Genomic DNA, 63,823 nt, shown 5'->3' with positions numbered 1-63,823 from the left:
CTCAGCTCCTGAGCAGGACAGAGTAACACTAGTTTGTGAGGATTTTGGCAGATTTAAATTCAAAAGGGGAGGGGGGTCTAATGCATGTATTGGACATAGATACATGAGCCAGAATCTATGGGTGCAACATGGTGGAGGGAAAGTCCCAAACCTCGAAGCTCCTTTGGTAGTTTTGTCTCCTGAGGGGCAGATGGAGGGAACGTTTTTGAGTAGACTGATTTAAAGCCTGAAATATGCCTTCCTTTAAGTGGCAGTCAATCCCCATATAACATACATCAATGAATGTTACCATTACTGCAACATAACTATATTTCACTTACACTTTGAAAATTGTTTCAAAATATTCAGACAGAAGATGTATTTGGACAGATATATGTTGTAACTTTCAATCCAAATATATTTTGTCCAAATATATATATATTTAGGACACATTTTCAACCTATGGTAGTACATAAGAAATCAAACCTTTTTGTCCTCAAACTGCTTAAACTGAATCACTGAATCATGTTTAGTATTTATTGCTTACATTTCAAGTAGGGCTGCAATTAACGACCATTATAATTGTTATAATTCTCCAAAAATTCAGGATGATGTTTTCTAATGTCTTCTTTTGTTCTACCAACAATCCAAAAGCCAAAGGTTTTCGGTTTACTATAATGTATAAAATCCTAATATTTCAGAAGCTAGAAACAAAGGACAGTTTTGCTTTAAAAAAAAAAAAAAAAAAAAAAAAAAAAAAAAAAAAAAAAACACACAACAAGTTTTTAAAACATTTTAGGGACATGAGACAGTAAACGGTCAGATGAAACCCATGCTTAGCCAGAGTTAATGTCTGATATTTGCTCTGTGTGAGCAACAGGCATTATTTACTGTTTAGAAACCAATAAATCAAGCTGCTATTGCTGTTTACATGCCTACCTTCCAGACATTTTACAGCAAGGACACACACAAAACTGAGACATTAGAATGTGAAAAATATAGAGAATGACTGCAACTGGAGTTCACCAGGAATGTCTGTATTCAACACGATCATTTTGTTGTGTTACTCCTTATGTTTTACATTTGAGGCCGGACTGTCTTTGTTCCAGCAGGTGGCGATAACGTGTTAAGAAAACCTGTGACAGGTATATTGTAGCAATGGTAACAGCAGCAATCACTCACAAACAATTGCTTGGTAACTGTCAGGTAAAAACCTTTGCTGTGAAGGGAAATGCTTTGTATTATGAAATACTTGTGTGACAGAGAGACGCCTGTTTTGACCTTTCAAGTGCAAACAGCTTGTCTGACAGGAGCGAATTTCTCCATGTTGACTAATAAAACTGTGATGAATCAAGATCAAAACACAAGATGGGGAACGCATAGTAAAGTAATGCACCTCTTGGCATTCCAGCAAATGTATATCAGCACAGAAAACTACACTACAGCTGTTTCTATTGAATGAGATGAACCCTTTTGTAGCATAGATCAGATCTTATTACAGCTGTCTGCGAAAGGGTGCAAAACAACGACTCTCACAACGTAACACAACTAAATTAACATCTCTGAAGTCAGTCTGAGACGAAAGAAAATATATGAAGATTTTAAAAGGCTGAATTAATGTGTAAAAATTCATTACATTACATATGTGACCTGTCTAAAGTTTGAATGAGGTTGATACAGGAAAGTAAGAATGTGCAGAAGGAGGCTGAATAAGACTGGGTTTGAAAGTTTCTGTCTTAGTTACTTCCCTCACGGCTAAGCTGCGAAGTTTCAGGAACAGCTGGGGCTATAAACTGCAATGACTAATGGATGACTAGGCTGTAGGTATGCTGGGACCAGGTTGTTTGTATGTTTGTGTGAGTGTGTGTCTTCGTGCACCGCTGTGTATGTCTCTGTTGTTGTATATCTGAGCGGAGCCAAGTGTAATCAGCTGATCTGAACCAGATGTCTGTGCCCGGCTGCAGTTAATAAATCCCATAGTGATGGTAACTGCTCAGTCACACCTGGTTAAAAATAAGAATTATGGTGAGACTAACACTAACCTCTGGATTGTGAGTCAACGAACAGTAACTCCTATCACTCCTGTGGTGCTTTGGTGGTCTCATGCGTGAAAGAAGACAAATTTGCCTTCAATCTGAGAGAAAATAATGTGTCGAGTGAGGAAAAGAGAATTTTTTCAGACCAGTTGAACAGCTTCTCCCCACTCTCGTCTGTCAGTCACTGTGGTTGTGAACCACATCATGTAAAAGTCTGAAAATGTCCAGACACATTCATAAAACGTGAACCGGCACTGTGTAATAACTATGAATGGGATTTGAAAGTTGAATACAACCAAAAATGAAGTGAAAATTTCTGAACTTGTTACCTTGTGAATATAGTTTCCAGCTCAAAGTATGAATGAGTAGAAGGGGATGAAAATGCATGAAAAGTTGTGGAAAAACTGGAGATTTTGAACATTCATCTTAATGGGGAAAAAATGTGAAATTAAATGTAACAAAAATCTGAGTACATCCGACAACGCCCTCATTGAGCTGAAAATGTTGGTGACAGGTGGAGCTAATGCTAACTAGCTAAGCATCTGTGCTTCTTGAAGATAAAAACAATTGAAACCTTTAAAAAAAAAAAAACCTTTCAGGTCGTCTCACAACACTTACCGCGGTTCAGAAGACATTTCCGGATGAATTTGAGACTCCTTGATTAAGCCGCCACACAAATACCACTGAAGGGGATTTTATCTCATTCACCAGGTGCAAATAATTAGGCGGAAGTGACATATTTTTGCAGTCCCTTAACAGGTGTGAGGAAACGGTGAAATGTGGCGGCATGATTATTATTATTTTATTTTATTTTTTTTTAATGGCTTAACTGAAAACTGCTGATTAGCACACACTGGTCTAAACTAACCATTCATGTTTGTACTCCTGCCATATCATTAAGTCGCTTAATTACTTCATAGTATGACTTTTTTTTTTTTAAATTATTATTTATTTATTTATTTTTTATTTACATTTGAGTGAAAGTGTGTGGCTGTAACAGAATCCAGAAGAAACACGATTGAACACGACCATTTTCAGTCATTTCTACTGGCTCTAGCCATTAAGCAGGATGTTAATTACTATTATGAACTCTGCCCTGCATGTGCTAAAGAACAATTCTGCCTTCACCTACATGTGGTATCATTAACATGTTCACAATGTGGCATTTAAGTGAAGGACATGATTTTATCTATTTTTCTAAAAGGTAGACTTATCTTTATGTGCTTAAGCATATCTTATGTCAATTATATCATAATCGTACCAAAATAATCAACAAAAAAAGAGCAGAGAACCCTCTGATTTACAGAAAATGTAAATTGTCAGTACCCTAAATGAAGGATCTATGCATCCATATTACAGTATTTGCACAAATGTAGTTAGTCTCAGTGATTAAGCTTTATTGCACAATTGTACCTCTAGGGGGAGGCCAGCTACAGTGGATAAGAACACTTTTAAATGCAGGTCTAGCAGCAATTGTGGAATGGTTTATTGGTTAAGCCCATTAGCTTACTTACTCAAGTCATATGTGCTGTTTATACCTGCCACCTTCCAATTTTATCCAGCACTGACGCACATTCAGGTTAGTGACTGGTGAAGCCAGAGAGTGGAATCCCTGATATGCTTGAGAGTAGAAGCTATGCAACTAAACTGTCTGTAATTACTGCTACATACGTTCAAAAATGCATGCAAGCATACTGTGTCCTCATGTAAACAGCTGAACAGATATACTGGATATCTAGAGCCAATAATCACTATCAGGCCTTCCTACGTACTGTTTGTCAATCTGCCAGGTATTCCACAAAATGGCTTTTCAGGTTCAGCACCAAAAAAAGAATTGTGTAATGCCAAGATGTCACAGCTGGGAAAAAAAATGAACACCACAGGCACGTCACATTTTAGCACTCTTTGTTCATACGTTACGTTTTTCAGCAACAATTGTTTTTGACATTGATACAGTGCAAATGCACAATAGCACAACAGACACCATTAAGGATACATACTATTTTTTTTTAAAGTCAATACGGCAGATTTTGACAATTTGCATGTTTTATTTTTTTTTTCTTTTGCTAAACATAAATATGTTTGTCCTCCATTAAGCTGTCAATGTCCAACAGACGTTTTTTCTTCACTGGTAGGGACCCTTAAACACAGACAAGCGTTTGGAAATCAATGGCAAGTCATTTTCCAAGTGTGGTCGGCAACTTCTGCAAGGTCATGACAAATGGTGAAGCAGGGCACTGTCAGCATCTGTTTCCCATCATGCCTAGGAGCAGTGTGATCATCTGAGGCAGTCAGTCCAATCAGTTTCATTCATACTTTTTTCAACTATGCGGCCATTCTGGATGAATTTCAGCCATACTGTAAACCGGTGCTGATGTTAAACATGTCTACGTTGTCTTGATATGCATATTATATTAAGAAAGAGATAACCTAAGACCTGAGAAAAATATCGCATTTTGCAATGTAAGACACAGAAGATACAGTGCCGTTCACCCCATCAGTTCACATCAACCACCAACACGCGAGCTTCAAGCACTCACCAGTGTCTCAAACCTTTTCTTTGACAGATCAAAACAAAACAACAAACACTGACGACAGACAGACAAAAACATACTCAGATGGCTCAAGTTAACACTGACTCCATCCATCTTCATATGTACTGATTAATTTCTTTTTTTTATTATTTATTTCTTTTTTTTTTTTTAAATATCACTTAAACATATGCTCGTGGCAAATGTAATTTTTTAATCTGGCAATTTTGTCTTTTTGTTATCTTTTAGGTTTTAGGAACTATTCATGGTGAATTCAAAAAAGGAGTTTTAAAACTTCAGGTGGACAACTCGTGATGGCTTCTGATCATGGCGGCGCTGCTTCCTCAGCATCCCTCAACGGAGACGTCACCTCCAGTGAGGCTTTTTTAGATCTGCACATTAGTAGTAATGCTCAAGCACAAACACCAGCCATCTTCTTCACCCTCCCATGCCCACCCCACACCCACTCCCACTCCCACTCCCCCGGCCTCCATGCCACCTCTCCATCATCCAAACCCTTTCATCCCCCTCACTCTCTCTCTCCCTCTCAAGTCACTGGTCCCTGCTCTCCATTTCCAACTCCCTTTTTCTTCATTATCTCCCTTCTTCCCATACTTATGGCATTTTTTTTACTCGCTCTTCTTGGTGATAGCCATAGCCGACTTGGACTTTCCAATGTAGGCCTCAAAGAAGAATTGGACAAAGAGCACAAAGTAGCTGAGATACATGAGGGAGGACCACACAATGTTCTGCATGTGAGATGGACACTCCTGGCCCTGCTGCATCCACGAGTACACCAGGTAGTTGACCACACAGCCCATCAGCATCTGGGTGATCTGGGTCAGTGTAATGAACATGGCAAACTTGCGCGACAGCTTGAAGCCGGCCGCCCGCAAGGCGTAGTAAGAGTACATGACGGCGTGGACCAAGTAGTTCATAGTCATGAACCATCCGCCGCCGGCCACCATGTCTTTGTAGGAGTACCAGGAGTAGAGCAACACGGTGATGTGGTGGTACCAGTGGAGGAAGATGAGCTTCTGTTTCCTCAGGACGATGAAGAGAGTGTCACCTAGAGGTACGACAGAGGAAGTTTGGAAGGATGAGTTGTACAAGAGATGGGTGAAGTTTGAGGAGAGCAGGAGGAGGAGGGGAATAATGACAAGTGGGGTGAATGAAGGGATAGGAACAGAAGGAAAAGAGAATATCATTACCATTGGCCCATTCAGAAAGACTGGCTATGATTCAGGTTGCTCTCAAATATGCAGAAAATGTTGGCTAAATGAACTATGTAAAACCACAAAGCTGTTGGCACACAGAGGAGGACTGAAATGTTTCAAACAACTTAACAGCCTGCCCTTTAAAAAATACACAGAAATACAAGTAACAGCAAAAGCTGTATTTACAGCACCCATTATATATGTGTATGGTTTTAGTTTAAAATTCCTGTAAATTTGCGACTCTTATCTTGCCTTGTGACTGTCCATTCTCTGGTTTCTAGCCCTCACAATCATGTTCATGCTGGTTTGGACAACAACCAGATAGAGAGAACAGAGGCAGTGAGCGTCTGCCACCTTTCGTTCCCACTGAGAGGAACAACTGCTCGAGGTTTAAGCCTGGAGTTCATGGCACTTTAAGCCACAGAGGGACACAGAACAAAAGCAACCACACAGGCAGAAAAGGATGCTCAGAAATATAAAACATAACAACCTCAAATAAGGTAGTAAAGTCGAATTTTATGGGAAAGAAGGACAAATAAAAGGTTCATCAGTTGAATTTAAGTGAGAAAATGTCAAATGCAGAAGCATATGAAATCAAACACTACTGATGATTTATTAGAATTTGATTAAAAATGTTAATACTTAATATCATTAGCATTTGATTAAGGAAAGAAAGTAAGTCAAGTCACTGCAACATTCGATTGCAGTGCAACTGAAAACACAACAGTTGCTATGAATTCATAAATAAGTGATAGTGATATAACAGGCATTGTTATTTGGTAGTGTTAAATGTTGCCTCTAACTTCACTGAACCACTGAAGCATATTAAGAAAAAACACTTCTGATGAGCAGTTTATTCACTTGGAGAGGCTGTTTTATGGGAAACATTATAATACCAGTGTACATGGCCATATGAGATATAAGCCATAAGAAGGTTTGACTTACCCAGTTCTGGTGCTTTACTAAGTACAAAGGCATATGCCCAGAACTTGCTGACAGGCCCATTGTAAAAGCTCTGGTCACAAACTGACTGTTTAAGCCCTTTTGTCATCAAGATGTACATCATGTAGCTCCCAGTACGCATGGCACCAAATATACTACATGGACAGAGAGACAATACAGACACAGCAAATTATTGTAGTGGGACATATGTGGTACATTTAGTTACTATACATGAGCAGGTTGTCAGAATATAGTATTTTTACGTACAGCAGTCTGAGGGGCTTATATACCCTGTCCATATGCACTATACTGCATATGAAGTCTATGCCTGGTGTGTGTTGGTATCAGCTGCAGCTTTTTTTAGATGTCTTAATTTTATTTTTTTTTTTACACATTCAAGTTACATATTTTTTTCCAGCCTAAATTAAACTGCATTAGCAGTTTGTTTGAAATAAACCATGACTCAGTTTCTCTCTGGATAATGTCATCAATCTCTCAGTTACTCAAACTGGATTTACATATTTCCAAAGCGATGACTCTGATGTCCCAAACACTGTATGTACATGATGTGTAAATAAGTTTCATGGCTCCACAACAGAACATTGCTGTTTCTCCCTGTTGCTGGTTGTCTCTGATGTGAACAGCATGTGTCGCTAACAGGCACCGAAGCCACGTCCAAACACAGTTTAATTACATGTCATCTTCACATCAAATAATTTGGGTTCATCTACGTGATAGAAAATTCACATACAGTTACTGTCAACTCCTTCTCACCTGAATACAGCAAGCGTGAGGGACCATAGCACCAGCGGTTTCCTCAACTCAAACTTCTCCCTCTGTTTCATGACATGGCGGCCCCCGAGGATACAGGCAGCGTAGAGAGCAGAGAAGAGAAAGGACTTCTTCCTGTAAACACAAACAGTAAAGAGATTAACATTACCCTTTCTTTGACTTTTAATTGCCTGCCCGTGCAAACAACCTGCTTAATATTCACACAGTCACAAGCAGAAAACACTGGGCAGCTTAACTGCTACTTAATGTCATCAAGTCCGAGAGCATCCTGCCATGAGCAGCACGCATCTATTGATCAGTCAGAAATCCATCCTAAAACTACAAGCAGCTATTGCTCACTGCATTTCTGGTCCACAAAACTACACAATTTATGCCCATCTCAAACTGATGATATCCAACAGTGTAAGAGGGTTTTTCTCTTTGTAACTTCGCTATAAAGTATTTTCACAGTATTTACTAAATGAGCAGTTACTATTACTCACGCACAGTACTTTAACTACGGTAGTCCTTTTAAACCCAAAAATTATTTTAAAAGACAGCTACACCAAACATAAGTCTGCATCTCTAACTGCTCCTCTTTCAGCAGCTCCACTATAATAAGTACAACATATTGTTTACAACACAGACCCGAGTTGCACTGAGTTCAAGCGACGCCTGAAGTAATGATTTAATGATTTAAGCCCAGCTCCAACTGTCTGTCGCTAAATGCTTAGCTTTCAGTTTACAGTTATTGCTTCTATTCAGCTCCAACTCCCACCATGCTGTTTGCCTTAATTGACTTGTCAGAGGTCACTGCTGTGCCACATGAAGTGGAGGACTTGTGATGAAGCATCACCTGGCCCAACTGAATCTAAATAAAAGCGTTTCCTAGCACTCAGCAAAATTACAAAGCACAGGTGGTGTGATTCGACAGACTAGATGCTGAGTTAGGACCAACAGAAGATGGGGGCACGCTGCCTAAAACGGGAACAAACACTGCTTGGTCTATTGGACAGAGAGCTGAGCAATTGTTTGGAGCAGCATTAGCCAAAAAAGTTAGGGAAAAATATGATGAGGTGATGAGTAAGCAATAAGACCTGCAGCAGGGTTGCTCAGTGGCCAGAAGTAGAGATGTGTGTAGTTTAAAAAAAAAAAAAAAAGAGACATACACGGCAACACCCTTGGAAAAATAAAAAAATAAATCAGCTTTGATCTCAGAGGACACTGCAAAGGGACCAGGAATGAAGCATTCTGGGAGCTCTGGGACTGATAGCACTGGCAATAATGAGTTGTACAAAACTAGTTCAAGGAATGATGCTGCACATCAGTGATGTTGTTTTTGTTCTGCTTCACCTGCAGCTTCTCATTTTAGCAGGTTCTGAGCATCGCTTCCAGGGGGGTCAGGGTGCTGGGCTCAACATCGTGATGACAGTCAGCCATCAGGCATCAGCCCAACCCTAACTGAAGTATATTATTCTATTCAAAGCCTTACTGTAATGTGCACTATTGTATTATACAAGAGACAAGTTGTGTCTCTATTCAGGGTCACACAAGCTCACTCGCACACTGCTCAAATGGTTTGTGTATTACTTCCAACACAAATGCAAACATTTCTCACAGAGCCGTGACATATGCAACCTGTAAACACAAATCCATCCTGTTCTGTTTTGCAGCCTCAGCAGAGCACCGCAATAACAGCCCTTAGTTTTGCTGAGCAGGTGTGTAGCTGGGCAAGACAGAGAAAAAGTCTTTATTTCACGAGACCAAAAAAAAAAAAAAAAAAAAAAAACCTTGTATGATATATTATACATGTAACAAGAAAACATTTACTCAGTGAAAATGATATTGTTGCTGTGGCAGCTGTTATAAATTGAGCCAGTCGTGTTGAACAGTTGTATCTCAACCAGGTCAACATTTGCCTGAGGCCAAAGCTGCAGATGGGCTTGGGGCATTCCTATTTCCCACCTGTTTTTCCAATACATTTCACATATAACCAACTCTATGAGAAACACTACCATTATTACTGAGTGTATCGCCTCACTCTTTGTCTCCACCTTTCCTCACTAAAAGAAAAACGTTGCCAGGGATTTGAATCTTAAACTATTTCTATTATAACAGTAACCAAGCAGGCAAAGATAACAGTGTCAATTGTTGAAAAGAACGGGCTCCATTGTGTGTCAGTACTCCGAGGATGAAGGATGCCACCTCTCCGTTCTTGCAGGAGGCCCAGAAACTGATTTAGGCCACCTCCAGAGAACAAAGGACAAAGCAGCCCAGTCAAAGTCAAAAGGAGCAGCTTTCACAGAATGACAACAGGGTTGGACTGCAGGATGACATCACCATTTCTCAACCACACACCAACGAGGAGACAACAGAGCAACACATTACACAGTGGCCTACATACTGTAGTCAGGCCGGGAGGAACAATCTCAGCATTCCCCTTCAGTGAACCGTCACCCAAGATAAGGTCAAAGGTCAGAGTGATATATGGCCTAGGCTGTGATTCTGCAGTGTGCAGTATACTTTTGACATCTAATGTTTTCTTTAGTGCAGCAGCAGAGACCACGTATGATTTGATCACATTAAGATTGATTTTATAATCAATTAACCATTTAAATTGAGACTATGCAACTTTTGAAAGAAAGAAAGAAAAGAAAGCAAGAAAGCAAGAATAACACATTCTTCCACTTACAAATAAAACTTTATTTCATGAACCAAAAAACACACACTTAGCTCAACACAATATACTCTGCTTTTGCTGAGTATCCATCCTTGCTTGGTCTGGTATGACCAGTAGCTAAAGGGAGCTAATGTTAGCAAATTTCAGACAGATGTTTTGTATAAAAGAAACTTTTGTGTTACGGTTACAATTCATTTTAGCATTTACCACCATTCTAGTGGCCACTGTTTAACCATAAGTTACATAGGATCCTTTAAGTAATTTATTAAGTAAAATCCCAAACATTTGCTGGTCACAGCTCAAAGAGACTAAACTATTTACCCCTTGTGCTACAGTGCACTCATCAATCTACATTAAATACTGACAGGACTGTAGTTTAGATTAAAAGCTTACTGCTAAATTCTTAAGGATTATGTTACCTTATACTTAAAGAATTAGATATACTATACGTTGTAATTACATAAGAACCGATTCCCCTAAAGCCCAAGCACTGATAACCTCAACCACGGTTTTCATTTACGTTCCAACTATTCCTGTGCAGTAAAAGTGGGGAATAAAGCTGTTATACTTGCATCCTCATTATGTGTTTGTGTTTCATTTCTTATCTTAAATCTATACACAAAAGTATTGCAGACATCTGCATGAACAATGGCCAGTTGTAATGCATTATCGTTGCTACAGGTTGTATAAAATCCAAACAGATAATTAACAGTATTTTCATATTACGTTTCAAAATACATCTGCAGATTTTCATGTGGGTTATATTGTTTTGATTATAAATATCTATCCCGTGCATAAGGGTATATAGGAGGAATATTGTCATTCTCTGTGTTTTATCATTGTCATTATGTGCTTTCGACTAAGCCAAAGGTGGAGATGTGCATTGCCTCCTGCAGTGTGTTTAGAAGATGGATTCCACTGCTGTCAGAAAAAAATAATAAAGGGTAAAGAAACCCAAGGGCATGGTCAAAGCTGACAAGTTGGTGTGGAGGTGGTGGGGGAGGTGCTGCTGTTGTCTTTGCAAAAGGCTCTGAATTGCCAGCTGCAGCCAAGCTATGTCTGCAGTCACAGGAATGTATTTGAGACATCAGTGTGAATTCACATCATCCCTTCATGCTTCCCTGTGTCTCTACAGCTCCACCCATGACTATCAGCATTCAGATTCACACAAGTAAAATAAAACAGGGTTTTCTGCTCCTTGAAACAGGCCAAAAGCCATCATACATTATAGTGATACAGTCTTTTAATCATGTCAGGGCAAAAACAAATACTGTCACTGCAGGGCAGAAACAAAATGATCCAGAGGTTGTTGATCAATACCAAGCATTCAGCAAACTGCTTCACCACCGGCACAGATTTCTCCCTTTTACAAAAACACTCTAAAAATGGACAAACAAACACTCTGGACTGACTTGAGGATCAAGACACTGACACTAGTCTGGTGTATGTAGTCACCAAAAAAATTCCCAGACTATCTCATTTAAACCGTTCTGGTGGAGCCTTGCTGAAATTAAAGTAGGTATCATATTATTCCATTCTGTGAATGTTGAGACTTTATATGGATCCTTGAATAAAAATAATATTAATAACACATTTTATTTATAGCCGACTTTCAAGGCACTGAAGGACACCTTACAACACAGCAGAAGAAAGAGTTCTCTCCTGGTGCAAGGACTAAGAAGATCAGAGACTCCCATTTACTCCATTCTCATTTACCAACCGCAAATTCAGAAACTAATTGTGTGGTGGGGGGGGGGCTTCTAAGATAATAAGGCAAATCAATCCTTTGATTAGTGATAAAAGGCCTAGAAACATCAGACAGGACAACCTCATGACATTTTGTACAAATAAAAAAAATCGTGGAAAGACAAAGGGACAAAGCCAAGCACTGCACCTCGCACCCCTGATCCTGACTTATATCTGCACAGGACAATACATTAGAGGTGTGGCAAGAGGCTTGACTGTGCTGTTTGTCAGTGTGGGCCGAGGCAGCACAAATGAAAAAGTACAACGTCAGAGCTCTTTTTGGGAGGATCAGCAGAGATTTCTTGCTTTCTGCATGGCTGGAAACCAGCTACTTTCCTCTTGCTGAGATTTCATCCAACATAACAGTAAGCAGCAAAAAAAAAAAAAAGTGTCCCAGATGCATTATATAAATTAAACACATTCAAAGTGTTTATATGATGTTTTTAATCTCCACAAAGCTTGGTATACTGAAATAAACTAAGATGTTATATTTCTGTTTGTTATAGAGAAAATGGGTTCACAACATAAATCATATGCTGTGTGTTCTTGATATTCCTTATTTTGTTGAAACATGCACTGAGTCATATATTAGTTTACATGAAAACCACCAACTTAAGAGATCATGATCGGTGTGTACAGCCAGGATAATACACAGGAGCTGCTCAGTTAGGTAGGTTAGGCATCTCCGGCATCTCATTCTCTCATGTGTGATTATTATCACAGGGTGAGACGCTGGGCACTGGCCCAGTTTACACTGCTGCCAAATCATGCTGAATATCTGGAATATCACAAAAAAAAGCTACTCATATTTGACAGAGTTAAGAAAATAACGTCAACAAACCAAAACTCTAGAGCTGTCCTGTGCCACTGTGGCCTGACAAAACTACCCACACCAAATAGGTTCCACTAAACATGTCGTTCTTGAGGCTGTAAGGATTTGCTATTCTAACTTCAAGACTGCCAGACTACTAAGAAAAGACACCAAATCCCACACACAGTTTATAGTAAACAAGAAGACTGTGACAGTAAATCACAACAGAGATGTGAACTTTCTGCCTGTGGTTTTTGGAGGACTGTGTACTTGCATGTTGCCTCTTCAGTACAGTACATAGTATAATGAGGATGCTGATCCTGTAGACCCTCCCCTCCCCCACTAGCAGTGCTGTATAAAGCTGCTGGGTAACCTGCTGTGGAACTTGGATCTGTATTAGCTGGTCCAGGAGATTTCACTCGTTACATAATCCTGAGTTTGCAGTCTGAGGATGAGTCTGCACGCCTGTGCCAGTGAGCTGGTGTCTGTCTCACCAAAGCATATGTTTACAGTGTCACATGTGCATACGCAACTGCATGCACAACAAATGTGCCCTGAACTGTGCATACAATCACGCACGCACAGTCCAGGGTGTACAACTCTATTCCCTGTCACTGCTCTGTATCTAAAACCGTGGAAAGGCAATCAGAGTTACTGTGCCAAAGTGTAGGATGAGCAGCAAACCACAAAATAAGACCAAGAGGTGCTGTAAGTAAGACCTAGCTATTACAGAATAAGCTGCCATCCAGGAAGCACCCAGATATAATCCAGTTAGCAACACACCCACCTTTTTCCTGTTACGGCATTGGGTTTCTGGTGGGACTTAAAATTACCAACCTCGTAAATTGACTACCATTTGTTCGGTTCATCCTGCATCTGGTGGCCCAAATGAAAGGATCATTTGTCTATTCAGGCAATAGAAGAACACTTTTGTTTAGCGGTTATTATTTCAGCCTGTTAAGTGCTTAAGAACATCTTGAGTCATGCTTATTTTAAGCAGAAAGACAAATGGCTTGTAGGAAGCTTATATTGACTGACACTCAACAGTATAAGCACAATGCATACACTTCTACCATTCACCTTGACTGTGTCTCTATACTGTACACTTACTGTGTTCAAAAGACCACAAATGCTGGGCTTCTTTTCAGACGGTACAGTGAGAGAAGCCTCAACAGTCTACGACTACACTATTTGTTCAGCTTTGACATTGTGAAGAAATGACTGAAAATACACTGTATCATGTTGGATGGGTGTAAAAAAAATCAACAAAATATTTACCATTTTTAGAAGTTCTGGTATAACACATGGAAAATTTGGCCTGAGTGTGGCACCATGGGGACGGCCATGTGAGCTCAATCAATAAGGTTTGTGCTCTAAACAGTATCAGTTAAAAGGCACACTGCAGTTTCTGCCCACTGGTGGTGCTGTGGACTGATGTTTAAATGAAAGGGTCCCCAATTTGTTTCTATCCTGTGCTCTACTAGCGGCACATAATGGCACACACACGTACAGTCAAGCATGAGGGTGACACGATCGACATTCCTGGAACTGCAGAGGGCTGTAATGCAATTATGTACTGCATGTAAGCCACGCTATTCCGCTGACTTAAAGTTGATGGAGATAATATGCCAAGAAAAGCTAAAATGTGCTAAGAGGGTGGGGATATTTTGGTGTTAGCTGAGGATAATTTCCTTATCTGCCATCTTTAAGATGCACTTTTTAAATCATGCAGGTACACAGACAGTGTGCTGCTAAGTATAAGAACAATACCACTCACACTGCACCTGCTTGTGCCTACACATACACTTAGGCAATGACATTTTTTCAGTTTATATACATTTAATATCCATTATTGATTTGAATGGCAAATATTACTGTTTGGGATTCAACAGAACTGACAGGGCACTGTCAATCATACTCCATTTACACCAACGCATTTTCAAGAGCTATAGTAAGGAAAGCCCAGGTGGCACTAATAACATTAACAGATGGATTTCCATCCACCTGTTTTTATGTATCAATAGTTTAGCATTTATACTCTGCTTTTCCTATTGTGACATATCCAAATGTTTTCTAAGGCCCATTTACAGGCCTAATGTATACCTAATGCAAAAGCTATTACTTGGACAACCAAGTGTGTTATGAGACAACACATTACAACATATTACAATATTTATTTCCCTTGAAATCAAAGAGAAATTACAACTAACTGCTCTTTTCTTTATCTGCATCCAAGCCTGATGAAATCTGAAACTGAAACCAGAAAGCAGCAACACCCCAGGCAGACCTGGAGTGAGGAGCCAGCCCACATCTTCATCTCTGACCTCACCAGTTGTGAGAAGGAGAGCAACCAAGCAAACATCAAGCCTGGGGTGGATTCTGGGTTAACATGGTCAGGACTGATCAACATCACCATGTGCTGCTCTCATTCAAATGGCAGCAGCATGCAGAACCGGAACTTCATAGATTTACTGTTTTGACCATCAACAGGAACCTCTTGGGAATGAATTATTTCTTCAAATAGAAAAATAATTCATGTCAGTGTTCGCTTACTTTTTGTTCAGTTGTGGAGTTCTCCCATTTAATTTAGCCCAGACTGAAAAATCTCTTTGGTAGTTTGTATAATAGACTATGCATTCAATTCAGGACACAAGAAACGCTTTAAAATACAAACAGAAGACAGTCCACTGTGGTTATAAAATACAGCCTCATTTTTACTACCCCACCTTAAAACTAATTCTTTATTGAACATTTTAAAAACGTCTGTTCCTCCCACCTCTCCCATACCTTCTGCACTGTAGCTTTAAATTATTCATACAATACATTATTGCACTGTTTCTGTTCTGTGTAAGTCACTAGGAAGAGGAGCACCGACAAACAAATATTATTTAGAAAAAAAGGAAACAAGCTATGTTATGACCAGTGCAATGATACCCTGATGCCAAATTTAATATGGGTGCATCTACTGGTCTCATCCATCCAACAGCAGGGCTCTGAGACAATAGGTCTGCACTGCTCTTGGGCTGAGAGAGTAACATGAGACTCGGACAGAAGAGACTTATCTCCTTAACTCATCAAATCCCAGGAACCTGACCTTCAGGACTAGTGAATGAGCTATGATATGAAAAAAGCAAATGATTAGCTTTCTGTGTGACAGTAAAAACATCAGAGCAGCTGAATCATACAAATCATGGGACTAATAAGCAAACACTAACGAAACAGACCACAAATAAGATCTCACTGTTCATTCACACTGCAGCATTCTCAGGCTCTGCATCTGCGATTATCAGTCCAAGGCAAAACCACCAGAGATCCATCAAAAGTGCGGAGACCCGCAGGGTGTGCTACCTACCCCAGAGGCTTTTCAAAAACAGAGAACACAGATTCCCAGCAACCTGCATGGCAATGAGGAGTGATGACGTCTGTGGGAGTACAGAGTGAGTCAGCAGGTTGAAGATGTGTGTAACGGTAGGTAACAGCTCTCTTTAGGACAACAATGCCACAGTGCAAAACATGGCAATCCTAACAAAAAACACACTGCAGCAGATTTTACCTATCACACCGAATTGCATTATTTGCATTACTACAGGAAAATAAAAAACACAAATCCCAAATGCACCCACCCAACGCAAGAGCTCCATCTGAATGACACATACTAGAGTACTACACAGCAGCCTGGTATTCGATTATTTTCAATGACATTTCTCCACCACATTTGATAAAACAAGTAATCTGTCAATTAAATGATCCGCTTTTCTTTATGTTGTGCCCTGGTTGCCTTGTGTTTATGTCCTGTTAATACCATATTAATGATGAATCTAGCAACATTGCCAGTGTTGTCATGCTAGAAGCTGTAACTGTAATGGCTGGGAACGCTGCTGTCTCTCCAAACTATCTTAAATTCCTGTACATCACATCACACATCACAATATAATCTGAAATGAAACGCACGTTATGAGTTTGATTTAACTTTTACTCTATTTAGAAAAATGGTGACAGCACATATGTAAACCTATGGTATTTCACCAAAAGCAGACAAATAGCCTGGAAAAGCATTCAACACAAAAAACACAATACATTTAAGAGCTACACAAGTAAACGCCTCTATTACAGAGGATTATGGCAGAAAAATGTGTAAATGCTGAATGCAATCAGTGAATTTTGGAAGAGGAAAGAAGAAGTCCTGGGACTACAGTTCTTGTCACATGTAAAGAAACAACTTCCACTACCTACTAAAACTGTAGCCAACCAAGCTATTTTAAGTCCTATTCCCTATTCTATTTATCTGTAGCAGAGCCAGTCTTCTCCTGATCGTATCCCACAGTTGAAGGATATGTGTTGAACAGAGCGACAAGTGCCAAGGGGTTTAAGAGTGTGTGACAGCAAAGAGTCACTGATATTAATATCACCCAGCTGACATGCCAGCTTCTAGCTGAGATGAACGTCTCTTCACTGTGCACGCAATCGTCAGGTCCCAGGTGCTATGTGACGCTGCTGACACCCCTGAAATAACAGGAAAGCACTGACAGCAGCAAAATGTGAAGGAGAAGAAAGTTGTTGTTTTTTTCCCCCATGTCTTAAATGATACATGCAGATACTACAGTGGCATTTGATCAGCCCTGTCAATTCCACTGATGACTTTGAGTTGGTGGACCTCAACATGATCAGTATTGTCTGACAAGCGTGACTGACATGTCACCTCTGTCAAATTCAAGACAGAGGTCTTTCAAATGTAGAGCTAGTGTATTGCCCTGCGCCTCATGTGTTTGTGCTTGTTGTATGAGTTGATACTGATGCTGTCGATAAATAACAGCATCTACATCCACGTCCAGTCGTTCCTCTGCCTAATCTTCTGTCAATCAGCTGCTTAATTGTCCTTGCTTCACAATGCTGAGCTGTCTGCTGCCCTCCACATCAGATCAGGGTGCCAGTCTCCATTCATCGCTGCAAACACATGCATTACTTTAGCCAAAGCACTAGACAGGACACAAAATTTCTTTCTAAAACACAAATATTTTACCTTGAATGTGTCATCCCTGAAAGTGATGAAAAGTGAAATGCCACAGGGTAAACTAAGAATAGTGAATGAACTCCATTCGTCAACACAACTGACCTAAAAACATCCGAAACAAAACAGTTTCTGACTCATTTAACAGCTCAGATTACATTTGAAATGTCAAAGTTTTTCCTCCCAAAACGCAACAATATCATCTGGCCCTTGGTATAATGATAGTGGTCTGCATGTTATTTCAACTAGTTACCTTACTGGCTGAGCACATTGGACACTCATGGCTAAAATGGACCACCCATCTACCCATATCTGCCTCTCTGCCCTGGTTGGTTTGTGTTATCACCAGGGCTGAACAATGTGTCGGTTCAGTGGCTTCAATGGTCACATTTAGATAAAACTCGTACTCCTGAATAAAAAGCGTGATAGCCAAGGTTTCTGACAAAATACATTTTTAGGTGATATCACCATAAATTTGTCTTACCTTTGAGGTCTGAATAGTTTTCTTGATTGACAGTCATTTATCAGCACCGATCCTCCATCTCTGGTAGTCTGCTCCGCCTCTCCTCTGACAAATTAGTATTTCCAAAACTTTCATGTATTTTTACTGTATATTACCGGTAAAATCTACTACAAAAAGCTTTTTTCATATCTACTCAGAACTTGTTTTAACTCAGATTTCATGTTTCATGGGTTATGATTGTGGGAAGAAAAAAAAGGATAATTATTCACCTACAATATTGAGCCACTAAGTTCAAACTGTCAAGCATGTTGCAGTTCTGACCTCACCCCAATCATTCATGTCACTGCATAAAAAGGTGGTCAAAGGTAAAACACCTGCTGTGGCATCACTGACTCAGTTGTTAAGTGCAACATGATTAAATGTTTCAGGCTACAGAACACACTTGTGAAGTTTGCACCTACTGAACTTCAGTAAATTGCGGAAATAAAGGTTGTTTAAGTTTATGATGGAGCTAGAACCCAGAAGTGAACAACACAGCATTTCCTGCATCACTGTACAATGATAATGATGTAATATTAAGCAATATTGTGCTCAGATTTTTTAAACTAGGAGATATCTGCAGATGTTGTAATAATGTGCCAAAATCCAGTACATCTCTGGTAAAAACATAAACTTTCATCTGAGGAACATTTGTAATGTTCTTGACTATGTGACTAAATTTTAGAAAATACATTGTCATTTATGACTGTCCATGGCAGCTTAAATCCAGATATATTTTGCTCTTAGCACGTTTGGTTTCTTATCTAATTCAAATAATGTGTCAGAAACTGAACCTGAAACCAGTACTGACGTTCATAAACAGCATCAGAAGCAAAGTGAACCACCCATGAAAACACCCAACCCTTGTGCTAAGTGAAACATTTGTCAGCCAAAAACTATTTTAAAGAGCATTTGCTCTTATTTTAGTGGATGTAACTTCTGGACCCTAGCAGAGGTTTGCAGCCTTACCCCAGGCTACATAAATAAATAAGGGTGTGGGGTGCAAGTCTGTGATTCAAACCACTGCACAGCTAAAAAAAAAAAAAAAAAAAAAAAAAAATCACTGCAGTTGGTTTTCAAGTGTCCTACAGAACTCACCATTCAACAACAGCTTCATTTGTTTCTGTTTTGCATGATATACGCAGTCAGACTTGTTTACGTTTGTTGTGTTTTTCCTTTCTCCGTCTCACCCTCGAGTCACAAAAACATGTCACACCTAGTTCATTGGCTTCCTGTACATTATGAATGTAATGAACAACACATCAAATCCCATTTGCTGTGGTTGTCGCCTCTATCGGCCATATGCACTGGCCCAGTCTGACACCCTCCACTACAGGAGCAGCAGAGAGAAGTCAGCACAGATCAGCTGCAACGTGATTGGCTAATGCTCTGTCAGCAGACATCAGAAGATGAACGTTATTGGCCCGTTGTCAGTACCAGGGTATGGACAGCTCCTACACACACTCTCTCTCTCTCCCTCTCTCTCACTCTCTTTTACACACACACACACACACATACACAAACAAATTCCATTTCAATGAATAAGAATGGGACTGTTGTAAGACTGGCCCCAAGAGCACCACTCAATCCAAATTTGTGTTAAAAATAATAAGCTAAATGTGTCTCTTTTCCTACAGGCACTTCAGACAGATGACAGAGGAAGCCAGACGAAAGCCCCCTGCTCACCGTGTGCTGCTTTCCACAAACCCACTGCCACTGAATGCTTAATGAAGCCTATGCTAACTTTACGCATGACTCATTTTGTTTTGCTTCGAACCATTTCTCATACAACCTGGCGTGGACCTTGACGACAAAGACTTTTTTCAGTGAGTCCATGAAAAGTAGGTTTGGACGGACCTGCAGACGACCTACATTTGAAATGCATCAACATGCACAAGCACAAAGCAATATTTACTTAACTCCTGCAGCAGCAGTCAAATATCAGTCCGGTGTAATCTTGCAGTTTGTGCAAAGCCTGGCAGACACTGCCCTGCGTAAATAATGACAGAGGATTCGTTTTCATTTTAAATCATGGTCCTCAGTGATGCCAAAGTTTCATGAAATACACTACACACTCTGTTGCAGCTTGTTAAGTAATTGATAAATTACTGGTTAATCAGTATTCTCCAAAAAGCTCATTTTCAGAATTTGAAAACAATAATCTATTAATAAATGAGACAGAAAATTAATTGCCATTTATTTTAGTTCATGAATTAATGAATTTCAGTCATTTTTCAAGCAAAAATACCAAATATTTGTCTGATTCCAAATTCTTTAATGTACAGCTTTGGTACTTGTCTTTCAGCATCTTTCGGTTTTGGACTGCTGGTTGGCTTTTTGGAGCTTGTGATGGCCACTTGACCATTTTTTCTGCAGCCCTAACCGTTTTCATACAGAGCAAACCTAACATGATGGGATTGAAATGGGATATCTGTGCAGTCGTCCACTCTCACTGAAATAAAGGTTTGTCTGGAAGAAAAAAAAAAGCAAAGGATGATGGAGATGTTTACCAGCCTATGTCCAGGCTTGGTTCAATAACAGACTGGGCCAGTGACTGTGTAAATGGATGAGGCAGCTGGAGCCATGGATGACCTTTACAGCAGTATCGCGGTAACTGATGCCGGGAGAAGAAATCACAGGAAACCGAGGACAAAAGCCCACCCGTGAAAAGATGCATAACGGACCGACGCCGAGCCTTGCGGCGTTGAAGCGGGCTGAAGTGTGGCAGAGCATCGCCGCTCCGGGCCTGCGTGGACATTTGTTCATTTTCAGAGGCGCAGGCGGCAGCGATGACAGAGCGCCTGGTTTAAGAGGATACGGCGAGGTTTAATCCCGGCGCGCCGCTAACAGCCTCCTGCTCACATTCAACACGCACACAGCGCCTTCACTCTGCAGTGGAAACTCCTTCACAATGATGTGCTGTTAAATAAATGAATACATAATAACAAAAGAAAAAGAAAGCCACCGAGGCGCTGCCCGGTCCTCACCAGTTCTCCTGCATCCATCGGATGGCTTCGTCCTCGTTGAACTGCCTCTCGAACTCGTACTCTTGCAGAGCCAGCACCGACATGCTCGCTGCGCTGTGTTCGCTGTGGGCGCCGCTGGAAACGGGACGTTCACCGGACGTTAACCGGACGTTGACCGGACGAGCTGTCGGTTTGCTTAGTCGGTCTCCTCGCGGCCCTCGACTCGCATCGCTCGCGCTGCTGCTGCTCCGGACCTCGCGGGTTGTGCGCGAGCAGCTCGGCGGCGGCACCTTCCTCCTTTTTACCGGCGGAGCGAGCCGACGCCCTCTTCCTCAGGAAGGCGCCCCCCGGGTCCTGACGCCGCTGGGTTTCGGGTGTTTTAAAGCTGTATATATGTACACTACTTCTGTGGTGGGGACTAAGTCAAACTGCAGGGTCCCCATGTCATATACAGTGATAATAACATCATATTTAAAAACATTTGATGACTTTTTATACAAGTGGTTATATAGGCTACCCCTCTGAGCTGTTTCAAATGAGTGAGCATTGACTAACATTGAGTTTAATCACATTCATGCCACTTTTGCTTACTTTATAGTCACATAATATTTGTACTGCATGAGCAGCTCTGCAAACATAACCCCCCCACCCCCCCACCATTATCTTATGCTGTGGTTGCATGCTGTGGCACTTCAGTCTCTGCACAGTTCAGGTTAGTTCACTTCAGGTCAGTTTAGTCAATTTAATTCAGAGAAGTCAGGTTTATTTGTGTCAGAACGACACTGACTCAGTGGACTTTACATGTACAGTACTGTGCTCCCTGCACAGAGGGACTTTAGGTTACTGTTAGATTGTCCTCCATCAGGCATTTAAGTTCTAAATTCATTCTGCAGCACGACAACGACCCCAAACACACAGCTTGAGTCATAAGGATGATCTTTAGTGACAAGAGTTGCACGCTGTTGCACTTCAGTCTCTGCACAGTTCAGGTTAGTTCACTTCAGGTCAGTTTAGTCAATTTAATTCAGATCAGATCTTGAGATGTCAAGTTTATTTATGTCGGAACAACATTGACTCAGTGGACTTTACATGTACAGTACTGTGCAGGGATCTGAGGCACTTTAGGTTACTGTTCGATCGTCCTCCATCAGGCATTAAGGGTGGGGGGGCGGGGTGGGGGGGTGGGCATCATTAAGTCCTAAATTCATTCTGCAGCACGACAACGACCCCAAACACACAGCTTGAGTCATAAGGACTATCTTCAGTGACAAGAACAAGGAGTTCCGCAACAGATGGCAAGTTATGAAACAGCCTACCTGCCAAATACCTTCAATATCTGTGTGCGAGTGTACGTGGAGAAAAGGCACACCGGATATTAAAATAATTTAGTTTTTTTTTTTCTGTTTACTATGCTTTGTATGGGGTTAATAGATAAATAAAAATGTTCATGACATTTAAAAACATTCTCACTTTACTTTTAGGGATGTTTCTATCCAGTTTCTATCCCTCATCACTTGCTTACTAGAAGTGCTGCAATGCCTCTTTTTATCTGTTAAATCGAAGGTTTCATGATATTAGTGTCAATAAATAGTTAATCGACTCCATTATATCATATCTAGTCAGTTTAGCATTACTAGCCTGATGTGCCACTCTGTTACACAATCATTTCTCAACGCTTTGAAAATCTGATATAATGGCTGCTTTATCAACCTTGCCAGGTGGAAGCTATTTCTTCATCTCGCAAAAAGGTGGTGGCACCGCCTGTCTGAACTTTCACCTAGATAATGACTTCAAGTCTGGAGCCAAATGCAAACGTATGCACATGTACACAAACATACGCACACACACACACAGTGATGCTTTCTTCAGATTTGGTTCCAGCACCGACTTGCAGGCTGTGCTCAGACTTACCTTTGGATGGTGGGCTGATCATGTCTTCTGACTATATTGCAGCATGACTTGGACTTTAAGCACAACTGCCAACGATCTCTTGCTCTCCTGTTTGAATCTCCTGATTCAAACATGAGATTCAAACATGAAAACAACAGTTGAAGGTCACTGATAAACAGATTATTTCTTGCGACATTCTTGTTATACATGTTACCTCATCTTCAACATGCTCACTGTACAAATCATCTGAATAAAAGATCTGACCACATCCTCAACAGTTTTTTGTTGGTTCTTTCATAACTACAAGCAGTTTTCTGACATATTCTTTATCTATATTATTTGGTAAGGATGGAGGAGCCATAATGCAATGGCGAGATAAAGTTTTCACTCAGAAGAATTAAGCAAGTCAAAGCTTACAGTTTGATGGTGTTCTCCACTGCCTTCTCAAAGAGCAACAGATCCTCCTTCCTCTCACATTTGAAGGTGGGTCACCTAAGCTACACACCTTTAATGCAGCATTTCTGTAATATCTTACAACTGAATTCAGTCATGCACAAGACGAATGAACCAGCTCAGTACATTAAAGCTGATCTGCTGTAATGTAGAGGCTAAACTTTGACCATGTCAAAATTTTAAATCATTATTTATTTTTAGAATCCAGAATCTGGCAGCTCTGGCTCAGTACTGAGCTTTCTTCCTCTTATTTTTTCCTTACTGTGTTCCCTTTGTGGGCATACTTTTCAACAAGATGACCATCAAACTTGTGACTTTCTCGCTACTATTTGGACTGTTCACACTCTTGATGGGGCAGCTTGCATTCAGCCAAGTAGCCATTGTAACCATAGACGATGTACTTCCTACGGCAGTTGAAGAAGTTCAACCTGTCAAGGGCAATGATGGTGACAGTCTACACCACCATCACTGAGTCCACCTAGTACACTGCTGCCACTGCCAAGGACGAGGGCAGACTGCAGCGAATCATTCGCTCTGCAATCTACCATCCGTCCAGGACCTGTACACCTCCACAACCCACCCCAGACACAAACTCTTTGAGTCACTCCCCTCTGGCAGGAGGCTGTGGTCATTCAGGACCAATACCTCTTTTCCGTTTGCATTTGGCCTCATTAACAAGGCTAGAGACCCCCGCCACCACTAAAATGACCTCTGGACTAGGTGTTTATTTGGTGAGAGTGGGGATAGTGTGTGATGTCTTTGGCTGGTAAAATATAGGACAAAGAAAGATGTGTTTGTTTGTCACTAGAACACTAAAATAAAACAACTAGCAGTTAGTTTAATTAACAGCTCAAGATTGATCTTTATCTATTATTTAAGATCTTTAATGCACATGTCTGAATTTCATCGATTCCCAATCTGCTCATTGACTCCGGTTCTTATCAATGCTATATTTTGATTCCAAAATGGTTGGAATTGGTTGAAACTTCAGCCCTGAAACTACAGCCCCTGGTACAGTAGGAACATAGTCCTACGAATAGGTGTGTGGTACAGCCTGTCAATCACACAGTAGGCATGCCCTAATGCATCCCCAGCTTTATCAACAATTTTCTTCTAAATGGGTCCATAATTTAAAAAATGAACTCATGTTATATTGAATTAGACCTGAAACTAGCAATTGACACCTTAAACGAATTAGGAAAACGTTTACCGAGGTAATTAATCAAATGAGAAGTAGGGTCATTTTCCCAAACACTTCCATGCAGTTAAACCTCTTTTTGCAACCGGTGGAGTCGCCCCCTGATGGTCATTCGATAGAATGCAGGTTTAAGGCTCTTCCACAACGGCTTCATTTTTCCTATCTGGACCAAGTGGCAACCCACCGTGACGTCACCCATTGGTTTGCGAATTTGAAGTCTTGAGTTTGCAATTTGGCCGCCGCCATCTTGATTTTTTGAAACCAGAAGAAACCATATTTGGAGAAGAGGGTGGAGCTGAGGAGGAGCAAGGGGTGGGGCTTACCTGACAGCCGAGGTCACTATGCCCGCCCACCTAAACTGTCGACCTGACAACGACATCAATCTTTCGGCTACGCAGCGCTGCTGAATCCGAAGTCATTTTCCATAAGTCGAGGTAAACTTTATTACGCAGTGTTAAAGTACTTTTAATAGTTAATAGTTAAAAGGGACTGCTCTTGATTGACAAGCCAAAATGTGTCAATCATATGTTAGCCACGCCCCAATGCATACCCTACTTTATCGTCTATTTTAAATTAAATGGGACTACAATTTTAAAAATGAACATCATGTTGTATTGAAGAAGACTTGAAAACGTTTACTGGGGTCATAAACCAGGTGAGAAGTCGGGTCATTTTCTCATAGACTTCCATACAATCGGTCTTCTTTTTGCAACCGGTGGAGTCGCCCCCCGATGGTCAGTAGACAGAATGCAGGTTTAAGGCACTTCCGCTTTTTATCTACAGTCTATGATCTGGACTTATGGCGGAATATTGTCTTTCATGTTGACATCATGAATCAATCAGCACATCTTATAACTCGATATGACGACTCTGACCACTGCTGCATAGGCTCTCTTGCATGAAACAAGTTTAGTGACGATTACACTCAAGCTGTGAAGAAACGCAGGCTACATTTCCGGTGCGCCCCAGCAGCAAGAGCTCACACCTGTGGCGCTCGAACAGCTTCACCTGCTGCAACATACACAGACGAGCTACACCCTTTGGGCGGTCAATTTGAAGCAGCTATGGCCTGCCTGCTGCAAAGCTGCTCCCTGGCTAAGTCTGTCCCAACTCTCCATGAGCACTTACCACTGCTGCAACTGATGAGGCGTTTCATAACAAGGCGGCCCAGGCTATCACCGGCTAATCTGTCATTATGGACCTGCGACCCTTCCCCAACACTTCGCCCAGTAAGTCTTCGCAGCCTGTGCTGGTGTCCATGCTGCTCTGTGCTGCTGGTGTCGGGGTGCCCGGTCATCATGAGTGAGCCACAGACACCAGACTCTGACCACAAGCTGTCTCCAAGGTGCTTCTGCTCTGACAGCCGCTGTTCTGCTCTTCCTGTCTGCAGTAGCCTGCTTTCTTTTAGTATTAATTATGAATTACTTTGTTGCTGTGGCTGAGTTCACTTATCTTTTTGGTTGTTGTTTGGTGGATGCTTTTATAGCGGTCAGATATTAATGCCCATGCTTTTAGTATCATTTTTACTGTCAACATTTGGTGTCAGTGGGTAGAAGTGATAACAATGACCTGGCAATGACCTAGGCTGCCTGTGGCTATGACTTCATGGAAGCCTAACATGGCTTTTGTCAAGCACATGCATACTTTGAGATGTTGTCTACAACACTTCATATTTAGCTGAGTGTTAGAGAAATATTTGAACTCAGAATGAATGGATTTATGTGTCACTTTGTTCATAATTATCGTAATTGCATCTTGACTGCTCAGCTTCTGTGTTGTGGTTTATGCTGCTGCTGCTGCTGCTACACTCAGCCAGAATTACATTATGCTTATAATTATATTCACGGTCATCTGCTGAATGTTAGGGCTACGTAACATTTTGAGGCTGGTCTGCTATAATCACAGATAATATGTGATGTGGATGGAGGTGCTTGATTGGGGAATGGGAATGACCATATAACTACAGGTGGCATCAGCTTACAAATGATATCTTTCCACATAATGGCTGGCACTGGACGCTGTGTATATAACCTAGGTTCCTCTGTGCAATGTTGAATGGAGATTATGGGGAGTGATGAAGCTAGATGCCAATATATATTCACATAAATAAATCAGTTCCACCTGAGCCAGCTGCCTGAGCTGCACTTTTGTTCCTGCACCCTTTCACTCTTGCTCTTTTTCTCCCTTGTTACCTAATTATGCTTCCTAAAATATCCAGCTTTTGGATTTCATCATTGCATCATTAGTTTCCCACGGGTCTCCTGAGTGTGATTCAGCTGCAGAACTAGAGGGTCTGACCTCTCACCTGTCTGTCTAAACATATCATCTTAAAGTCTCCCAGCAGAGCATCTGCTGCTGAAGCCCGGTGTACTCCAGCATCATCTGGGATTTCATCATCCCAGTTCGTTCTCTCCACATCAAATAAATCTCAAGTGCTGTTGGGGAAGCGCATAAAGGCTGTGTGCATGTATTTGTGTCTATGTACGTGCTTACCTGCGTGTCTGTTGTGTTTCGTGAGTTAGTGAGTGCACCTGTGTAGTTGGTTTGCCCTCAGGGAAGATGTTTGGCAGGCATGTTAGGCATCTGGAGCGCAGCTCAGTGGAGCTGGACTACAGAGTGTCGATGTGCGTATGAATTGTGTCCTTGCATAGTTGGGGGAAGTCACTCGTGAAATATGGGAGAGAGGGAATGTGTGTGTGGAGGTCACTGGAACAAGTGCTGAGAGTTTGAGAAAAGGGGCGATGAGGCAGAACTTCAATGTCTCACGACTTCATGATTAGATAAGATATGTCTCCTATTGAAATCAGTGATTTGGTTTTTATTCTCTAAAATGATAGTATGAAAAATTAGTCAATCACAAGAAATTTTTAATTTGGCTCCAGTTTCTTCAGTGTGAGCTTGGGACTGATAGTCAGATTTTAAGACATTCTGGCTTTTTAAATACTCGTAATTCATTAATTATTTGATAACCTTAAGTCTAGATCCATTTACAAGCTTTTTGTGGAGCTCTAAACCACATCTCCTGGTCTGTATGTGTAGAGACTTCATGGAGTTTGACCTTTGGACCTTGTAGTTTCCACCCTGAGGAAACCTTGAGTACAGCTTGGCGAACTACTGCTCCCCAGGTCAAATATGAACTTTCATGCCAAAAATATTATTTGTATCTTTGCTTTTGTTATAATTTTGCAAACAAAGGAATGGTGGTTTGAAATTTGATTTTTGAAAAAATGATTTAATGTAGCAAAACTTTAGTAAGAAAACCCAAATCAAATAATATATATGTTTTATATAACGGGGTTATGGATATTGAATAAAAGACAGTGAGACAGATGGAGATGAAGGAAAACACAGCCAGTCTGCAGCAGAGAGTGAGAAATCACTCATTTGTTACTTTTTTCCCTCTACGTGAGACTTGGAGCCTGACAGATGTTCATGTATGCTCTGAGGGATTCTTCACACCGTCCTACTGTTAGACTCTAACTCACGATTCCTTCTGGAGTCTTTGTGTCTTCACATGTTTTTTTTCTGTTTAGTTTGATGTTTAGCCAATGCTTTTTTTGCTGTGTATTCTACAATGAGTGGGCAAGTAGGAGATGAATGTTTTGCTGAATGACTACTTACATATTCCTTGCATTTCAGGTTCTATGTTGTTGTTTGCTAGTGAGTAATTGTCCAAATCCAGATGATGTATTCATGTGTTATTATACTACAAGTACCATAAATTCACTTTATAATCTATTTATATTTAACTGACTCATAACAAAATTGTAACCCCTCACCTTACTGAATTTTTACCTGCGTACACCCGCGAACTTAATAGATCCTAAGAGTGTGTTGTTTAATTTATTTCACAACACCATCTACCCTCAATAGTACTTTTTTTTTTTCTTTATCATCTCATTACAAAATTGTACATTGCATCGAACAAGGTTTTAACAGTGACGATTTGTCTCATCTATGTCAAAATATATAAAAATCACAACAAGTATAAAAACACTAGGATGCTTTGAGCTTCAGCTGACTACAGTGACGTTTCAAGCCAGATGTTTTTAGCATTAAGTATTGCTGAAAGGGTTTGGTATTGGTGTCACGGAATCACAAAACATGGGCTTCTATTGCGAGCTGCCACTTCATGACCTTTTGACTGTGCCCTGCATCGTGCTGGTAACTGCTGATGTTTAAATGCTGTTAGAAACATGGGTTTTCCATTTTTAATGTTATATGTGAGTGTTTTCCTCTGAGGGATGGAAACTGCCTTCTCATGACTACCACCCATGTAGGATCGTACATCAATATGACACACACTTCCCCCCCTCATAAAGCAACCTGCGCCTTTTGTAGATTCAGCACTTCCTAACTACGAAACACTTTGTTCCTACTGTTTTGCTTGCTGTGCTTTAAATACACAATGTTCTTGAGGTAAAAACACATCTGTCCTGAAACGAGTTTGTTAGCACATTTCAGAGGCCATCTGGATGCACCAACGTGCCCTCACATGACAGATTAGGTTGGAGTTGTGGAAAGTCTGTGTGCAGTTTTCCCAGTGCCATCAGTAACCTTGTAACTGTGGTGACAGACTGTCCTCTAAGTGACTTCAAACCTCACAGGCAAGGTGTGCAGATGATCTGCTTTCTGAAAAAATTAAAAGGAAAACGTAGATAAACATTTGCATTTAAACAACTGTACTGTTACAGAGTTTGTTGAGACTGTGTCAGCAACATTGATCAATCTATATGGTTGTTCTTGTGGTACTGTTGTTGTAGATTACATTGAGGTATATCTAAGTTTGCCCCATGTGCATACAACGACAAAAGACACAAAATAACCTGAACACCTTTCTGTATAAAGCAGAATCAGAAACACAACCTGGCCTTAAAAACCCCATGGAAATTATTATAGGATATTATAGGATATTATAAGTTTCATAAAGGTCCTCTGTTGTTACAGGCTTCCTCAATTCTATTAGATTATGTGTTCTTTAAACTGATAGGCTAATTCACAAATGGCCTTTTCATACATCCATGTATTTGCCATATGCTGTGATATTGTTATACCATTCTAATGACATTTTTATAATAAGGTATAGTATGCTGTTTAGTATTTAGCATAGTACACAGTATAAAGTTTTTAAGAGTGATAGTGCAGTTTTTATATAAATGTATTTTTTCTGGGAAAACACATTGAAACCCGCCTCAGTGGGTTAATCAGGCCCATATTCACCAGCATACTGCCATCTAGTGGTCTCAGGGTGAGTCTCAGCCCAGCAGATGTATTTTTGCACTCAAAATACCTGATCTCACCCAAACAAATTGGATTCATAATGTATGACTTACATTACACACCGTTTATATCATATCTGAGGCTGTGGACCAGCCCTTGCAGTAAATCTATTCTATAATATCTCCCAGCACTCTGTGTGACATTGCCAATAAGATGGAGAATTGGTGATATGATGTATGAGTGGCCAGGGTGAATGTATTGTTTTAACCAAAAGGGCACCAGCTGCAGTCACAGAGTTGTGGTGTGGAAAGTGGAAATCTGACCTATTGGTTTAGAGCAGATAAAAACAAATTCCCCCTGACCTTTCCGCTTCATTACCTGCCATGATACCTCATAAACTGAGGAGAATACAGTGCTACTGTCACGTTAGAGGCACAGTGGGACCGGCGCTCTTCTTTTTTCTTCTCTCCATTTTTGTTCTGCTTGACTTTATTTTTGTTGATTGTGTTTTGTGACCCTGTAGATCTATAAGATGAATGTTTAAATTACCACGATGTCAATAAATCATGCACAATAATAACCTAAAGAAAGCTAATGATCCAATGATGAATACATTTAAATAGTTTAATAACGTTTAATGATTCAACTCCTGAAGTTGTCATGAAATATTTTAGGGATATTTAATTTCAAAAGATTAGAAATGGCATAAATTATAAAACCATACAGTTATTATTGGATATTATTATTATGATGATGATGGGGATATTATTTTCATCATTGAGTGAATAGTGAGTGCACTGGAATAAGCATATAAGGTTTATTTTCAAAACTGAGCAGATCCTGAGTTATGTTAATTTAAAAAAATCATTTCAATGTGAGAGGAATTTATTACGGTATGTTGATGCACTGGCTTATCTTTGGGGCCCTCTGCTGGCCGACCTGGTCTCTCAAATAAACAGGATGACTGGGTGAATGAGCGCGTCACTTGGTGGTGCATTCACTGACAAATCATGAAGAATAAAACTTTGTGAAGTTGTAACTATCAGACTTTATTTTTGGGTCAAAATGTACAAATGGTCCTGAGATGATTAGCAGAGTAGTAGAGAAGGAAAACGTATTTCTGCCTCACAAACCAGTGGCTACTTCTAACTCTACTTCTTCCTTTTAAAAATAATTTAAATAAAACAATCTGTTAAGGAAAAATGATATTTAAGGTTAATTTCTCCTAATCTGTTAAAAGGGGTCACAAGTTGACTTAGGTTTGTTTTAGGGGGTTTCAAGCCAAATGTTTAGGACCCACTGCTCTAAGAGGCATTTCAATAATAAATAAAGTGTGTGAAGATGAGTGTCCTCACTGAAATCACCAAAGAATTTTTTTTACAGATGCTGAGCAGATATTACACAGAACAAAGCAAACCACAGTAAACCTCACAGCAGAATAACACACACTGGATGACATGAACAACAACAAATAAGAGCGATCCATGCCTATAACTTATTACAGAGGATGATATGAACCGCCATAACATCTCCTGCAGAGAGATAGAAACCTTTAGCTGTAATCTACGAGATGCTGCTGGTGCTGCTGTAACCATTCATCTCTCAGCCAGCCCTGGCCCAGGGTGTGTACACGCCTCCGTGTCATTAATGACAGTATATGGTGACACCTTCCAGCGGGGATTACCACACCGTGTGCTCTGGCTCTCCCACCGCGCGTGGTAATGAAGGAGAGCTGTGGAGACTGGAGGCGCTTTCCACCAGAGTTTACACGGCAGACGACAAAGCTGGACGTGACTGTCTTAGCAGAGATTAAAACTGTCTGAGAGACAGAGAGAGAGAGAGAGAGAGAGGGGGGGGGGGGGGGGGCTAGTGGTGTTTATGCACTTGTTCAGTCAACCTGCTTGTGCAATTTAACAGCAAATCACTGACTAACAGTCCAGGAAATCAAAGGGAAAACTAGGACAAAATAGGTTGTTTTTCAAGTGTCACTGCTGTGCTGTGTTTCACCTAAAGGGCACGAGGAAGGTGCTAAGCTGCACCTAAAGCTAAACAGCTAAATTGTTTTCTCAGCAAACATGGAACTCAAGTCTCTGTCAATTTCATGGTTTTGTCTAAAAAAAAAAAAAAAAAAAAAATCAAAAAATCTGGATCACAGTCAGATCAGTGGTCTCTTGGGTCGGGGCCTGTCTGTCAACAAAATATCTGGGAATTTCAGTTCAGATGTTTTGAGAAACTGAGGCAAGTTATTTATTACCATGGTAATGGATATTGCTTTAACAGGTACAGAATATGCCAGTGTATTGAATTCAGTTATCATGGGATTCTGATCAGAACTTGAATTATTAGCTATAGGCCATTGTTTATATTGATCTGAATTTTGTTCCTCAGCAGATACACAGCAAACGCTGATGGTAAACAAACCTCAGATTTGTCAAAGTAAAATACCCATCCACCATCAGTTGTGTGGGAGCATTAATAGCAGATGTTAATAACAGCGGGGGAAATGCTTGAAATTTGCATACAGGCTATGATTTGTTGCAGGTGATGTTTTGTCATTTCGCAGAATGACTGTTGTAAAAAAAAAAAAAAACAAATAAAAAAGATGGCACATAGCAAAGAAATTCCACTTTGATCATGTGTGACTTTATCGTCAAGGAGTAATCTGCAAGCTTATTGTTTTTCATTTTGGAGACATCTTTGACGCAAACTGACTATTACTGTTGTGGTTTTGAACTTAATCTGCGTAGAGATCAGTTGGCAAGCAAACAGTGAGTCAGGATTGTCTGCTGCTGCAGTTTGACTTGGCAGTGCTGTTTTCTTTATTCCCGTCAGACGTGCTCGCTAGTGCTATAGCTAACTGCCCAGTTCTTCTTCTTCTTCTTCAGTTTAATTGAAACCATTGGAAAATGTCACATGCATCACTTCCTCCAGTTTAACGTGATCTCTCACAGAGAGACTGTTAACAATAACAAATGCAAAAACTGTCACCAACCGGCTTTAAGTCGAATCATTGTTGTGCTACAGATGTTATTTTGGTGAAGTTCACAACTCTAACGTCAATCCTTGTGAAACTGTCGTATATTATTAGCTCCATATTAACCATTAATGGTAGAGTGATGCTCCAGCAGCTCCACTCCCCTCCAGGTCTCTGCATATGTTCAGATCCTGTGGAGATCAGGCAGAGAGAGCAGATCTCAGAAAGATCAATACTCCTTAGTGGATTTCCTATATCAACCACAGTCAAATCCTACCATCTGTGACATATAGGTAGAGCGTATAAGTCACTGCTGGGTGGGATCGAAACCAATAAGTCGCTTTCCACACCGTCTGTTCTCGCTGGGAGGCTGGGAGAGGTGGATGAGTGGAGCCACCAGGTACACCAGGTGGAGTTGCCCCCCCCCCCCCCCCCCCCCCCCTTGTTTATTTCACATTTCACTGCTGTTCACCTAGAAAGGTCCTTTATGGAGGTTATTTGTCATTTTATTTAACATCAGCAAAAACAATCATGAAAATGGTTTTAATATTAGAGCTTCTCCCCATCCTCCCTCATTTCTCCTCCTCCTCTCTCTCTGTCCCTCTCTCTCTCTCCCTGTATACTGTGTGTGGTGCATGGTTAGGAGCAGTGATCACTGCCAGGGTGATCCACCCTCCTGCACAGCAGAAATGAAATTACAGTGCATTATTATGTAGATACACAGAGCTGGCACCAGACTTAAATAGTCTGGTATCTTTTGGAAACACACTTAATTGCTTTCTTGTTGAGAGTTAGTTGAGGAGATTTACACCACTCTCATGTCTGTGTGATCAATTCAAAGCTTCAGCCAGCAGCTATTAGCTTAGCATAAAGACTGGATTCAGGGGGAAACAGCCTCCATGTCTCTGTCCGATGGAAACACAATCCACCCAGCAAAACCTCAGACGCTTGCTAATTTACAATTTTAATATTGTGTATACTGTTTGATGTTGTCACCTTGAGTTCACCGGGCAAGAAACAGTCTAACCTCACCTCAGCACACAACCCCGTGTAAAACCACGATGCTACGCTGCAGCTTTTACTGGAGTAAAAAACAGTTTATTAGTCAGGTTTACGTGTTCTTTTAGGTGGATTTTGTGTTTTTCTCACAAAACCAGGCTAAAACCTGCTCTTTTTTCTTGTTTCCAGTTTTAATGCTAAGCTAAGTCAACTGGTTTCTGGCTGTAGCTTCTTATTTAACACACAGGCATCAGAGTTTTATCAGTCTTCTTATGTAATCCTCTGCAAGGAACGCAAATATGTGTGTTTCCCAACATTTGCAGCAATTTCTTTAACTTCGTGTCACTTCTTGACACCCTTTTATTAGTGTGTGTGTGTCCTAGAATGTTAGTTCACAAAAGAATAATATTACTTAATAAGATAACTACTTTCTTGAACTCAAGAATAATAGATTTTTTGTATGTTACTTATTGAAATTACACATTGAATCTGTCAAGAAGTGAAAGGATTGGTCCCTAAATGTGAATTCCAGTCTATGTATAAAAAGACTGACAAATAATGCCTATACTGAAAAAAAGTCAGACTTAATAAATGACATCATAATTTTGATAATAAACAAAGAATAAAACATATAATGTGCATTTTAAACAACAGACCAAATGGAAAATGTGAGAGAACAGTATAACATAAATGTGCAAAGAGGAGAATAAATCAACAATAACACTGGTAGAAATGAGAAAAAAATCAATATTTATGTTGTTACCTTGACACAGACATTTCAGTTTTGTGTAGTTTATATCTGTCTGGATAAAATAGTTGCTTGTTTCAAACAGCTGCTCGTCAACAGGAGAATAAATCTATTAGAGCCATTAGAGACGGAAAAGTGAACGCCAGAAATGAAAAAAAAACAAAAAAACAAAAAAAACAAAAAAAACAAAACACACAACTGCTCTAAAAAAACAAAACACACAACTGCACCGGGGAAAGCTGGAACGTCCAACATCTGGCTTTAATAAGGGAGCAAGCCAAATAAATATTTTTTACGAGGAGTAAACATTTTACACTTCAGCCAGCACCAGAGTAACTTACAGCAAGTGAGCAGGCAGAGCTTCTTGTGTTTCGCTCAATGACAGTCTGTCGATGGAGGTGCGAGTTGTTGAATTATAGGCTGGTCTCCCTCTCACCACAAGCTGCTGCTGGCGGGCTGGTCACGAGCAGCAGCAGCAGCAGCAGCAGCAGCAGCAGGCTCTGGAGGTAGTGGACAAAAAGCTTATTGCTCTCAGGCCGTGTGCAATATCACACAAACACAGTGAATTACATCATTTATTCATGTGAGGAAAAAGCCTCTTTCTGACAAAACAAAGGCAGACAGTTGTTAATGAATAGGCAAGGTCGGATTTTTCTCCCTAAATGCAACACGAATGTTGATTATATTCTACGATATTGTGAGGGCTTTTTTTTTTTTTTTTTGTCTGCAGTGCAGATGAGCAAACGTGCGAGTGAGGTGCAGAGTCAGTGTTTTGCAGATTTGAGTTGCCGCTGGCTAAATTTTAAATCGGACTTCCTCTCTGTGACTGTTTTAACAGGGAAAAAAAAAAAAGCTGACTTCACAATTCAGTGCCATGAAAAGATTAAAAGGTTTATGCTGTCCTCATGAAGAAATCAAAGTTTCTTCAGCGATCTGCGTAATGGGAAAGGCTAATGGCAAGCATAAGTATTTTGATGTCTAGAGAGACAATTTCTAATGCAAATCTAACAGTAGAACTTTCTACAGAAACCTGGTTCAGGGCGGCAGATGAAGAGTTTTAAATTCATCAGGTAACTGTGGGTAAATCTGAGCTATTGGCCAGATCCTTCAAGGGTGACAGGAAGTTAAAATTCCTTTTACTAAAAATGATGCTGTAGCACTGTATCTAAAGTGAATATGATCACGACAGTGTGCATCTATTTAGGTGAATATTCAGCAGTGCATGAGCTCATATTTACGCCCCTTTGTGGTGAGCATTTAAACATACTCTTTAAAGACAAGCTTCCAGCTGGAAAACCAAATATATCTGATGTTACATTGAACTGTAACGTGGGAGGAACTGCTTTACATTTTATAATCATTTAAATCTTGTGGATGTCCCTATATTTCTTCCTTATTCCCTCCCATAGCTGGACCACATGAAAGCACAGAGGTTCTATTTAGGAAACACAAATATCTGACTCGTGGCTTTGAAGTGAGCGTGGCATTATGGGGGATAAATGATGTAAAGCCTCTCTTTAAGTGGTCCTCTCCATAATATTGTGCATTTTCATGCCCAAAGATACCATGTTTGTACAGCTGGAGAGTCAGATCAGTGTGTAGAGTGTGACATTAACTCTGCAAACGTTCAGGGTTTTGTTTCCGACCGGCGCTGCCCTCACAAAAAAAAAAAAAAAAAAAAGTCACACTTTAAATTGAAGTTTCCACATTATTTGTATGTTTTGCACGATTTCACATAGAGGCTATTGGGAAACAGACTGAAGAAACCTCATTACCGAGATATCTAATCTTAATTACAAGGGAAATTTAGGATTATTGCCATAACGTCAAGTCTTAAGGTTCAGTTGGGAATTCTTCCACAGTTTGCTTCTGCGATGGCAAAATGGGTTTGTTATGTGATCTTTGGTTTTTCAGGTAAGGGTTTTATTCAGGCCACTAAACTCCCATGAACCGGTGAGAGCTTGAAGGCAGGCGCTTAACAATTTCCACAGCTTTTTCGAATTCACTCTGTGTGTGAGGGAGAAATTGTACGACACAAAATGAAAAACAACAACAAAAAAAAAAAAAAAGAACCCTAAAACAAACAGAAGCGCTCAGGTGTAATTTTCTATCTGAAGCTGGAGCCTGGGAAACTACTCTGCCAGGCTGCTCGTCAGACACAGACTCCGGGTGGCTGACAGCGGCGAACAGAGGTAAACGTCAATTAAGACGTTACAGTAGATGACAGGCCTAAAGAAAACAGTGCTGAGAGATGCCATCTGGGGCAGACTGTGTAAACTGAAGGTGTCTGAACACGATGCTTCAGATAAGGTTAAAATGTTAGCAGCTTTAGACTTGTCAGGTCAACATGAAGAGGCATGAGGAAGACTTTAGGTAGCCTGTGTGCCTGCAGGCTGCCTATTTTTGAATTATATCTGTTTTTTTTAATTATTCATTTTCTATTTTCTTTATTGTCCTATTTTCCATAGATAATGCACGGAATTTATTTGTGTGTGTGATATCCGTGTTTCATGTGGTCAACACAGAACATTATATAGGATTCCTGTCTTCTCTTGCAGCCGGGTAGGTCGACCTTAATGCTAAATAATACCACTTGAATGGCATTTTTATCCAGAGGAGTTTGAGCATGCAAGATCTTTCTCCTCCAATAACCTGCCCAACACACACACACACACACACACACACACACACAGCTCCGCGAGCAAACTGAGTGCTGCTTTTTCACTACTTCCTTTTTTTATGTATTCAGTTTGTCTGTTTTTTTTTTTTTGACCTCAGATGGCAAAATGTCTCAGAGATGCCTTGAACATTTACACCTCACAGCAGTGGAGCCTATGCTGAGTGACATTCAGGGTTCAGTTTTTCACACTAAGGATGCCAATCGAGCTTTTCAAATGTTTCTGCACAGGCTCTTAAAACATTGCTTCTCATATAGCGAAACACACAACACATCTACAGGTAAACTGTGTTCTTAAAGATTTATTATTTTTTTAACCCAACAGAGGGTGTGTTTCCTCTATCAAATAAATTCATGAGTCTCTCCTGATGGATCATTCTTTCCCTCCTACTATTTCAAGGTCCACAAGAGCCGTGCTGCTGATCTCCTCGGCATGCTTAATGTGTAGAAATTGATTTGGAGAGAAAACATCTCAGATGTGTGTTTTGTTTTCATTTTTCTTTAATAGAACTTGAGTGAGCAGGAAGTGTGTGCGTCATGAAATTCGCCCTGGTTATCTGCTTTCACACGCTCTGGCCAGCCGCCTGCCCTCACACAGCACCGAGCCCCCACTGTGAGAGGAGCCGATACACAACCTCCACACATAGACGCGTGCGTATTCACATGCATGTAGATACACACACACACACACACACACACACACACACATATACCCAAAGATATACATGCAGCAGACAGCGTGCACTTCTTTCTGTGCCTACTCACAAGCATGGAGGCATGAATGAAGACCAGTGAGTCAGTATTTTCACACAAAGCACACACACCTAAATCAAAGCCTGAGGCACGCACATACATTTTTCATTTAGCAGCGTGCAAACACACATGAATGTTGTGTGCAGCGAATAAAACACAAATTCCACCATCGAATCCTGCGTCATTTTGTGGAAGCGAAGCCACCAGGTCGGATGAGTCAGAAGTTACTGTGGCTTCAGCTGAGATGGACGCTCATGCATCTTGTTATGGGGAGCTTCTCCTCAGGCCTTAGGTGAGGGTGAGAATGTGTGAGGTCACACCATATGACCTTTAGCTGAAGCCGCTGGGCCGCCATTGGTCCAGAGCCAAAACCCCCCATACCCACAACCTCAACCACCTCCCCCAGACACACAGCAGTCCTCTCTGCTGCCTCACCGCTGCTCGTGGGGGCAAAGTGAGGAGACCAGTCGTGTGTTTGTTGGTAGCATGTTACCATCTGTGTAGCCATTATCCTTCAGTTGTTCTGAAACACACAAGCCTGTCGAAGGAGCTTTGTCCCTAAGTGAAATACCTCGCTAAATATTACACGTAGATCTGTATCTGTAAGTGTCTGTACACGTGTATGTGGGGATAGAAGAAAAGAGCATATCTATACATTTCCATTATGTGTGTCTTTGGTGTATTTGTGTGTGTTCCTTGTGAGACAAGAGCACGTGCAGATTGGGACAATAAAAGACTATTTATCTTATCTAACTTATACAAACTTGGCTTTAACAAGCTGAAAATTTGCTGATGATCTTTGAGGTTTTCAAGCTGCCTGGTGTCAGAAATGGAGTCCTGCTGTGATTTCATTCAGCCCCGATGCCTCATTGCTTACTTGAAAAATAAACTCACATCAGAACCACTGTGTAAATCAGAAATCTGTGTTCATTACCTTAACTCGTAACCCACAAAGACTCTTGAAATAACCTGCATGTTTGTTATTCTTTGTGGTTGAAAAGGCAGAAGTTAACTCTGGAGTTGCTTAATCTTTTGAAGCCAAGCAAGTCCTGCAAAGTTGCCCATTCAGGCATAATACCACACGTTAATATCCACCACTGAAGTATATATTCATCTGTGGAGATGAAATTGTTGCCATCACCATGCAGTAAATACATTTGTGCTCCAGCTAAATATTATTCTAGAATTTTTATTCTTGCACTAGTTTTTATTTTAATCAGAATTTAAGCAGAAATATATGAGATCCTTCGTGGGTTTTGTGTGTGTGTGTGTGTGTGTGTGTGTGTGTGTGTGTGTGTGTGTTTAGTTGTCTCATGCATATGTCATGCAACTTGTGCAAAAAACTGTTACCTTTCAGAAAATGCAACAGTTGAAATCCAGGCCTCATTAGCGTGTAATTAGAGAATAGGCTCCCTGATACGCCGCCTGCAGAACATTACCCAGCCGCCTCAGGGCCGCTCCAAAGCCGCCGCTGCATGAATACTGACAGCTCGTTAATTATTTAGATTAGGGGCTGTAACGATACATGTTTGGATATTTGCTCGCTTTTTTTTTTTATTTCTTTCTTTATTTTTTATTTTATTTGAATTCCCATCGGAGTAGACATCGGGTTTTTTATTTTAATCCTGCTGGCGGAACAAATCTCACATTAAGATGTACTAGTGTGTTTTATACCAAAAAACTGAGGCGGGAGATGTATGAATTTGCCTCACAGATACTGAGAATTGCATCTTCGTTGGAACATGCGTGTGGTAGCTCTCTCTCTCTCTCTCTCTCTCTCAGGTGATATTCTGCACGGTTATGCCTGGAAACTGTGTCGTTTTCCTACTTTAACACGAGTTTGCTTTGACGCATAAATTGACTGCAGCGTCTGAATTCAGATTCTAATTTCTGACAGAAAACGTGAGCGGAGTGGGCGCAATCAAAACCCCCGCTCTGTGAAATTTCCTCTGCAAAAACCAGTAACTGAACGTGAGCGCAGCCGCTGAAAGCTCCGGCTTGTGTTGCACTGAAACTGTGGTGGGCTCTTACCTTGTGCAGGCCGGACAGGAGAACACAGGGGAGAGGTCCGCAGTCCCGAGCACCGCTTCGGCCAAATGAACACCTCCCCACTGAAGCCTCCTCTCTTCGGGTCACCCGCTCTTCACGTGTTGATTGTGTGGATGTGTATTGAGGCTGCAGACTTGCGTATTCGCCCCTACAGCAGCCGAGGCTTATCCCTCCTGTCAGCTGATTATTGCTCCGAGTTACCGACTCCATCAAAAGGTGACACGACAAAAGAGCTCGCAGCTTTTTTTTTTTTTTTTTTTTTTTTTCCTCCCGTGGAAAACCTGATTGTGGAGCGTGGAGCGTGAGGAGTTGAGGCCGCAGGACGCCACGCTGCAGCTCAGAAAAACCACTTGAGTTCATTGGTGTGAAAAGAGAAGAATGGTTTGTCTTGTGTTTGTTGTTTAATAGTTTTTTTTTTCTCCTAAAAACAACATTTGGACTAGCTGATTATTTCTCTTCGTTATGACCCCCCCTGAGAGATGACCTCTTCCAGCATGACATCAGATCCTTCAACAAGAGGCTACGGCTGCTTTTTTTTTCTTATGCAAAAGAATATTCCAGTTATTTTAATGGTGAAACAGTTGCATATAATGATAAAAGAGCAATGAAATATAACACAAACCCAAACAACTCACAGGTCCGCGTTATGAACCCGGGAGGTCCACGCTGCTCGGCCTGCAGACCCGGACTCGGACTGTTTTATCTGGCTCTTTCTGCGGGGAGCATTTCGGTGCTTCCTCCCCGGTGCCTCGGCTCTGCCTGCAGCCATGAAGCTGCACTCGTCCCCCCCTACACCCACCCACCCACCTCCTGCTGTCAGCATCGGCCCACATACCTCTGTGTGAGCTTGTTTGCTCAAGCTTGTGAATCATAGTTTCCCTAGACCGTGGCTTTGTTTTGCTATGGAGCATTTTGCGCACTATAAAGCATGACTTTAAAAAGTGCAAAGTTACAAAAGAAAGGCAAACAGATGCGTGCGTGAGGCAGGCAGGCTGCGGGGACACCATCTACATGTTTGGAACAAAAACAAAAGAAAAAGGAGCAAGGCTAGCATTAAGAATAAGAACGTAAACTCTAAAGAGGTAACTTTTATAGATTCAATCTGAATTTGGACAATTCCACTGTTGTAGAATCGCCATTAAAGCGTCAACTGAATCAAATGACGGGTTAAAATCGTGGATTATAGGACGTTTTCTAGTAATCCACTTCAGAGAATCTCCCCTGAGTTCAAACACAGGGAGAAAAAACTAACTCTAATGGACTGTTGTCATTGTTGTGTGGTCCAACTCCTGTTTGTTGATTCCCGTGTTATTTCAAGCACCAGTGACCAGCCGAGGCCCTTGGCTGAGCAGGCAGACATGTATTCAGCAGTTAATCTGACGGAGCATCTCGCTGCTATGTGTATTGGAGCGGCCCATTGTTTTCCTCTATAGATTAGCCGCACAAGTGCTCACATAATCGAAAGGCTATAGACAGACTGTCACTGCTTTACACTCCACTAACGGACTCCCAACACATAGATTCAATAAAAGTCCTGCAGCAGAATGTTTTTGAACAATATATTTACTTCCATTAAATAAAACACAATAGTTTTTTTTGGATGTTGGAAAAAAAAAAAAAAAAAAAAAAAAAAAAAACATAATTCCGTACCAAATAGTATACACAGAGCAAAAACCAAATAATTTGTCGCAGGAACATTTTTGATGCTTCTTTTTTTTTTTTTTTTTTTTTTTTTTTTTTAAATCCAGAATTGCTATTCTAAATCGATATTCACACAGACATTAATAATAAATTTATAATATGTTAGAAACACACAACTGGTGCGTTTTAGTATGTACATTCCCTTTTGTTTGCAAGCAAAACATGATTCCTTTTTAGGGTTTTTTTGTTGTTTTTTTTTTTGTTTTGTTTTGTTTCGTTTTCCACATGCGTTGATAAATTGAACCTGGAGAGAACTGGAGGGTTATAGCGCATTCGCCTCGACAAACAGGAGATGATAATTCAAATATATATACAACCTTTTCAGTCAACAAATAACGTCCAAAATCCACCAAAAAAAAAAAAAAAAAAAAAAAAACCCTCATGAGGAGCTATGAAAAATGAACCAGGCTTGTGTATGTTGTTTTTTTTGTTGTTTTTGTGTTTTTCTTTGTACTGTGGCGCAGTGTGAAGCAGGCCTGGACTCATCATCAAAGGGGAATAAACCTAAAAACTCCCATTTCAGTTTGACTCCGACCTGGAGTTGAGCTTTGTTTCAGTGGTTCAGTCTTCTAGTGCCCTTTTTTTTCTTTTGAAAAATGAAAAAGTAGTTGTAGTAGTCTCTTGTTCCTGTGGCCGGCTGCTTGTGATTACCCACACACTGCAAAAAATGACCACCATAATGAGCCATTTAAGTCTCCTAATCAAAAAATCACATTTTTTTTCCTGAAATAAATGAAAATTAAATTTACCAACATGGTGCGATGGGATAATCTCACCTTATTTATTTATTTATTTTTTAATGTTTGGGGGAATGTTCAAGAGGCAAGTGGCAAAATCCTGAGAAAAAAGGCAGAATAACGCAAATCACATTCCAGCTAGTACCAAGAAAATGCCAGTTAATCAAGAAATTCCCCCCAATCACATGAAAAAAGTCAAATTACCCCCTCGCCAGATTTCCTTACCCTCCTTTGCGAGAAAAAATAACACTTTAAGCGTCACTAAAAGCCTCTAATGACTCCTCAGGGTGGTTATTTCTTGCAGTGCAGGTAGGTATTAGACTGGTCTGTCCACGGCGTATTGGCAAGCGCTCAGATTAGTCGCCGGATTCTGCACACTGGCGTATCCAAAACTCGAGTGCTGCTTGGCTTTCAGTCTCAGGCTGGCCAGGCTGGAGTTACAAGTGTCCCTGTACACATAAGGAGGGGTCGGAGGCGCGTAGGGGCACGCCGGCGTGGGCACCCCCGAGTTGAGAGACGGGTTGCTGAGGTTGTTCAAGTTATTGAGGCTGTTGAGACTGGAGCCCGGCACGCCTGTGACCGCCGATGGCACCATGCTGGAAGTCATGGAGGATATGGAGTTGGGCGGCGAGAACATGGTCTGCGAGGACAAGGGGTTGACATTCATGGAGTTGAAGAAGGGGAAGCTTTTGGTGGATAAGGAGGCCGACGTCAGGCCCTTGGCCGCCCAGTTGTTGTACGTGTAGCTGGGGTACATGTCGTCGTAGGGCTGCATGAGTCCATTGAACTGCGGGCCGAAACCGTTTTTGCAAAGCTCGGCTTGTTGGTTTCTTTCCCGTTTCCTCCACTTGGCTCGCCGGTTCTTGAACCAAACCTGGAGCAGAGAGAATTACAGGGTTAGAGATTATGTTCGAGCATTATTATTATACATTATTATACATTATTATAGCCTCAGTCTGTTTTCATATTTCCTGCAACGGCTGTATTGAGTGAATTCTGTATTTTAAAATCAGACCAATCCTCTTTATTTATTTATTTGCATTTGCTGCTGAAGTTGAAGTAAAATTAATTCGTATTTCCTAACAATCCAAGCGTCTATAAATCCAAAACAGGCTGTAGTAATCCTCTCTCTCCTGTGCAGACAGTCGCGCTTTGATTCCGCCTTTATCTGAGCAGAATACACACCGGGCTGTCACTGCACCATCCTAATGTGGCGGTGGATGTGTATTCCTCTGCGGGCTCCCACAAACACGCTGACCTTCATCACACAACACCCGGGCGACAATCGCAAAATACAAGCTTTGCACCTCTTTCACACGAACAGGCGAACACGACTGGTATCTGTCACCGACTGATACTGTTCACGTCAATAATGTGCTGGTACACTTCACAGGCAAATCACAAAGAGGCACTTTTTATGTCCCGGTTTATTATAAATTTACTGTAAATACTGCCGAGAACAACAAATCAATTTGTGCCCAAGAGTGATTATTTTGCTGTGTGTGCAGGGGGTTGTGATTATATTTAGCCTAACAGATAAACATATGCAGTGTAATTAAATTGAGCTTGAAGCTGCAGTATATTTAAACAAGACTCTAGTTATTTGTTTTCAGCTGAAAACTGTGTCCTAAATTATTTTCAGGGAAATGTCAGCCGTGCGTAAAGTTTTGTGTCCGTGCGTAATAAAACCAAGGTGTAGGATATTTATAATTTGACTGGACAATTGGCACAAATTACCCGAAATGATACACTCGAATTGTTTTTGTTTGCACCCAAGGGAACACTCACCCTGACCCGGGCCTCTGTGAGGTTGGTCCACACGGCTATCTCCTCCCTTGTGCTCATGTCCGGGTAGCGATTCCGCTGGAAAGTGGCCTCCAGTTCCTGCAGCTGTTGGCTGGTGAAGTGAGTCCTCTGCCGCCGCTGCCGCTTCTTTTTAGAGGGGTCATCTGAGGAGTCGTCGTTTTTATTTTGGTTCTTTTCTTTTTCTGTCAAGAGGAAACGAGTTACTTTAGTCAGGGTCAGGCGGATTAAGGCCTTTGTGCTACAGTGAGAGAGGGGGGAAAAAAAAAACCTGAGTCCCTGACACTCTTGGGAAATGGATGAGCTGTTCAGCCTGACTGCACCGGAGAGGGAAACGCACTGATTCATAAACCCACTTAGTTATTACATGGTCTGAGTTTTGCGTTGTCCCGCATTTAATAACATTTGTGTTAATCTTTTGATTTCATGTTGACACCGAGTGTGTGAGTAAATGCCTGACTAATGTTAGTTGACACGGGACGAGCGCTCTTTCATTCACACGACACGGAAACTTTTCACCACACACACACACACACACACACACACACACACACACACACACACACGCTCCAGCGTCAAAACTAATTATCCGAGTAAAATGACAGCTGTAATCTGCCATCTGCATGCATGTAAAACTCCCTGTGCGTTGATTAACGGGGGCCGTCTTTTGTTTGATATCAAGATGACATCTGCGGCGCCTTGCTGAGAACATCAGCACCCGGGGCGGTTCTTACCGACAGACTCCGGGCTGGACGTGTCCGACACGGTGTGCACCTCTAACCGGTGTTTAGAGTCCACAGACCGCTGCAGCGGCTGTAAACTAGAGGCCATCGCCAGAGCCGTGTAGTGAGTGGAGGCGAGTTTATTCCCTGTTAGGTGGTGATGGTCTGTGTTTAATGGATCCCTCATAGAGTTCATGGGTAAAAGATCGCACAACTGGCTGTCAAAAGCAGATTAAGTCCCCTTTTAGTGCAGGAAGGATAAGCGGAAAGTCCGACTGCGGAATGTGATCAGCTCTCCAAAAAACGCACAGCAGCGCGGCTCCTCTTGCCGTGGAGAAGAAACCCTCTTTCTGTTTAAGCTGGTAAATGCTTTAAAATAGGCCATTGAGTGCTGCCATAGCATCGGTGGCAAACAGCGGCTACCTCGGCTGACTATCAGAGTGACAAGGACAGGTAGGTGATATTAGATCCAGAGGCATACACACACTACACCGCTCTCTGTTCATTTCAGCTGTTGCCTGCGCACTGCCCATCCAACTGCGCCTCTCTCCAGACCTCCACGTCACCACGTTGCGCCCGCCCATATTCTCTCTGACAGACACATCCATGAGGATATGACGGTGTGCCCAACCAACCGGAGCTTGCAGAAACGAGATATGTCTGCCAATGTGTTTATGCCGGCCTGGCGCTTATTTTTCTCTTCCAAATAAAAGCATGTAAAGAGAGATGGGACGCACGGTGTACCCGAGGCGCTCCGAGGTGTCGTTGCGCAGCAGCCCAAGACCAAATAAAAATGAAAATAACACAGTTTGGCCTCATTTTATGAGATGGGTCCAGTGGCCCAGTAAAACGATGCAGCTCTATTGATACCCACGCTGAGCCGCATGCTCGCAGGCTCTGTCACCCGCAGTTTACTCAGGGAGTCAATGTGGATGAAGCGAGCCACTGAGAGGATTGTATTGAAAGCACAAAGAAAAAAAATGCACACTGAATATCAAACACAGCAACACACGGTTTTGACTTCAAAAGCAGGGAGGTGCCAGGCTGCTCCAAAACTGTCTGTGCGCACTTGTCAACTGACGCTAACTACCAGACATGTACAGTATGTTAAAAAGAGCACATGTGCAGCTGGTGCGGCTCATACTGGCGTGCTGTTTGTGGGGGACGCAGAATTTAAAGTAGGCTATCATGTGTTCATCCAAAGGCGGCGAAGATACAGGAAGTTTCAAAAGGTGGTGAATTCACTGAAAGGCGACAAACGGAGGGAGATGGATGAATAATGCGCATTTCCATCGCATCGTCCAAAACACGTCACCGAACTGACCGAAAGTGGTTCACTATCCACCACATCCCCGGATGTAGTTTATATGCACAGGAAAAGCGTTGTCAGTCATACTAGTTGTCAAATGAGGTGACCCTCTTGACCCCCCCCCCAGAGTTAAGGTTCAAATATCCATTAAATCAAACCACCGGAGCCACAGTTAGTAAACCGCGCAGACTCAGTTTGTTGACGACGGATTACTTCATCGGGGCTTAACTGGATATCTGTCCCCACTCTGCGTTTGGACCCCTCAGTCCCAGGCAGCGCTCCTCCAGAGTTTCCCCTCCTCCTTTAATCTGATAAGACTCTCATTTGCCTAAGATTTCTGAAGGAGCGCTTTTAATGAGTTTGAGTTGATATGCCTGCATTTCTTTTTTTTTTTTTAAATCTATAATTCCCCAAAGATTGTGACGCGTTAATGCAAAGTAAACATGTTTAATCAAATAAGTGTGACTCTAATTTTCAATGGGAGACTAAGGGTGCCGAAATGTCAGCTGGGTAACAGGTGACTGAAGTCATGGCCCCGTTTTATAGAGAGGAGGCAACGTTCACGTCAATTCACAGCAGTGTGCAAGTGAAAATGATCTTACATCATCATCATCATCGTCATCATCATCATCATCATCATCAAATAACACACTTCCCATCTCCACGTGGCCAGGCGGACTGCCATTCAGCCAGCACATTTGGATTTGGCGCTGTTAAAAAGTTACTGGGCTAATCCCGTGAAAGCCCCTGATATATAAATACCAGCAGACCATAGCCTACAAAACACACACACACACACACACACACACACGCACAGAGGGAGGGACAATACTTTATCGAAAGCAGGGAGCCAATCACCCTCATATACAAAACAATAAAAACCTTGTTTGAATCGTCTCCGAGTCCCTGAATTAAGAGTTAGTTCTGATCCTTCAAACATAATTCAATGGTAACAGATGTATTATCATTAATATAGGCTTGGCTGTTACATTTTTATGGAACCACAATGGAATCATGCTCTTACTTACAAAAATGCAGGTTTAAATGGGAATAAATAAATAAAAGCATCATTATTAGACCTATTTCAATAATAATAATAATACTACACATGTTTAGTCAGAATCTACTGTTTTCTTAATAATAACAGTAATAAAATCAGCAATCAGTCTGTTGCTCCTTTTTTCCCTTCCAGCCGTGGTGTAATACTAAACTTGAAGTGGATTATCGGTTTCCTCTTCATTTCTACCTTCTGAATGCTTTATCTCTCTTCTGCGGATTACTGCGCGCAATAGGCCTCTGTCATAGAGGGCCATTAATTAGCAATTCAGTCAATATAGGGGGAGACGACAAGGCTTTTTACATAGGATTAAGGAGACATCAGATTCCCTCCATTAGTGTATTCCTCCTCACGAATGGGCTTTCATTATACATTTAGTTTTCCCCGGAGTCAATCCAACAAGCGCTGCATATATTACAGCCGAACAGTTGACGCTGGTGTGTCTATATTTGCAAGCATCATTCTGACCCCCCCCCTCAAGCTCCCCACCAATTTATTTCCGTTTTAGTTTTGTTATTATTCATTCACAATGTGCAGCTCTGCCATGACGAGCCTGCGCTCTGTCGGTGCTGGCTGAGAGAAACACAGGGAGAGTTATTGGTTATTCGTTTAAGACCCTAACAAGATTTGATGTGGTTTCCCCTCCGCGCTGGAGAATAATTAATAAATCCCACACTTTGTCTCGCAGGATTTCAGCTTGTGTTCAGTCCTGCTTTGAGTTTTTTTTTTCCCGGGGATGTTACTTTGGAAAGCAGCATTTATGAGAATAGATCTGAAAATGTTTGGGGGGGAGGAGGGGGGGTTGTTGATGTATTATCACGGCCCAGCTGAGCCAAAGGCCAGTGGAAGCAGAATGAAAGGCTATGATAACATTTACAACTGATCACACAGGTTTGTCTTTTAATTACATCACGTCACACCGCTGCAGTGTCGTCATCCTCACATCCTGGGATGGTGCTCAGTGTTTTCTACCTGCCTCCAGTGCAGCACCGCAGCTGCAGAGCAACATCTGGCCACCAGGTGTCCCTCTAAGACCGGGAACAACCTGGACCCACCCTCAGGCGCTCCACACCGACGAGCGGGGAGGCCAAAATGTCTGTGGCCACTTTGGAACGAACTACAGAAATTCACTGCGAAATATAAACGTAAAGCTGCTTTTTGCAACCATCACATTTTAAATCTCAGAGTCTTGAAGTTGAAATTGTGAAGGGAACAAGCGGAGATTATTTTTGGGAGAGTTCAAGAGGGACTGGTGGCTCGGCCTAGCCCATATATCAGCGTCGGTTTACCTTTTAATTAAAAAATGCTGAGCTTGGTTTTTCTTAAAGAAGCTTCACAGAACGATACGTTTAAAACAATTCTCTCACCGTCGCTCTGCCAGAACAGATCGCTTCTTTTATACAAAATCAGATCTTAAGATCAAGATGTGTTTGTGGCACTGCTGAAGGTGCATTAATAAGAGCATTATTATTATCATTATTATTATTATTATTACTTTTATGTAGGCTAGACTTGTCAGAGGATGTCCACTAATCAGTTTTTTTTTGTTTTGGCTTTTTCCTAACTTCCAGACATTTCGCCTCTAGCTATAGAAATGCTGACTGTAGTAGACGGGCAGGGCTAGAATAAAATATTTTCTGTAATTAATAATCATGCAATATTTGGAAAGGGGAACACACACATACACACACACACACACACACACACACACACAAATATCTAAAGTGTGGGTTACTAAGACGACCATCATATGTAGGCCTAAATATTTTAATCATTTGTAGCCTAGATTGAAATGAAAATGTAATTATTATTATATTTCCAAGAGCCCTGTTTGATTATTTCCGCTGGAAGAAACGCATCATATTGATTCATGGGGACCAGGTACTCACCTATTTGCGCGCAGGTGGTGGCCAGTTTGCGGCAGTGGGAGTCCATTATGGCAATTTGAGGAAACCGCTTCTGTAAAAACAGACAAAAGAGCCATAATTAGCTTTTAAAGCTGGTTAACAACCTCCTGTGTGGTTCACTGTCATACAATTCCGCCGGTGCACTCAGTCATTTTGGAGGCAACATATAAGACCTAAAAGAATAGTGGTGTGCTCAAAGGATGATTATGAGATTGTAATGAAATTGCTGGTGGTCTGGAGGAAAACATTTAACATGCATGCAGGAGCAATGGTGTTGTTATAATGAAGTTAATGCATAAAATAGACTAGATGTAAGACAGTTGGGAAGTGAGCGGTGGTGCTCTTTAAATCTGCATTTGAATGAGACTAGTTCTGCTCTGAAAGTCTCACTCTTTGCGAAAAGGAAAAAAAAAATGCGTCAGTGATCGATTTATTTCCAATTTAATTTTTACCTGTCAGGAAACAACTGTAGCTACATATCGGAGCTGCGGCAGAAAGAGTACATCTGTATTCCATGAAAACCTCACTTGATTGAAAAATAATAAAAAATAATAGAAACAAGATGATTTTCATTGGAGAGAAAAATGAAATGAATCATCTCATCCAGAAGGTCTTTATTCACTTAAGACAAATCAGAGTCTTCAGCTTCATATTGTAATTCATCATGTATTGTTATTATTATTATTATTCATTTACTGATGTAAGATTTCTTTTTGTGCAGTCTGATATATAGCCGAGTGTATAAAGTCCGTCGTGTTTTGCATGAGCCGGATCTTGTGTTTCTGTGCAGCATGCAGCAGTTGGAAGTGCAGTGATTCCGTAGTAAAATCACGGGATTAGAGTCTGATTGAGATGTCTGTCGGTGGGATATTACAAAATTCATTATCGCAGCCCTCATACTACCTCGATATGAAGTTACACAGATGGGGTTTTATTAGTCCAGGCTCACACTGTTTGCTTATGATAATTCAAGTCGGGGGGAATTTGCATGCAGTCATGCTGTTAACCATTTTCCTCACTTCTTCTCTTCACCTGCTCTACATCATCTGTGAGGTGTTTTTTTTTCTTTAATTCAGAAGATGCAGATATTGGAGGTTAAGTTTTACACGGTGTGTACCTGCGCAACCTTTCTTCTCATCCCTGCCCTATATCCCCACTGCAAAATGAAATAGTGGGGGTCAGGCTGTAAGGTGTAAGGTTATTGTATGTTATCTAATCAGTGAGATTTAATGAGGGGGGCGCCTCCAATATTTCATCCTGCCTGGCTGCTTCCTGTTATTTATACATTTTACACTATTTTATTGTAGCGTGTTGAATTTTAGCATTTAATGATTTGTTTTGATCCATTTTTTAAACCTTTTTTTTTTAATTTTGGAAAAAAGGGAAATGAAATGAAATTAAGGGCCTGCATTTCCCTTACAAATTAACAGATGGCAAATTAAAAAATAATAAGAATAACATAAATAAATGAAATGCGTAAATAACGTAATAAATTTACGTTTAAGTAAAATTATTGTGCTTATTTGGAAGCACACAAGTTTAGATGATGACATTAACATTGTCATTGAATATTATTTGTCAGAAATTGGGGATCACGTAGAAAAACTGAAAGACAGTATTCTTCATAAGTTTGCATTATAAATGTATTAGAATATATGTGCCACGTTCTACACCAATAATAATAATAGCCTACTAACAAAAATAATAATAAATGGTGGTACGATGATAATTAAATGGTAAAAAAATACTCAGGCCTGTTTCTATTTTTTTTTTTCCCCATCAAATGCCGCGGTGAGCGCTTTAAATTCAGCCTGTGTGAATGCAGCGGTCGCCTATATTAACGCGGTCCATCCATTCATCGTCAGTTCACGGAGCCGCCGCCGCCAGTGGACGCGCGTCAGTGACTCACATGGCATCGGGCCCAGCGCGGACAGAAAGCTGGCATTGCCTCACACTGGCTTCGCTTCTGAAATTAACACAGCAGAGCATGAGACTGCAGCCTTTACCGGGAGATGAATCCACTAACCTCCACCATATGGTCCTGTATTAATTAAAGGCGTGAGACCGTGAACACCCCCCCCCCCCCACCACCACCACCACCACCACCGATTCTTTTTTCACTAAGCTATATCGCAAAAGGAAGCAGAGGAGGGTAAAGCTCTCACTTCACTCCCTCTCTGCTTCCAGGAGTGAACTCACCCTTTTATTAGGGCCAGTTTGTGAGCGTTTAGACTTTGTTTTTGTAGTTACACGCACAACTTGATGCATTTTGATGGAATCGGCGTTTCCTTTTAAACTCAGAGCATCAAACTGACACTAAAATGACGCCAAAAATGCAGAAATGCTCATTTTTTAAAAATGCTTCCATTGCTATTTAATCACTTTCTTACAATCGCCACCAACCAGAGGACAGTGCCGTCTGGTTCACCCCCGTCCCCCCCCCCACACTCCATCACCTCTAACGATACATCATTATCACCCGCCGACCTGCGCCGCGGACCCTGCTCTCACATCACTTCATGCGCCTTCATGTGGACACAGCCACGGCTTCGAAATTCACATCAGAGCGGGCAAAAACCCCGAGGTGGAACAAATTCCGCCACTTGCATTAACTCACATCTCAGTTTCTTAAAAAAAAAAAAAAAAAAAAAGTGCCTGCGCTCCTCGACTGCACTTACCAGTGGTGGACGCCGGTGGGGGTTTGAGGTTTGAGTTGCCCGGCCGTCGGCGATTTATTCTGTAGTGAAGAGGTAAATTCCACCGTCCGGACACACTCGGGCGCCAGCAGTCGTGTTCACAGCGCAAAATTCAGCCAACTTCAGGCTCCAGTGACGCTGAAGTCTAAGTTTCTGTCCGGAAATATGAGCGTTGCATGGATGTGGCTCCCCCGCTATGTTATCCAAAAAAAGAGACGCAGCGCTGCCTTTAGGTTTGTTTCATTTATGCGCATAAATAACCATCTGTTTACAGTGCGAGGAGAACTGGCGAAGGAGGCGCTTTCATCCGAGTCTCCCCTTGGTTCGTCCTCTTCTGTCTTCCTCAACTTTTTCCCCCTAGAAAGACGCTCCAAGAGTGGCGCATTTTTTCCTCCTTCTTTTGAGCTCAGAGGGACCCCGTGTGTGTGTGTGCGTGTGTGTGTGTGTGTGTGTGCGTGTGTGTGCTTTTAAAGGGGTGTGTTTGTGTATGTATGCGCCTGTGCCTGTGTAGTCTAGCTGAGGACAAACTTAGAGCCTCTCAACTTTCAACAACAATCAAACAAAAAAAAAAAAAATTCAGAGTGGCATCTTTAAAAAGCACAAGCATGTGTTTAAAAATAAAAATAAAAATAAAAATTAAACACTGATATTCCTGTTAGCCCGCCCCGCCGCGTTTACGGTTACACTGCACCATTTGAGATGCAGGCAAGCAAAACATAGAATGGGTCAATTTGCCTCAACCCAACCTGTAATTTAAAACAAGCAACTCAACTGCTTATTATCTAAACTCTGTGCGCGCAAAAATAAACAATAGTCACGACCACAGATTCATGACCAGACCCACTTACTGGCAGGTAATTTAAATAAAATACATTTGAAGCCACAGATACTGATCCCTGTTCCAGCCTATTATGTAATCGGTAACATTAGGGTCCAATTAATGCTCAGTTAAGGGCCGTTTCACACATGATCATCCTATAATTTAACATATCTGCAAAAACAGAATATTTTGAATATTTCGAGGTGGGTGGAAATGGATGCGTTGTGCTTCAGGGCCGGACAGACCTATAGTGGAGCGGATTTATGTGCAGATGAAGTGAACAGCTGGCTCGGATGCAAATGTTCTTTATAGATCCGTTTCCTGAGATACAGACAGATTTTTTTTTTTTCCCATTCGCATCTTAAGTGAGGCGAGCAGACCGACCGGACGTAGGCCTGCGTCCCCCCCCCTCTCCTAATCCTTCTTTTACATTTTTAGTCATACTCCCATTAAACCAGTAATTAATGCGCACATCCACACGGGAATTTCCAGTCGAAAGGGGGACACTGAAGCAAAACGTGTGCATCCCAAAACCCTCCAACCCCTAAAAAAAAAAAAAAAAAAAAAAAATGGTGAATCAGAGGCTGGTACTATAACCAAACACACATGTGATATAATAAAAGCTCAGCCTTACAAAATCGGTAATTATGAGAGTGGGTGTAATTCTAACAGCTGTGCAGATCTGGTTTATTTAAACAGATGAAGATATCCTAATTTTTTTTTTAGCACAGATATTCCTCTACAGAGGCCCAGGAAGGCCATGTTTGATCATTTTCTCCACTGGCACAAACACACGCACAGGCTGGGTGCGTTGAGTCAAATGCAAACCAATGGGAAAAATAAATAAAATCAGCTTATTATTTACCAACAAAGCTTCATTTGGTGCTACACAATTTGACCCCTCGTTTACCTTAATATTGGATTGTGATGTGACACACGCACCTATGAAAGCAGAGATATGCGCGCGCGCACACACACACACACACACACACACACACACACACACACAAACAATGCAAGTCAACGAGCCCCAAACTACGTGCAGAAAACATCTTCCACATCATGCACATCTTCAAATCACGCCCCGCCTGCACGGAGGGGAAAAGAGGGTGAGCGGCGCCTGGAGAGCCGTGATGGTTCGGCTATATTCTCCTCTCACCTTCTTATACAAAGAGAGAGAGAGAGAGAGAGAAATCAGTCAAGAGCCTCCTCTTTCTCACGCAGAAAGGTGCAGAGGAATGCCTGAAGTTCAGAGAAGGCTGGCGGGTATGAAATCTTTCGCCTCGGGGGCAAACCGGCGGCTCCTTTTCATTTCAAGCGCTTATCGATTCGCCGTTGTCATCTTCGGCGACGCAGAAGGACACTTGAAAAGAATTTGTGATGGGGCTGTGATGTGAGAATCAGGGTGACCTGCTCCGCTGGTGTTCTCTCCTGATTCTTAACGAGCACATCAGCGCGCCAGCCTCGGTACAGTTGGACATTTCAACTTTTCCTCCTCATGCTGCAGACTGGAGAGGACTTTCAAACACTCGTCCCGGCTTTCATGTATATCAGCAGGCATCCAAGCCTCCACTTTAAAGAGGCCAGATGATAGACTGCCCAGCGTTTCAGCCGCAACACAAAACTCTCTAAAGTAGGCAACTGTAGTGTTCACTGCTTTTTGTTTTTTTTAAATGCAGGAACTTTATTTATTATTTTTTTCATATTGAATGAGTTATCTGCAAGATTCTTCACTGTGATTGATTACAGCTCTTAAACTTCACATCAGTGCAGGCTCTAAAGCATCTAAGAACAGGTTATGCACATAAAACCCAACATTTGCCCCCTTGGAACCAGTGTTTGGATCAGGAAGGCCTGGCAGCCATGTCATTACTTAAAGTGACTAAATACATGGATTTATAAAGCCACAACAGTATTCTGAAAATACGCTCAAGCATCCTAACCTGATGTGAACACCCTGCAGGATATGGTCCTATACTTATATCTCTCAGAATAGAGCCCATATAACAGATATTGCATAAATAAAAGGCTACTTGTTACATGGGGTATAATTTATGTCAAACTACCTTGTGACACAAATATATTAGTCTTCTGAAATTAAACCCAATGTATGTTCTATAGACATTAAGAATAAATGGTTTGGTTTGACCAGTGCCTCTGCTCATCTCTGCAGCCTTTGCATCTCGCTCACGCCACAAGGAATCAATTAAATTCCAGTCAAATCAAAAAGAAACAAATCCGCCTCTGACTTCTCCCTTAACTCCACGCCATGACTTTTGAATTAATTCCATAGACTGTCAGTAGAAATGAATCTGAACCTTTTTCCCAGAGCATTCAGTGAACTATAATGGTCTTGTTTTATACACGGTCATCACTCTGTTGCACCGGGAAGCTTGAGTAATGCAGATGTGAAGTGGTTCCTTTATTCAGGGGGGTGCTCTTTGCCTGAGAAATCAAGCCTGGTTTTCTTCTTTTTTTTTTCTTTTTTTCATTTCAGTTTTAGCCTCAAACCACATGCGATTGTCGCCTAGTGTTCTGTCTGGCCAACACTCTGCGGCCATGTAATAAAATTTGGAGTCAAATTGGTGTTTCCAAAGCCACAAATCTTTAAACAAATCAGTTTATGTACTGCTAATATGTTAGAAATAAAGTAATGGCTGGGAATTGAGTTTTATTTTGGGGTGTGACTTCTCAGCAATTGAAAGGGGGATGAATATGGAGAGAAAGGTAGGAGACAAAGAGGAAAGAAGGTGGAGAAGATGAGATAGGAGAAAGAGAGGAGGGAAAAAGACAGAACGTTAGAGGAGTCTTCCTCCTCCGAGACAGAAATATGCTGTGTGTATTTCCGTTTGTCAAGTATCACTCCAAGAATGTTATTAGTGAAAAAGCTGCCTGTAAATTAACCAAATTAAAAGGGTGGCTCTTTGATAGCTCTTGAGCTTGTTGAGCGGCTTTATGCCTGATCCTTACTATTCCAGCTCTGTCACAGTACCAAAGGGAGATGAGCTACACCAACGCTAAGCACTCCAACTCAGCAACATGGCTTGTGGTTTAGAACGTAATACACAAGGCCAGTAAATGACTTACATGTTAGGCTGCCCTCACTTCTCCCGACATGCTCAGCTAACATGGTGTATATTTAAAAAGTACTCAGCTCTTCGTCTTTGTCTTCTTCTGTAATTATCCTATCCTCAGCTTCCAAAGAAAATGCTTAGCTGATGTCATTGTGGTTTTGGCCCCCCGACTGCTCTAATATTAATCCCATGCATGAAGCGGCTTCAAATGAACAAGGACTACTTTGAATTAAACTCTGCTCCATGTTTTTATGTGAACACATTAACTCCTGTCATTGCTGGTCAGTTAGACGAGCCCGTCTCCATTTCTCTTGACTTTGGACATGACATGGCTTTGGTCAAGCATGATTAAAAATGTCCCTGAGACCAGGACGGCATTCATTACGCTGACAGCCGCAGACAGACAGCACAGCAACGCTTTTATTGCACGCGCTCGATCTCGGGGAAGGTAATAGTCGGTGCATGCATAAACACATGAGGCCTCAGCCTTAATCACAGGTGCGAGCGGGCCAATAAATTGCTCAAGCAGGTCTCTGATCAATTACATGAAAAATCAATGGGAAGCTGCCACTAACCTGCCTAAGGGGAAATCGGCCAAGAATGAAATTGGTGTGATAAAATGACTATGATGCCTCCCGCCCTGTCAATAACATGTAAAACAGTTCAGCTACATGCTAACTCTCCTGTCAGCAGACCCGAGGTGGACCCAAAGGTCACAACTGGAATCAGCTTAGTCCTAATTGGTCTACTGTGGCAGAGAGCGACGGCATGGAAGAGGGAAGGGAAGGAGCTGGAAAGACACAGAGGCGGGTTCAGACAGAGGATTGTAGAGGATGGGTGAGTGATGTATCAACCAAACCCTTCAAAATGTTTACAAAAGTAAAGACATACGTGTGAGGTGTAAGTAGAGTGAGGGAGAGAATTATTTCAAGGCAGGGCCGAAGAGGTAAAGACCGACTCAGGCCACGTTCACAAATAAATTTCATTTTGCAAATTTTCTTTTTCTACATCAATTTCTACATCAGTGCTTTCAATCTTTACAAAGGCTCTGTGAGGCAGTGGTGCTTTTAGCTAAATGCTAATGTCATCATGCTAACATACTCACCATATTCACGATCTTACGTTTGCATGTTAGCATGCTAACATGTAGCACTAACCTGAAAGTACAGCTGAGGCTGATGGGAATGTCATTAGTTTCACAGGTTTTAGTCATGAAGCAGTTTATCGCCCAAAATAAAACTTCAACCTGATGATGGTGCTACATGAAAGGTCATCGCCATCTTGGCAGTGCCCGACTTCGCCTAACTCCTGGCTAATTGAAACTGCACTTTTTAGCACTTCAGTGGTGGCTTCATTTTTCAGCCCTGGAGGTTACTGCTTGGGTGCCGCTAGAGGAAAGGTCAAGGGGTCACTAATGTCATTGGGATTCATCATATGGGGACCATGAAGGTCTCTACAAAATTCTGTGGCAGTCCATCCAGGAGTTGCTGAAATATTTCAGCCTGACCCAAAGTTGTGGCCCAACTGACCGACCTACATCTCTAAAACTGTGCAACGAGTGTTGTGTTGTAGTCATGCGGATATTTTGGTTTCTTGAATTCAGGAACCTGATTATCAGGTGTTTCGTTGTTTGATTTCTCAGTCTGGACTTGCTGACCTGCTTGGTGTGTAAATAAGCCTTGGAAAAAGATGGACAGTTGCTCATAAGGAACGTCTTAAGGTTGGTGTAAAGCTATAGCCTTCGTTTAGATCTCTGAATCTCGGTCAGACTAGAGTTGTGCTCATTGATGGTTGTTTTCCTGTTTATAGTCTCTTACGGTCTTTTTGACGTTGTAGTGCGGCCTGCGAAGTTCAAGAAATACCTGAAAAGACTAGCATTAATAGATAAGTTTTGATATTTATTTAAAATTCAGTTAGATGGGAGGAAAAGCAATAGATGTAAAGGTTAGTGATGAGAAAAGCAGGAGGATAAGAGAAGACTGAAGGAGAAGATAAAGCAAAGGGCGGAACATAACATAGCTGATCCAAAGACAGATTTAAAAAAGAGCCCGTGAGATAAAGAAGAACACCTCCAAAAGGAAGACAAAGATGAAAGATATGAAGACAAAGAGAGAGGGCGAGAAATGGAAGGAGGGAGGGTGGATACGACATGGCTAATCTGAAATCAGAATGCTAGTCCCATGTCATGTGTTCTGATTAGTTCCAGTATTTCATGCTCATCTCGGCTTTTCATGGAGCCACATTGCCTGGCTGCACTGTACGCGAGCACACCGCAACGACTAAGCCCATGCATTCAGTAGAGTAACAGTGACACATGAGAACCTTAAGGATGATGCAGGGTCAACACCCTCTCATACGGCGCTGATCTGTAAGTGTGTGAATCTGTGTCAGAAGCCTTATAAAAGCAGCACAGACTGGAACTGTGGCTGATTCTAAGAAGCTGCGTTACAACTGTGGACGACTCTGTTCAGCGATTTCACATATATAGACCTCAGCAGCTCTTTGGCCTTTTCCTTCACATCAGTACTTCAGGTTCACTAATCCGCTAGTGGGCACACATCACAGAAAAGGTGATGGAGGGAGGTGGATGTGTGTCTGCTCATAACTCTTTATGCTGGATGCATTTGGTTTGCGACTGATTCTGTGTGTGTGTGTGTGTGTGTGCGCACGTGCAGGGTTTGCTATGCCAGTGGCGTGGAAGAGAGAAAGAAAGAGAGAGCGAGGCCGTGTGTGAATGAGGAGGGTGAGGTGGGGGTGTCTAATCCAGTCCCAGTGTGAAACTGTTGACATTTGTGCTTTTTTTCCCTTCATTATGTGACTGGGGCTGTTTTGCGCTGGATTAGCTACAAATCTCCCATGCAGCACATTCAGCATGCCACTAGTAGTTTAACTTCATTAATAATGGATGAAGAGATTGTAATCCAGGAGTAAGAGAGCATGCAAGAGCACCCTACACACACAGAAAGAGAGAGAGAGAGACAGGGAGAGAGGGCACCCCTCTTGTAGAATCAGTCTTTTTTTTTTTTTTTCCCAAGACAACCCTGTGATGGTGATAACATTACCTGTTATTGCTACCCACAAGTAATATTGCATCAATACCTTTGTCTCAGGTTGTAATTTGCGTGCAACCCACAAAGGTAGGGGTGTGTGTAATCGAATACATGGAGGGGTGAATAAAAGCGGGGAGACTTCGGAGGTCTCGGCGGTGCATATGCTAGTATCTTCCATTGATTGTGTTTACTCAAGCTTCTCATTGCAGACTATTATAGAAGACCGGGGGACACACCCTGGCCTAACAGCAGGATAAGGGGGATTAAAGGTATACATATTCACAATTTCTCTCCGCCACCAGCTTTGATTTCTGTCAACACAATGGTGATACGGCCTGAGCCAAATAATGCCCAGTGGTGTGAAGGTGGATAGACACCGAGGTGTTAGTCCAGTTTTTATTCTGATTGGCAATAGAGAACAAAAACATACCTGTTGCATAAAAATAATGGGCAATGGGCACACAGTGTATTCAAGAATGATTTCACATATGAGATAATTTTATATTTTATATATAATATTGAATCAAATTTATTGGTCATTTTATTGACTGTTTTTTGGCCCCATGAAAACATTTCCTGTTTGCTCCCTGTGCCCATCAATGTAGTGGACATAGTGTTGTATGAATGGAAGCCTCATTATGAGATTTTGACACAGGGCCATGAGGTACAATAGCGTATCTTATACACAGTGAACCTCGGACTCTCAAGGCCCCTGGATGCCTGGGGCTCCAGGGCAATGGCACAATTGTCCAGTTGGAAATCCAGCCGTACATGGATGGTGATATCTTCACAGTCACACAAAGTTATTTTATTTATTTCCATTTCAATAACATCCCTATATTTGCATTTTAAACATTTGCTAATGAGAAAACCCTGAGTGAGTCTAGATTTGTTTAAGCCACATTAATCGCTCTTTTTTTTTTTTTTTTTTTTTTTAAGAAAATATTTTAGGGTATGTGGAAGAAGTAGAACCACATATTTAGCATTAGCTGTGGTGCTTCCTGTGTCTGGAAAGATAAGCTTCAGGTGCACATCACTTATTTTTCTATTTTAAATTATATGACATTCAGCTACAGTGGAATTATTCAAGTCAAAGAAAAATGAAAGTAAAGCAGAATAAAAGAGGATTTAGACTTTGATTGTTACGGCTCCTCTTTCACAGACAGATGGCAAATGGAAGGCAGTTCAGTGACCGTATGATTATTCTATTCTATTCTTTTCTATTCCATTTGATAGATGATTTGGCTAGCTTTAAATTCTATCTGTCTTTAGAAATATAAACAATCCTTTATGTACTTTTAATATTTGGCAAAAACTTCGGCTGCATTTTTATTATGCTCACTCCATGCAAATTTATGACTAAAGATGGCAGCCTTCTTGTTAAAGGGCATTTGAATGGGTGGATACTGCAGGCGAATGACAAAAAGAAACAGTAACCGCGATCAGAGTTTTCATCTTAACTGGAGTCTAAAATCAACCAAAACAAGTCAGTGTCGAAGTATCAGCGTACTTTAGATTTCTAGTGTCAATATATTGACTTCCCCTCAGAATTTGTGCACCCGCTGACCTTTTATGAAGAGGTGGAAACTTGAATAAAGTCAAACAAACCTCTTTATATGCTATATGCACATGTTCTGATCGTGAATGACTCTCACATGAGGTGACACAAGATATCAATAAAGATCTTATAACCTCATGATGTCCAGTTTGAGCACTCACAAAAAGGCACAGATCCTTTCATACTATTATTTCAAGTGAGAAATGACGCAAATTATTCAATTTCACAAGGTGGCCATGCTGTTTAATGTGGCCTTTGTGTAACTGATATGAGATATTTTACTGGGAAGAAAAATGTGCAGGCAAAGAAATTGTGTCATTTAAGCTTCACACACACTGCATCACAACAGTTGTAGATTCAGGGCTGACTTTATCAATATATTTCCAAATTAGTCTTCGTCTTAGCAAAAATCATGTAATTTGGATAACACATAACCCCCACAACACAAAACTGCAGCCCTCCAAGAAAAAACATCAGCAGCTCAGACCTGTCGAATGCCACAGGTGGAGGTATCGTTTGGCACAGTAGCCACCTGTTTGTGAACTTCCTGTTTCAGGTGAACAGAAATCCGTGTTTGTTCTTGTCAGACTGCAGGAGCTGGTATTGCTCCAGGATCGCTTGCTCTCCCACTTGAAAGTGAGATCAGCTCACAGGAGATTTCGAAACAAGACAACTAATCAAAGCTTTTGCCTACAATTATGTGAAGATCAAAGTCACTCTATAATTAGAAAAGATGAACTGTATTGATCCCAGAGGGCAAATTTGGGTTTTGAGTGAAAGTGAGATATGAGATAAAACTCTGACGCTGACAAAGGGAAATGATTATAGTGTAAGTGTATTTGTTATGTATCTGACTGACAGCGAGAGTGTGATACAGGGCTTCTCACAGAAGAAAGGTCCTTTTTGTTTTACACAAATACAATAACATGCGGTTTCTTCTTTTGGATATAATCACATTCAGAATAAGAGTTTGACTTTAAAATTTATAATATCTGTTTACTGCTCCATAAGTGAAGATTTAAGCCTGTTTCACTCCGACTCAGAATCAGAAACCATGAAAGCTGAATTGTTGGTGTTAGAGTGATCAGAGGTTCCAGTCTTTTATGGGTTCATTTGGATATGAACAGTGAAAATAAATGAATATTTCATAAATTGGACTGGTTTTAATAAACATAGCACTAGGGCTGTGTGTTATCCAGATGATGATATATACCACATTATAGCACAATTTCTGTAAAATTTAATGTACATTTTACTGCAAATTTTGTGATGTAAATTTTACTGAAATTTGGGTTTTGAGTGACAGTGAAAGTGAGATATGAGATAAAATAGAAAATAGAAAATAGAAAATGCCTTGCCTTCATGCAAATGTCCTGCCTGCATCCATGGCATGAAGAAGAGCACAAAGCATTGCCCAAACGACAAAAAACATTACGGCAAAGTGTGATTTATGACACAACAAAACAACCGACAGAGCAGAATATGAAACAACAGACATTTTTCTATCTCCACATGACGTATAGCGTCATATCACGCAGCCCTACACAGCGTGTCTTTCCCTCCCGTGAAAGCTTCCAAAATCATCACTCAGTTGCCAAAGCAGATGTTTACAGATGTTCCTCCTGATTAGAGCTGAAGAGTCCCTATTGCACGATGCATGCAGTGTTATCTGGCCAGTGAGTCAAGTATGGAAGATGCAGTTACACCCTATTAATAAACACAACATGGGGAAAATGGAAACAGCAGAAAACATGTGTGAACTTTGGTTTTGCCCTTTTTTTTTCAATTGGACAAAATAAATGAAGTTTTTGTTTTCTGTTGAACAGGTAACTAAGAGAAATAGTTATTTTTAACTCACCAAACTGGGCAAATATGTCAGTAGAGTCTCAGATCTGTGTCATATCAGTAAATATCCACTGCCCACATGTCGAATGTTCAGTTCTAGCTAGACGACCCACCTCTAATATTTTCTTTTGGCAGTCCTCCCTTTCAAAAGAACAGTTAAAGTTTTACACTGTTGGCCAATGAGCAGCTACTGGGCCGGTTGTGGGTTTAGCACTTTGCTCAAGGGCACAGCAGCTGTTGTTGTTGCTGAGGTGGCGGCGAGTACGTTTACTGTCCCAGCAGTGAGCATCCAGTCGCAACCTTCCTTGTGTAACCATCAGATCGTGCAATTAGCCGCAGGCTGTCGCAGGCACAGGGAATACCAGGCGGACAGCTTTGATGTGTGAGGTGCCACATTGCTGCAAATAAATGCTTAATGGGCTAAGCTTAGGTGATGTCATAGTTCATTGTAATGGCAGTTGCCAGCCTCATAAATAATGCTTAAGATTGTTTCCAAGTACATCTTTTGACTGACGTGTCAGTTTGCTTCAGGCTGGCGCTGCTGACCCCTGGCATGCTGTGAATGTCACACAACAGTTTCCATTGTGATGAACCAACAGAACAGACACACACAACATAAGAGATGACTTTCATCACCGAACGAGTTTTCCAACATAAAAAAAGACTGTTACAAATGTTGGTACAAAATTAGAAGTGTGGCAGTTTGTCACTGTCAAAACGAAAGCACTTTCATAGTTTCATAGAGATGCTCACTCGTGAATCAAGGGGAATTTGGTTCCAACACAGACACACAGAGCTTCAGCCGATCATGATTCACAGCCACTTATGCACACACAATAACTGGTGGGTGTGAGAATAATGAGAAAAATGCCAGCATGGCCTAAAACCCTCACAGATGGATACTACATGGGAAAATAAAGTTTTCAAGTCAAGAAGCAAATGTATCTACTTTTATTGCAACCACTAAAAACAACAGAGAACTGAACTCACCACAGATTATGACATAAATAAAACTCAGACAAAATGGGTCAAAATGTGTTATGACTGAAATGTCCCTTTAAGGATGTAATTATGACAAGTGATGTAATTGCTGACTATAAAATGAATGGAAATAGTAGAACATGTCCACCACAGTTCCCAAAGGGACATTTTGCTTGACTGCTCATTTAAACCCTTTTACATTTATAGGTATATTAAAAAGAAGAAGCTGAAGTCAGCAAAAAATATTAGATAGAAGACCACTGATATTAATTGCTTGTCAAAAGTGACAGAAAAAAACAAAATGTTTGCTCGTGAGTTTCAGTATTTTAACTTCAGTGCTGGACATGACTCAGGTACATATTTGACACTTCTGCAGACGTATGCTCTGGGTTTAGTGTTTGCTGAAGGACACA

The 63,823-nt window shown here is 41.3% G+C and overlaps 2 protein-coding genes and 1 long non-coding RNA gene across 4 annotated transcripts; all 3 read right to left on the bottom strand.

Moving 5' to 3' along the window:
• Positions 1 to 3,903: 3,903 nt before the first annotated feature.
• elovl6 (ELOVL fatty acid elongase 6) lies at positions 3,904 to 21,508 on the bottom strand. Its single transcript, XM_071457216.1, has 4 exons — positions 21,211 to 21,508; positions 7,480 to 7,611; positions 6,709 to 6,860; positions 3,904 to 5,615 (listed from the first exon to the last, which is right to left on the bottom strand). The coding sequence occupies exons 1-4, from the start codon at positions 21,291 to 21,293 to the stop codon at positions 5,176 to 5,178; spliced, it is 807 nt and encodes a 268-aa protein (XP_071313317.1). The 5' UTR covers positions 21,294 to 21,508; the 3' UTR covers positions 3,904 to 5,175.
• A 3,379-nt stretch (positions 21,509 to 24,887) lies between these two features.
• On the bottom strand, positions 24,888 to 40,935 carry LOC139606032 (uncharacterized). Its single transcript, XR_011684529.1, has 3 exons — positions 40,133 to 40,935; positions 35,013 to 35,171; positions 24,888 to 33,115 (listed from the first exon to the last, which is right to left on the bottom strand). It is a non-coding gene; the product is annotated as an uncharacterized lncRNA (long non-coding RNA).
• Positions 40,936 to 41,695: 760 nt separating this feature from the next.
• Positions 41,696 to 52,519, bottom strand: pitx2 (paired-like homeodomain 2). Of its 2 annotated transcripts, XM_071457993.1 has the most exons (4): positions 52,065 to 52,519; positions 49,369 to 49,438; positions 44,377 to 44,576; positions 41,696 to 43,462 (listed from the first exon to the last, which is right to left on the bottom strand). In XM_071457993.1, the coding sequence occupies exons 2-4, from the start codon at positions 49,412 to 49,414 to the stop codon at positions 42,905 to 42,907; spliced, it is 804 nt and encodes a 267-aa protein (XP_071314094.1). In that variant the 5' UTR covers positions 49,415 to 49,438; positions 52,065 to 52,519; the 3' UTR covers positions 41,696 to 42,904. The 2 variants fall into 2 exon arrangements, with proteins under 2 accessions (XP_071314094.1, XP_071314093.1); XM_071457992.1 differs by lacking the exons at positions 49,369 to 49,438; positions 52,065 to 52,519 and adding an exon at positions 45,126 to 45,756.
• Between the last annotated feature and the right edge of the window lie 11,304 nt (positions 52,520 to 63,823).

Source organism: Trachinotus anak, unplaced genomic scaffold (assembly GCF_046630095.1).
Source record: "Trachinotus anak isolate AG129_WGS33_773 ecotype Australia unplaced genomic scaffold, CSIRO_AGI_Tana_v1 ptg000021l, whole genome shotgun sequence".
Taxonomy (NCBI): domain Eukaryota; kingdom Metazoa; phylum Chordata; class Actinopteri; order Carangiformes; family Carangidae; genus Trachinotus; species Trachinotus anak.
The sequence above is the reverse complement of the archived record's forward strand: the minus strand, read 5'-3'. Positions and strand labels throughout refer to the sequence as shown.

What these genes read in the sequence shown, in the direction of transcription:
- pitx2 (XM_071457992.1), bottom strand. Translation starts at nt 45,309, where the DNA reads ATGAACTCTATGAGGGATCCATTAAACACAGACCATCACCACCTAACA. An exon ending in GTCCAGCCCGGAGTCTGTCG is followed by an intron (nt 44,577 to 45,125) that starts GTAAGAACCGCC and finishes TCCTCTTGACAG; the next exon opens with AAAAAGAAAAGAACCAAAAT. An exon ending in TCACAGAGGCCCGGGTCAGG is followed by an intron (nt 43,463 to 44,376) that starts GTGAGTGTTCCC and finishes TCTCTGCTCCAG; the next exon opens with GTTTGGTTCAAGAACCGGCG.
- elovl6 (XM_071457216.1), bottom strand. Translation starts at nt 21,293, where the DNA reads ATGTCGGTGCTGGCTCTGCAAGAGTACGAGTTCGAGAGGCAGTTCAAC. An exon ending in CGATGGATGCAGGAGAACTG is followed by an intron (nt 7,612 to 21,210) that starts GTGAGGACCGGG and finishes TTGTGTTTACAG; the next exon opens with GAAGAAGTCCTTTCTCTTCT. An exon ending in TAGTAAAGCACCAGAACTGG is followed by an intron (nt 5,616 to 6,708) that starts GTAAGTCAAACC and finishes TCGTACCTCTAG; the next exon opens with GTGACACTCTCTTCATCGTC.